Source organism: Ostrinia furnacalis, unplaced genomic scaffold (assembly GCF_004193835.3).
Source record: "Ostrinia furnacalis isolate ACB-3 unplaced genomic scaffold, ASM419383v2 OfSCF1534, whole genome shotgun sequence".
Lineage (NCBI taxonomy): Eukaryota > Metazoa > Arthropoda > Insecta > Lepidoptera > Crambidae > Ostrinia > Ostrinia furnacalis.
Genome location: NW_021131773.1, coordinates 443,153 through 504,858, shown reverse-complemented (window position 1 = coordinate 504,858; position 61,706 = coordinate 443,153). Strand labels below are relative to the sequence as shown.

At 38.5% G+C, this 61,706-nt stretch overlaps 6 protein-coding genes across 8 annotated transcripts; 3 read left to right on the top strand and 3 right to left on the bottom strand.

Moving 5' to 3' along the window:
* Window positions 1-1,566: 1,566 nt before the first annotated feature.
* Window positions 1,567-12,802, bottom strand: LOC114353028 (serine hydrolase-like protein). Its single transcript, XM_028304837.1, has 9 exons — window positions 12,634-12,802; window positions 10,283-10,399; window positions 8,749-8,901; window positions 8,130-8,232; window positions 7,523-7,610; window positions 6,419-6,516; window positions 5,145-5,202; window positions 2,994-3,157; window positions 1,567-2,313 (listed from the first exon to the last, which is right to left on the bottom strand). Exons 1-9 carry the CDS (start codon window positions 12,686-12,688, stop codon window positions 2,193-2,195), a joined length of 957 nt encoding a protein of 318 aa, XP_028160638.1. The 5' UTR covers window positions 12,689-12,802; the 3' UTR covers window positions 1,567-2,192.
* A 604-nt stretch (window positions 12,803-13,406) lies between these two features.
* On the bottom strand, window positions 13,407-17,614 carry LOC114353009 (serine hydrolase-like protein). Its single transcript, XM_028304800.1, has 6 exons — window positions 17,536-17,614; window positions 16,885-17,046; window positions 16,255-16,362; window positions 15,711-15,855; window positions 14,470-14,604; window positions 13,407-14,093 (listed from the first exon to the last, which is right to left on the bottom strand). The coding sequence occupies exons 1-6, from the start codon at window positions 17,588-17,590 to the stop codon at window positions 13,784-13,786; spliced, it is 915 nt and encodes a 304-aa protein (XP_028160601.1). The 5' UTR covers window positions 17,591-17,614; the 3' UTR covers window positions 13,407-13,783.
* A 2,805-nt stretch (window positions 17,615-20,419) lies between these two features.
* On the top strand, window positions 20,420-26,079 carry LOC114353007 (serine hydrolase-like protein). The gene is made up of 6 exons (XM_028304798.1): window positions 20,420-20,683; window positions 21,033-21,099; window positions 22,187-22,460; window positions 22,707-22,897; window positions 24,953-25,050; window positions 25,713-26,079. The coding sequence occupies exons 1-6, from the start codon at window positions 20,652-20,654 to the stop codon at window positions 25,981-25,983; spliced, it is 933 nt and encodes a 310-aa protein (XP_028160599.1). The 5' UTR covers window positions 20,420-20,651; the 3' UTR covers window positions 25,984-26,079.
* Window positions 26,080-26,807: 728 nt separating this feature from the next.
* LOC114353006 (serine hydrolase-like protein) lies at window positions 26,808-37,362 on the top strand. The gene is made up of 7 exons (XM_028304797.1): window positions 26,808-26,869; window positions 27,036-27,106; window positions 27,973-28,104; window positions 29,264-29,401; window positions 29,876-30,063; window positions 32,439-32,536; window positions 36,692-37,362. The coding sequence occupies exons 1-7, from the start codon at window positions 26,838-26,840 to the stop codon at window positions 36,978-36,980; spliced, it is 948 nt and encodes a 315-aa protein (XP_028160598.1). The 5' UTR covers window positions 26,808-26,837; the 3' UTR covers window positions 36,981-37,362.
* A 934-nt stretch (window positions 37,363-38,296) lies between these two features.
* LOC114353004 (serine hydrolase-like protein) lies at window positions 38,297-51,857 on the top strand. 3 transcript variants are annotated; one of them, XM_028304793.1, is made up of 8 exons: window positions 38,297-38,470; window positions 39,415-39,546; window positions 40,245-40,382; window positions 48,670-48,801; window positions 49,171-49,308; window positions 49,694-49,893; window positions 50,728-50,825; window positions 51,266-51,857. In XM_028304793.1, exons 1-8 carry the CDS (start codon window positions 38,413-38,415, stop codon window positions 51,558-51,560), a joined length of 1,191 nt encoding a protein of 396 aa, XP_028160594.1. In that variant the 5' UTR covers window positions 38,297-38,412; the 3' UTR covers window positions 51,561-51,857. The 3 variants fall into 3 exon arrangements, with proteins under 3 accessions (XP_028160594.1, XP_028160596.1, XP_028160597.1); XM_028304795.1 differs by lacking the exon at window positions 39,415-39,546 and having other exon boundaries at window positions 38,298-38,470; window positions 51,266-51,560; XM_028304796.1 differs by lacking the exons at window positions 38,297-38,470; window positions 39,415-39,546; window positions 40,245-40,382 and adding an exon at window positions 47,782-48,075 and having other exon boundaries at window positions 51,266-51,662.
* LOC114353008 (serine hydrolase-like protein) lies at window positions 43,167-47,523 on the bottom strand. The gene is made up of 5 exons (XM_028304799.1): window positions 47,237-47,523; window positions 46,637-46,798; window positions 45,150-45,257; window positions 44,398-44,677; window positions 43,167-44,115 (listed from the first exon to the last, which is right to left on the bottom strand). Exons 1-5 carry the CDS (start codon window positions 47,295-47,297, stop codon window positions 43,809-43,811), a joined length of 918 nt encoding a protein of 305 aa, XP_028160600.1. The 5' UTR covers window positions 47,298-47,523; the 3' UTR covers window positions 43,167-43,808.
* Window positions 51,858-61,706: the final 9,849 nt, after the last annotated feature.

Sequence of the window (61,706 nt, the reverse complement as noted above, 5' to 3'; positions counted from 1 at the left end):
CCGACGACCAGTTGTATGTGGAATACTCCAGAGTATGCGCACACAATAGCCTGGTGATTTTAGCACCTGAAGGAAAAACAAAAAAACATTGTTTACAAAGAAATCTGCGGCAGGTGTAGTGTTTTAATTTTGTTTTAGAAAGATCTCATAATTTTGTAAGTATTCAAATATTTAAACATAATGATGTGTAGATTTTATATCAAAAAATATAATCATTTAACAAAATTAATTTTCTTAGAATATTTTAATTCTATTAGAACCATTTTCCACTTCATCGCAGAAGAAGTCGCGGGCAAAAAGCTAGTATGAAATATGTAGTATTGCCCGCGGCTTCACCCGCTTGAAATTTAGTTTGTCACAGATCGTCATAAATTATAGCCTATACATTGTAATTCTGGTCGACGCCAGGGATGGATGAGCGTCGCTGTCGCTGGCGACAGGGTCTTCTGGTTCAGGGTTCATGGCGTAGGTCTCAGGCAAAATGAAATCCACTCGTAGAAATTAATAAACTCAGTGTATTCACGAAAATAATTACACACAGCACTAGAGTCGTATCGGAACTGAGTGAACCAAAGGTCTTGCGATAGGAACGTCCGACCCGAGTGATAGTTGAACACAGACTGCCTAGTACTGCTGTACTGTACTGTAAAGTTTCATCAAAATCTGTTCAGTAGTTTTTGCGTGAAAGTGTAACAAACATCCAGACATCCACACAAACTTTCGTATTTATAATATTAGTAAGACTAGTAAAAAGTAAGATAGTAAGATGAATTATTTTAGTTATTTGTTTACTTATAATAATATTTATTTATTTATTTCTTAGCTCTGTCTGATAATGGATCTGGAGAAGATGCAATGGCCACCTCCGTAACAAAACAATAGAACCCTATGGAGTTAAGGCTTGTGTGATTCGCCTTGACGAATATTTCGTATCCAGGGTCCGATGATGGAGCTGTAAGGGGGCAGATTTATTTTTCACTATGTGACTGTCTTTATTTTATACTTAATATATATTTTACATATTATACCTATTCGTGTTTCATTATGAATCGAAATATAAAAGACTTAATAAACTCTATTAAAAATTTAAATTAATTAATCAAGTTTGAATACCTCATTCTACCTTAAAATTAATAACTTAAATCAAGTCTTAATACGGTCACGGCTCAAGATTTTTTTGTCCATTTCAGCGTTCTTTTTACTCTTTTGACGTTGCGTTGACAGCTTTTACCTAAATTCGCGCGGAATATTTTTGTGAAATGGCTCTTAAATTACCTCTTCTTTGATACTTATTTTTGTTCATATTTATAAATGTGTCAGGTACACAGCTTTAAAGACGCTTCTTAAGACGGGTCTCAAGCGCTTGTTGTGCCCTACACAATCAACAGAAACATCTCAACATTCAACATTTTTGTACTACCCGTTCGCGCTAAGTTTTCCGGTCCGTGGAATGCGCGTCCCTTCTTCCAACCGCGATTAAACGCAGTTATTAATGTGTCTTATTTTACGCAAATACACAATTTTTATCAATAATAATAAATAAAAAATATTTTAAATATAGTTTGTTAAAGTTATAGACGTTTTTCTTCGAGTGACGTCATATCGCCAGCGGCAAACTTATCGCGAACGGATAGTAGGCAATTTTGTTGTTTGTTGAGATGTTTTTGTTGACTTTATTTATTGTCCAGTCTAAACTTTCAACATTTTTTTTAAATGCACCAATTTATTAACATTTCGGAATGTGTCTAATTATATTATTTTAAAACAGAATAAGATTTTCAACGTTTTATACATCACTTTATAATAATAAATGGTAACACTGACATGTAACACAAAGGAAAAAATCTAATTAATTAATGTGATTTTTTAAAATAATTTTACTATAAAATCAACCTCTTTTTTATGAGCTTTCAAACATGAATCTCTTAGATTTTCAGTCACTCAATTGACTAACAATTTTTTATTGCTTTTAGGGCTGATTTTTCAATCGTCGGATATCTCTTAAATGAAGAATATCCTTGTCATTTTGCGAAACTTATTCTTCAGTTAAAAGTTTACCGACGATTGAAAAGATAAGTCCTTAAAGAGATTTTACAGCAAATTGAAAACTAACGCCAAGTGCCAACTTACCAAATACTCCATAACATTTGTATAATAAATATTATTATTACAATTTCCTACCCCAATGTTCTTCATAACTTAGCCTTAGAGTCTAACCCTTCAAGCCCGTGTAGTAAGAACTGTGACACGAATCCGGCGAGTCTCTCTGGGTTTAGAAGATGCACGTCATGACCACCTTCCACTCTTCTGACCCTGTGGACAAGGAAATAAGGGTCATTTTACAAGGAATTAAAAACAAAATCAAAAATATTTATTCAGTTTAGATCACAAGTGGCACTTATGAACGTCAAATATAGCAAACAATAAAAAGAAAAGGTAGCCCTTATGGGGCACTTTACATGTCTCCTTATCTGTAAATTATTACTGTACTTATTTATTATGCTAGACACGTATTAATATGTTTATGAAGGCGCACAGAGAGACTAATATAAGAGAGAGAAAGCGGAGAGGGGAGAAAGAGAAGAGGAGAGAAAGGGAAGAGGGAAGAAATAGGAGAGGGGAGAAAGGGAACAGGGAAAAAATGGAGAGGGGAAGAAGTGGGGAGGGGAGAAAGGGAGAAAGAAATAGGAGAGGGGAGAAAGGGAAGAGGGAAGAAATGGAAANGAAAGGGGAAAGGGGAGAAAGTGGAGAGGGCAGAAAGGGGAGAGGGGAGAAAGGGGAGAGGGAAGTAAGTGGTGAGGGGAGAAAGGGAAGACGGGGAGGAATGGAGAAAGGGGAGAGGGAAGTAAGTGGAGAGGGGAGAAAGGGAAGACGGGGAAAAAGGGAAGACGGGGAGGAATGGAGAAAGTGGAGAGGGGAAAAGGGGATAGGGGAGAAAGGGGAGGGGTAGAAAGGGGAGGAAGAAAAGTAGAGAGACTCAAAGCGACACTCACCTATAGTTTTTTAGTGGAAACGCCTTCTCGTCCAGCTTGAACAGCGCCCGGTCGTATCTCCCGTTGTCTATGGACTGCTCCGCGATAATAGACAGCGTGGGGGTGGGGATGCTCGTGAACAGCGACTGGAGAGAGTCCGGGGAGAATGGGGGGCGCGTCACCAGCTTCAGGAGAGAGAGAGAGGATAGAGGTGCAAAAGGGAGAGGAATAGTAGAGTAAAGAGGGGAGAAGGGGGAGAAGAGTATAGAGGGGAGAAAGGGGAAAGAGGGAGAAAGGGAGAGGGCAGAAAGGGAGAGAAGAGAAAGGGGAGAAAGGAGATAGGGGAGAAACGGGAGAGGGGAGAAACGAGAGAGAGAACAGTGGTGAGAGAGGGAAAAGGGTAGAGAGGTGCAAGAGGGATAGAGAGGGAGAAGGGGGAGAAGAGAAGAGAGGGGAGAAAGGGAGAGAGGGGAGAAAGGGAGAGNCTACAGTTATAATTGGTCGCGTGTAGCCACTTCTGTGAAGTACTGTACAGATGAGTATCCGATGTTTTGATCTCCTGTACAGTCAGTCCATCAGGAATTGTTGCAAAATAACCCCTGATTACCTGTACATAAGAGGCTTGAGTTTACCCTGATGTGGTTGGCTGTATTTCGTGTTTGAAGGTTGAGATTGGGCACTCAACGAGAAAAATCTTGAGTGTTTTATTTATTACGTCATCAAAATTTGCTGGTTTTTGTGGTTTGGAAAAAATGTAAGCATTTTCTGATGATGAAACGATTGGCAAAAAATGTCTTTGTTGCGCCCGAAGATTGATTAATTAATTAAAAATACTAAAATAAAAAATTACTTAAATTGTTGGGAGGCATCATCATTATTATTATACAAAATTGCTTATTTATACGCCATCTCTTGATTTATAAACAGACAACCCGCACAAAAGACTTACTGTAATATCGCCTACGGAAAACATAAACCAATCGTCAGTCCGTCCTATTCCAATTTCATAACCCCCCAAAAGTAAGAGCGCCATCTTGAAAGCCCACTTTTCAGAATAAAAATGTCAACTACCCTCATCAATTGGCTCGTCCTAGGGCCAATATTTGTAAAACATAAGCCCTAACGCTGTCGGTTGACATGCAATCAAATAAAATACACCGTCCGACCTTGTGACATTACTCCAACCCTTTTATGGGGAGGGAATGGGGCATGAGAGGTAGCGGGAGAATAACTCGCAGTTTGACCCATTAAACTTTGGAGGACACCGTCAGGTTTTACTGGGTAGACCCTGCTCGTCTGACAGGGAGAGCCCCACTTAAAAAACTTAAATACTAGTCCGGGGGGTTAGTGGGAATACAATTTATTGTATTTTTTAACTAAAATTTTTAACTTTTAACTTATTAGATTGTACAAATGATTAACCGCCTCTCTGTTCTAGTGGTATGACCACAGTTTCAGAATCAGAGGCCCTGAATTCCTAGTGGGGGTAATATTTTGTACTTAATTTGGAAGTAGAGCTCATTTTATTTTCGGCTGGCTAACTACCACCTTCTTATCCGTTGGCATAACAACCATGATAGACAGTTCCTCTGTGATTGGAATTTTGAAAATAAGCTTGCTTTGGTCTGATCATCACGGGACTATTCCCACCTCTCTTTCCCACCACTGCAACTCCTGTGTAGCCAGGATCTACAGCTTGACCGCCAATAAAAACCCAACCAGTGAAGGTCAAGTTTGTCCTGTGGAAAGTTAAACTGGCATTGAACCCGCAACGAAATTAATCAGAAGAACATAGGAGGAGTTCAAAGTTAAGGTTCGACTTCCCTCCGTTGCAAGCGGATGACAGGTGACAAACAAAGGTTTAGTAACCTTTATGAAAAAGATATGCACCACAGACAATTAACATTAATTAAGGGGGGGGGGCTATCTTATGAGCTATTAGCTCCAATAATATTTTTCACAAAATCGCTTAAAAGCACGGAAAAACCTTGTCGCGACGTCCTGATCATCAGTTTCCATCAGGTGAGATGAGAGACACCTTGACCTGCAAGATTTCCCCGTAATGTGTAGAAATAAAATTAGAAATTCTAAATGCATCGCTTCTATGCTCTATTTTATTCATTTGTGGATACAAAACTCTCAGGAAACTTGTTCCAAATGCTCATAACTTACGCCAGCTCCCAAATAAATCGCGGCAATATATTTCTCCAAAATCTTTGGTGACCGCTCTCTGATCAATCCATCGAATTCTTTAGATTTAGATGTAGATTTGACGGGTCCAGTAATGGCCGTCAGATGGACTTAGCTTTGACCAAATCGCACCCTTCCTGGAATAAGTACGCAAGTGAAAAATGCCAACTTTTCAGGAGCGTAAAAAAACTGACCTAAAAATTTATTACCATTATTAAAAATATGTGTTATNCTTTGTTACTAACACTTTTATGGGCTATGCCTGAAATAAATACCTTTTATTTTATTTTTATTTTTATTTAAATCAATGACCGAAAATGGAATTAATGAAAGGCTGGGAGTTAATATTAATCAACTGTAATGTTCGAAAACAATGTTAATATTAGGTGTTAATGTATGAAATTGTCGTTTTGTATGGAGAATCTGAAAAATTTAATTTTTCCATACAATCACATTTGCGATTTTTCAGATAACCACATAATAAATTTTTTTGGCGGTGTTGCCTGCTCCATACATCAATTCTACGTAAATAAAAATGTGTTCCGTAAGAAAAACTAAAGAAATGATCGCAGAACCTAATAAAAATCAAAAAAATTAAATTAATCAAAAAAATCGCGATTTTTTTAAAAAAAAATCTGATTTTTTTGATTAAAATAAAAACATCGTGATTTTTATCCACCCTGCCAGCAGCAGTGGACGTTAGTTTTTGAGTGTAATTTAGTTTGTAGTGGAATTTAGTTTTTTTTAAACTTAGATATGGCAAATCGATGAAGCCTAGACTGTAAACTGTTTGTATACCTATTACAAATAAATAAATAAAAATCCCAGGTGTGGCAAGCGAATTTTCGGAAATTGTTAAATGCAGTTCTCTTTCCTTAAAAAAATAAGGGAATCTTTTCTTTGAATAAAATCTTCTATTTACAGTAGGTATTGTTAATTGTGAAAAAATCTAAAACTAAAATAACGGTATCGTTGTGGCCAATGAGCTGTTGTCATAGTGACATTGACGTAATGTCAATGTCACACTAGAATCAAACGTGAGTATAGAGGGACGCGCGGTGACGACTCCGCGCGCTTTTGTGCTAAGTGATGAATTGTATTTAAACTAAGGCAATATTATAGTGTGAAAGATTTTATTTATGAGAATAGATCTACCGGCCTCTAATAGTATTAAGAGTACTTTCTCTTCACGTGGCATTACAAAATGATAGCCTGTATAAGATTGATGCGTTCTTAAATTCTTAAATTAGTATTACCTAATCATATGCTTGCAGACCGGTTCTGATATTCTCTCCAGTGTGGCGGCAGCTAACTCATCGGTTAGGTCGCGTTTCTTCTTAAGTGTATCTATGGCCTGTAAGTAAATAAATAAAATTATACTATAAAAGACAAAAATTTTTGGCATGATTAACTGCCTAGCTCGCATCAACTTACGACTATAATTTGTATATTTTAAAGACTGTAAACCCTTGAAAAGGAGGCTGACAATAGTGACTGAGTTTCTTGCGCTGCTTCTTCTCAGCACTGGCCCATTTATTGTCCCGAAGCAGTGGTAGGGTTAATACTGGGAGGTGTAAAAGTGCTTTTTAAAAGACTATTTGCACAAATAAATGAGTTTTTTATAAGAAAACTAGCTTTGCCCGTTAATTATTTCCGTTTTTGCAACATTTTTCTTTACTGCTCCGCCCCTATTGGTTGTAGGGTGATGTTATTTTTTTTTATTATTTTCTATTGACGTTCATAAGTGCCACTTGTGGTCTAAACTGAATAAATATTTTTGATTTTGATTTTGATTTTATGTAGCCTAAAGCCTTCCTCGATAAATGGGCTATCCATCACAAAAAAAATATTTTAAATCGGACCAGTAGTTCCTGAGATTAGCGCGTTCAAACAAACTCTTCAACTTATAATTATATTATAGGACTAGCATTCCGCCCGCGGCTTCGCCCGCGTGGAATTTTGTCTGTCACAGAAAAACTTTATCGCGCGCGTCCCTGTTTCAAAAACCGGGATAAAAACTATCCTATGTTCTTTCCCGGGACTCAAACTATCTCTATGCCAAATTTCATCAAAATCGGTTGCGAGGTTTAAGCGGGAAAGCGTAACAGACAGACAGACAGACAGAGTTACTTTCGCATTTATAATATTAGTTGGGATAACGGGACTCTTCCCACCTCGCGTACCACCGCTGCAACTCCTGTGTAGCCAGGATCTACAGCTTGACCACCAATAACAACCAAACCAGTGAAGGTCAAGTTTGTCCATAGGATAGGTATTATTCGTGAATTATTTCTAGACCCAAAATTAAGCATCGTCCTATGGGTTTATAATGGTTTAATATCAACAAGGTAAAAACGAACCTCTTGATATGTGTAAATAGGTCCAGTCTCCTTCGGCGTGTTGAGTGTTTCATATTTCTCGTAAAACTTCGAAAAATAGAAGTGATACCTGAAAAATATTAATTATTTTCATTTGCATTTACTTATTAACAGGTACCAAAAAGTTATTCTCCCATAAGGTGAGTATAGTCTAGAGCATTGGTTCCCAAACTTATTTGAGACGCGCCTCCTTTGGACAATACAAAAAATTCCGCGCCCAGGGATCCTGTCAAGATTATTTATTGGTAAAGAATGGAGCTCCAGTCAAGATTATTATTGGTCGTATCGAGCAGTCTGGAATGCATTCTCTCAGCGCGGTCGCAGGTTTTTTATACTTAAGTACACAGATGGCCCGCGCCGCCCACTTTGGGAACCAATGGTCTGGGGCATTTCTATGTAATGTAACGTTTTTATGAAAAGTACAATTACACGTAAAATGTGTGACGTTTGGTTCGTGAAAGGGCGACACTGGCATTGACTCTAGAACATTTGAAAGAAAGAAAGAAACATTTCATAGAGCGGCAGGCAGGTAAGCATCAGTTTTTATACTAATTAAAAATAAGTACGTATTGACTGCAAATTTTGTTACCATTCGCTAAATTCATCAGCAGGCACTGTCAGTAGATTCGGCGTGGGGTCCAAATTGATCACTTTTGAGATCTTCCCTGGGTAGGACAGATTGTACAGCTTGCCTGAAATGAAGAATACAAATACAAATATACAAAATATTTTATTTCATTACAAAAGTACTTAAATAACATACAGGGAGTTTCCTTTTAAGCATACAGTTGCTTGTGTTAGGGAACACCGCTCTTGTGTTAACAATATTTAAGTATATCTATTCTAATCTCTATTGTACCGCGTGTCAGTGTGTGAGTGTGTGTGTGTGTGTGAATACTATGTATAAGGTTTGACTACGTTTTCGATATCGTCATAAGAAACAAACGTTTATAAAGGTATCATCTACTAAGTAACGGGAATATTCCCACCGCTGCAACTCCTGTGTAGCCAGGATGAACAGCTTGACCGCCAGAGTCCCATACAAGTTACTATGGGCGGGTAACATTTGACGTCTCAGCTATTTCCATACAAAGTTGAAACTTTTTTTTCCAGTCCGATTTTTTTAAAAGTTTTTTTTAACTAGTATTTATTTAAACATAATTTAATAACTTTTAAAATCGATGCTTCTACCCTATTATGTAACTTACCAATAATGGTGCCGAAAGAGTGTGCCATGTAGACGAACTTCTGCCATCGGAAGTGTTCGACGACGACAGCTACGGGGTACACCAAGTCGTAAGAGCTCAGCATGAGCCCTGGTGGGAACCAGTCTGACTTCCCATTGCCTGGGAACTCCATGGCTGAAATAGTCAATACATATTTAGGTCTAAAGCCCGGTCCGTGAGCACGTAGAATTTTGTCCAATGACCCCTAGCTACCCATCCTTATCGCTCGCGCGTAATAATATTGCTGTCGCGACTGTGCGACTGGCACCCGCAGTGAGTGTGCGAGCGCGATAGCAACATAATTACGCGGGAGCGATAAGGATGGGTAGCTAGGGGTCATTGGACAAAATTCTACGTGCTCACGGACCAGACTATAGTGCATTGGTTCCCAAAGTGAGGGGCGCGCCCCCCAGGGGAGGCGCAAAGACCTTTAAAGGGGGGCGGGGGGCTTTAAGTATAAAAAACCTGCAACCGCTGAGAGAATGCATTCCAGACTGCTCGATACGATCAATAAATTTTAATAATCTTGACTGGAGGAGGGGGGGCGTGGGATATTTTGTACGGTCGAAAGGGGGCGCGTCTAGGGTTGCCAGGCGTCCGTCTTTAGCCGGACATGTTTGGCTTTTTAGGGACTTGTCCGGCCAAATATTGTCTTGTCCGGCCTGTCCGGCTTTTGTTAGGCTTTTTATTTAGTTGCCGCGTCAGGCGAAAGTCGAGCCACAGAATCATATGAAGCACGCATTAGGATGTTGGTTAGCAACCGATGATGAGAGTACGAGAGTACTCACTCATGAGCTGACACTAATTGCACCGTCCCCGAGGTATGGGAGCAACACGGGAAGGTGACATTGACATCATCGAAAAACTAGCTACTGATCCTGAAAGTGCTTCACAAGCTCTATCAAATGGTCTCAATAATAATAATACAAAAGGCGTTAGGCGGTGATCCTCAGCACGGCACGCATTGTCCGGAGGTTCCTCAGCCTGTGACCCTGACCACCGGTAGCTTGGGCCCTGCTCCGCTGCCAGCGGATTAACTATTTTAAGTTTTTTTTTTATAATGTACTTTTTATTTTTTGATAATTTACATTGTAAAAAATTTTTAAAAATAAGAAAGAAAAGTACATAAAACTAATACATAAATATCTTTGGACATTTTAGACTGCGCCGCTAGCCCCAAACTAAGTTACAGAATTAACTGGATCTATCCGAAAATTCAATGTTTCCATGAAATTTTTTTGGTCTGTCACAAAAAAACTTTATCGCGCGCGTCCCTAATTCAAAAACAAGAATAAAAACTATCCTATGTCCTTTCCCGGGACTCAAATTATCGCTATACTAAAATTTCATCACGGTTTAGTGGTTTATACATGAAAGTATGACAGACAGTTACTTTTGCAATTAATATTAGTATCGAAACAACAATTTTGTTTTTTGTTTGTATTTATTATTTGCATAAGTGACGTTATAGCACCGTATGTGCGATATTGTATATAAATAACTAATTTATCCTTACCGATATAATAAAAGTTTTCGGGCAGCATCGCTACCAGAGGCCTGAAGGTGGCGGCGGAGTCCAAAGACCCGTGGCACAGTAGTACCGGGGGATTCAAGCAGTCTCCCCATGCTATGACTGAAAAAAGAAACAATACAAGCTTTTAGCACGCCGTGTGGTGACGGCAGAGTAGAATACATTGTCACCAACCCCAAATCTTCTTGCGGGTGTCGTAAGAGGCGACTACACATCAAACAGAGAATGGGCAGCAGCGTTCTCTGAAAAACATCAACCTTTTAACTGCGATCGCCGCCTGCCAAGCAAGCGTGGGGATTATGGCAAAACAACACTATAGTGGAGGCTCATAGTCCAGCAGTGGACTGTAAAGGGCTGTTGATGACGATTATGACAAGCTTTTAACAGGACTCCCCGCAGACTATGACTTTTAGTCGGCCGATAGTTGGGCCCGATTCTGATACCTATGTGCGCACTTTCATAAATGTCCATACTGATTAATAGCCCGACCCAACTATCGACCAACTAAAAATTGGTGGTCTGCGCCTAGGCTGTCGGCTGATAGTTGGGCCCAATTCTAATTTATATGAAGAATTGGCCGACACCAATGTGCACACTTTCATACATCTGTAGGCTGCGCCTAGGCTAAAACACCAGGCAGTCTCCCCATGCTATGACTAAAAAAAATTACATTCAACGTCAAAGATTTTATTCAGGACCATCGCCCTGAAGCATTGCAAGGGGGGTGGGGGTGCGATTATTGTCTTGGGCCAGGGCTCCCTTGGGTCAGGGGCCTGTGGCATTTTGTCAAAACCACTTTTGACTGATTTTTGCAGTCAAAAATGGTTTTGACCGTAACATACACACTTATTTTAAGGTGTTGGTTTAGTTTCGCATTCCCGAATATTCTGGAATCCCGGGATTCATACTTTAAAATATGCTTTTTAAGAAGTCACTTCCATAATTAATTTAAAGGTAAATACGTATCAGATTATCCGATCAATAGTTATGAGGCTCTTTTGGTTTTATTAATTTTAAAGCAGTACATTGTCTTAATGCGTAATCAATCATTCATTTCAAGCGTAACTGGCGTAACAGACAACAGAAAGATGTTATTGAATAAATTCAAATGAGTCTCATTTAAATTCCCTCTTGTCTTGTCATCAAACAACTTGACAACTTGACGAAAATTTCTTAAAATGAAATGAATTCCTAATAAGCTAAAAAAAAAATAAGCTAGAAGTTTTGATTACAACAGGCTGTCCTGAAATGGACGGAAATATTTAAAAGAGTAAATTGATTCAACCCAAAAAAAAACTTATGGAAATGTTTAGGCTCCATAAAAATACTGGAGTCATTAAAGACTCAAGAATGATAAAGAATTTATCAATTCAAACAAGTGTTCAGCGCCTATTTAACTTTTTTAAATAAGTTTCATAGTTTTAATACAATATTTAAAAAATAAGGAAAGTTTGACAGCCACAGTTCAACTGTAAAAATGTATTTGGAAAATTCAAGAAAACTGAGATGCTGTAAGCATGTGTGTTATCTTGGGACACCTTTTATAATTATTCATTAATATGACAGTTTTCTATTTTGTGTAAATGAAGATACTTTACAAAATTATCCTGTATACATAATTGTTAAAACTGCCCTTGTAAGGGCCCCTGAGTTATACAACAATAGGAGCCTAATTATACGAAATGATAATAATATAAAACTCTGAAAACAATAATTTACAAAAAATGGTGCTATAGTTGATATTTGGAGGTTTCATTTAAGAAAAAATATAAACCAAACTAAGCAATGCTGGCTCTTTCCTTGCACAAAGGCTTAGTATTGCTATCCAGCGAGGAAATGCAGCCAGCATCCTCACCTCTTTGCCTCGCGGACACACTTTTTGAGTAATAAATAAGTTTATATCTTTTTTTGTTTTGAAGTTTGGGTTAGTTTTAAAATTTTCTGTTCATTGCAAATAAAGATTAACGATGCACAGCTTGTACCAGACTATGGAAATAATTTACTTAAATACTTTTTTTTTGTAAATAAACAAATACATAATATTATAGAAAACACCGAGATGATTTCAAACAAAATTAAATATCTTCATGTACAAATAAAAATTTCTAATTTATGTAACCTAATGCTACTAGATAACTTTCATCAAGTAGATAAAAATGATTTGCGTAAATTTTTATCTGATGTCACTATTTAGTAGTACAAAAAAGGTACAAAGTGCAAAACAACTTTTATTAGGTTATGTTTATAAAACTGCTTTAAAATTAGATTTAACAAAAAGTGTGCGGATAAACATTTTGTTCTTTAATAAAAAATAATTGTTTCTATTAATTACTTACTGCAAATTCTGCCCCAAGGTGCTTCAATGTACCACTCATTTTCATTCAGAGGCATTATGATGTTTTCACTTAATATTCAAGGTCTAATTCAAAACAAAATCAAATAGATGTTTTTAGACTTATATACAAATTAATTTAGAATAAATTGTTATTCACACAACTCTCAGACAAATCCCCTGTCTCATCTGTGGACAAATCCAATTATGAAAACTGAAACGAAGTGAAATAAAGTTTGAAGTTTCTGTCAAAATAGTAAGGATGTACCAAATTGAGCTAAAGATAGCAAGTTAGCACATAGAGAAAAGTAATACATAGGAAAAGTTAGCAAGTGATACGATTGCAATTGATCGATAAATAGTAATGATTTTCGTAATCGATACAAATTTTCGATTAGAACCAACTAATTTATAATAAAATGGAAATACTCGTTATGTTTATTCAAATTCTAAGTTTAAATTAGTTATTTTTATGTAAGGATTTGAGTTTTGACTAGCTTTACTCAAAAAACTGAAACAAAAAAATGTAGGTATTACGATGAATCAGATGAATGCTGTTGTTGAGAAAAAAACTATATACAGGAAGCAATCGTCGAATTAAATGACTGTAATGTTTAAAAACATATTAATAAAATTCAAACACATAAAATAATAACAAGAATACAATAAATTAAAAATATCACATTTCACTGGTATCGGAATGCAAACAAATATTGGGCAATTAAATAATGTAATTTCATGAGAGATTTAATTAATGTTTGTTTTATTCAATTACAATAATCTTTATGAAGTGTGTTGGCCTTAAAAGTAGTTAATAAAGGTACCTAGCTCATAAGTTTTTTTTTTACACAGGCGTGAATGAGACTGAGAAATAATGCCTGAATGTCATACTTTGCTATTTATTTACAGACGCCTGCTACTAATTTTTACCTTAAACCTGTATAATTAACCTCACCAAGAAATAATTACTATGCACTGTGTAATACCCGTATGCCCATATAAAATATCGTCAACTTTATAAGTCATTATAATATTAGGTAAACTTATACCAAACAAAGTATTTTGGCTAAAACAAAAAAAACCTATTTGATTTACTGTTGTAAATACAATTGGGCTCTTCTTTATCATATTTTTACTAGTCTAATAGCTTTTGCCTACAACTTCGACTGGACCTGACTAGAGTGCTCCCTCAAAAACTCTTCAATCGGTGCTATCAATTCCTCAGGATGTGTCACATGATGATCATGTCCACCTATCAGTTCTAATCTTTTAAAAACACGAATTTTATTTTCCTTTGCTTCTAATAACTCGTCAGCGCCTTCTTTCCCCCTCTTAACACCGCGGGAACCGTGACTCATTGCTGTTATAAGGGTGGGGGGAGCGTTGTTAGTGAATAGGTGAATGTAGTAGTCGTTTGGAAAGTTTTGTGGCACGCAGTATTTAGACCTGGAGTCTGTTGTTAACCTGAAATAGAGATTAGAAGAATATATCATTTACTGCATCGAACTATAGGTACCGACGACTGCAGGACTTTTGTTGGAATCAAACTTAGTACAAATACACAAGCTATGGCAGTGTTTTAGGCACACCATGTATGATACTCTGATTTAGGTACTATCAAGATTAGAAAAGCCTTTAGTTAGGTAATAGGTATTATGTTACTGGACTAGCCCAAATTATTGCATCAAAGCAGTAGTAGGGTATAATTTCTGAAATGTTCTTCAAATAGATCAAATAATAATATCACAAAAGGACTCTGGCAAAAAATCGAATCCGGCCATCCTTTCCACTACTCTATCGGGCCGTCTCCGCCGATAGTATATTCTGTCTATATAATTACCTATATTTATCATCCCCGATCTGCACCAGGTTTCTAGAAAGAGCTACTTCGGCCTGCTCTTCATTGAACTGGCGGCCCTTCATCACGTTATCTAGGATTTTTCTCTTTGTGTACACTAAACCGGGCCCATTGTATCTGGAAAAATAAAAACCAATATAATTTTACTTATATAAATTATCATTAACCTGTTAGTCTGACGTCACAAGTCGAATAAGGTTGGTAGAGCCATTTTAAGTTTATTACAGAGTTGATCTATCTACAAATAGGCAGATATCATATATCATTATCATCATATCAGATAAGAAACATTTTTGCGGAGAATCAAAGTCTTCATAACTGACTACGTGTGGGTTAATGATAACAGATTTTTTAGTGGAATCAAAAATGAACGAAATGAGATTGTTATAATATTATTAGTAATAATAATTAACTGTACGACTTGTTTCTGCACAAAACTGTTAATGAAACACATCTTTACCTGAGCGTAGCTAGAATAGGCCACTTGCATTCCCGCGCGTTTAACTCTGTGTTTCTACGTTTAGTCGGACTCGGCGCGCGCTGACTGGCGATATTTTACGGATCGCGCGCAAATTGTGAAGTACCCACTTATAGTTATTTTATGAAATTGTTTTTTTATCTTTTAGTTTGTACGTATATCCAAAGCTATTGTTACAAAATATTGTATTTAATTATCTCACGTAAGTGAATTATAATTCTTGTGAGAAATAATAAAGATCTTAAACAAAAAAAAAAAATCAATTTTTCCTATTTATCCAGTACGCCTAGGATGCGCGCCGCGATAAGCTTTCATCGCGACATTTTTTTATCGATTTTACGCGATATCTCATACATTTATTGTTTAAAATCATCGATAAGATTTTATCACGGCTCACATCTTATCCCGGCAATAGGTGAATTGACCGAGAATACCTTTTGCCATTAACTTTGTCTTATGTGCCAATTTATACTGTATTAAATCCTACTCATATTTTAATGCGAAAGTTTGGATGTCTGGATGGATGTTTGTTACTCTTTCACGCAAAAAATACTAAACGGATTTTGATGAAACTTTACAGTACCTATTATTCTTTATAACCCAGAATAACTATAATTTATGACGATTTGTGACAAATTAAATTTTACGCGGGTGAAGCCGCGGGCAAAAGCTAGTAATAAATATAATCATGTTTTTATTTCATTTTCAAAATCAGGACTCGATTTCCATTTCATGCTATGCATACCTTTTATAATTCCCATAGTATCTGGCATAGTAGTGTTTGTAAAAGCGCACATGATCCGGCTGCTGTAGCCGCTGGAACGTGGGTCCTGGGTCCAGGAGGATGAACGCGTTTATACGACCTGGATTTGCTGCGTTGTAGAATAAACCTGAAAATAGCAGATTGAGGGTGAATTTTGGATTTTTGGGTAGATCTAGCTCGCATAACCGACTAGGGTTGTAGGTATAATAAGGGTACGGGTTGAATATAATACAGTTTTTTATAAAAACTAAAAAACATTTTCTGGTTAGTAAGGCATACAAATAAAATGATCAAGAAAGAAACTATTAAATATTTATTATTTTTTCTTTCTTTCAAATTATGCACTGTAAAAGAATTAATTCTAGTAAAATGAGTTAAACAGAATGCAAGTTTTTATTTCGAAAGGGTATTAGGGAGAATATTATGGTATGGTATAGTTGTGTAAGGCACCCATTTACTAACCATGTGGATCATTGTTATCTTTAAATAAATAAAATGAATTGAATAATACATTAATACAACATACCAATTTCACAGCCCATGGAGTGGCCTATGAAGACGAATTTCTTCCAGCCCATATGCTTTACCACTATGTCCACAGTGTGTACGTAGTGAAATCTTGCTCCCACCAGACCTGGAAGATAAATGATCAAGGTTAATACTCAATATTTTTATTGCTAATAGTACAAGATGTTACAGTTAGCTTTGTAGCTGCAAATATGCCCTCCTTTATTTTCCTTTCTCCCATCATCTTCATATTTTATTATTTTTGAAAGAATGAATATGTACTATGCTAAAGTATTATAAACTATCAGAGAGCTAGGAAAAAAAAGGTTCTAGTAATGTTTATAGGTACAAGCCACACTTAATTTGGAATCAGAGGGCCTAGTGTGAGTTTTCATCAAACGCGCTACACTAGTGAGCGCGTCAAAAAATGACATTAAATGTATGACGGATTGTACAGCGCCCCTGGCGGTAAACCTTCAAAAACTAAAATTTCCATACAATTAATGTAAACTCACACTCAACCCACTGATGGTGCTGTAGTACATCTCTTAAGATTTTTTATTTTTTATAATTTTATGATTGAGTATTAAAGTTGGTCATGCAATAAATTGAGATAGGTAGGTGGATAGATACTCAAAAGAGTATATACCTTTGGGGTAGGGATCTGATCTTCCATGTCCTGGCAGGTCAACTGCAACATAATAGTGGTCCGTTGGCAGGAGTCTCACGAGCGCGACAAATGTGGCCGCACTGTCTTGTCTGCCGTGCATTAGCAGCACTGGTGGGCTGGATGGGGAGCCCCATGTAGCCACTGCAATTCAGAAAAAATATTTATAATAATTATTTTATGTTACACTTTGGATGTGCGAGAAAATCTTATCGATGATTTTAGAGAAAAATGTATGGGCTTATGGTGCAAAATCTATAAAATACCTCAATAAAGCTTTATTGTAGCGCTCATCGTAGGCCTACAAAAAAGTTGTTTTTAAATAATGGCATAAAACTGCATAGAAACCTGTTATTTTCATTTATTACCAATTAAAATTGTTAAGTTTCAATTGTAAAAAGAAGAATGAACATTTATGTGACAGTATGGGGAACAAATTAAAACCAATTAAAACTAATAAACGCTTAGGCATAATAATTGTGGAAAAAATATAGATCAATGCAAAGGTACCGACAGTAAGTAAATAATAAAATGACGAAAAAATTAATACAACAACTGTTTCAGGCCAGTCAATCACTTTAATCAACACTGCAACAACACTATACAAGACTGTAATGAATTAATAAACATTACCTGAAACTTTCCCCCAAGGAGCAGGTATACTTAGATCGTTATAATCTATCTCCATTCTCACTAAAAACGTATTATTTATTTTAGAGCCGTCCAAGTCAAACTAAATTCAAAGTGGCATTATGAAGACAACTGCACTCTCTACAAGCAAAAAAGAATATTTACAGAAAGCAATATAAATATGTTTAAAAATTCACTAAAAGAGCAAAATTGGGATAAGATCATAGACGAAAATAAAAGTGTAGACTATAACTATAATTCATTCATAGCAGTAGTAAAAAATAACCTAAATAAACATATTCCATTGAAAAAAATTAAAATTAAAAATACTATAAAAAAAACTTGGCTTACTACAGGAATAAAAAAATCTTGCATCCATAAAAGAGCACTAGGCATACTTGTAAATGAAACAAATAGTGAAACCATTAAAAAATACTACAAATCATATACTAAAACATTAAAACGTTGTGTCAAAACATCTAAAAAGCTAATGTACATAAAACAAATGAAAAACTCTGACAACAAAATAAAAACCATGTGGAATATTATAAATAGTAAAACTGGAAAAAATAAACAGAAAAAATACAAAAACATGAAACTGGTAATTGATAATAAAAACATTGAATGTCCAAAAATGATCACAGAAACATTTAACAAATATTTTGTTACTGTTGGCCAAAATAATAACAATAAAATCAATATAGGGCAACCTGTAATTGACCCCCCTATAAATTCATTGTACCTAAACCCTGTAACACGCGAAGAAGTAATTAAAATTATAAACCATCTAAAAAACAAACATAGCTATGGTGTAGACGGGATTCCACCTAAACTAATAAAACAGTGTGCTGAAGAATTATCACAACCTCTTACCTATTTAATTAATCAAAGTTTTCGCGACGGAGAATTTCCCAACCTGTTAAAGATATCAATAGTCAAACCGGTTCATAAAAAAGACGACAAAAGCAACCCTAAAAATTATAGACCAATAGCAATCCTACCATCATTTTCAAAAGTAATTGAGAAGGCCATGTGTAATAGACTGTACACATTTTTAGAAAAGTTTAAAATTCTAGATGATTGCCAGAATGGATTCCGAAAAACTAGATCAACTACCTTGGCTGTATATAAATACATTCAAGCTGCCCTGCAACATCTAAATGATAAAAAATATGTCTTGGGCATATTATTAGATATGACCAAAGCATATGATAAAGTTTCACATAACATCCTATTGTCAAAATTATATGGTTCAGGTATACGAGGTACAGCTTTTAACTGGTTTAGATCATACTTGTCAAACAGAAAACAAATAGTCCAAATTGATTTCCACAACACTACAACTAACGAGATAGAAACAATAACATCCGAAGAGAGACACATGACCTGTTCCATTCCTCAAGGGAGTGTACTAGGCTGTGTCCTCTTTTTAATATACATTAACGATCTTCCAAAAATACTAAACAAAGAAATATCATTACCTATACTTTTTGCAGATGACGTATCAATCTTAATTAAGTGCGAACAAAACTCGAGCCCCGACATCCTTATAAGTAACACATTAGAAAATATTACACATTGGCTGGAACTACATAACTTAGAAATTAATCTTAAAAAAACAAAAGTAATACAATTCCGACCATATACAAAAGCCCCTTTAGACATCAATATAACACTTGGAAAAAATGTACAATTAGAATCAGTAGAAACTTTTAATTTACTAGGACTACACATAGACACAAACATTAACTGGAAAACGCACATAGATCAAATAAGAACCAAAATATCAAAATTTACATACGCCCTATTTGAAATAAAACACAGCACAAACACAGAAACAGCACTAACAGCGTATTACGCCTATGCATACTCCTGGCTTAAATATGGAATAATGCTATGGGGCAACAGCGTTAATGCCAATGACTTATTTCTATTGCAGAAAAAGTGTATAAGAATCATAGCCCAAATAGATAACACACAGAGTTGCAAACCTTATTTCATAAAATACAAAATAATGACCCTAACAGCAATATATATCCATGACCTATGCTCATTTGTTTATAGAAATACACATTTATTCAAAAAAATGCAAGACACACATAACGTTAATACTCGACACAAAGAAAAGCTATGCCTCCCATACTCCAGAATAAAAATGTTAAATACCAGCCCATATTACATGGCCATCAAGTTATTTAATAAACTACCACAAGAAATAAAAAATGAACAAAAGTACACAACATTCAATAAAAAGTTGAAACAATACTTAATAAATAAATGTTACTATAAATTAGATGAATATTTAAATAATAAATAAAATAATAATACAGGACTGATTTTGTGATAAAACTAATACACTAACGTAAACTGAATAACTTTTAATGGCGCTCTGGACTGTAAATAAATACTTAAAATATAATATTATACTTACCTACAAAATAAATAATTATATAGCATGCATGCAGCTCTCCAAAAAATTTGCAATACCTAAACTAGGTTACTAAGTTTTAAGCACTGTATTTAGTTATAAGACCTTATGTACCTACACTTAGTGAGCAAATAAATGAATATGAATATGAATATGAATATGAAGGTTTTAGACCAAAGTTCAAAACTAGTACGACATAATTTTTGCAAACTTTTACTTGTTGCACAGAATGACAGTGATGACAGCAGTTGACAGAACTCGCCTGTTCAGACGTCAAAACAAGCTAGTGATGTTCCAGGATATACATTACCTATTACGAGTTCTATTAATCGATTAGCATTTTATTGAATGATTTTAAAATTCACAAGATAGATAATATTTGTACCTTGTACTTCGCTTTAGGATATTTTAGGCGTTTTCTTCTATTTAGTTTTTATCTGTTTTGAGCGCATGAAGTGATAAAAAGTTTTATCAAGATGAAACACTTTTTAATCACACGCTTATTTATGGTCCAAGGTCCAATGTTCACTGTGCCAAATTCGATAACACACACACACACACACCAATATCTACTAGAAACAACAACAAAGTCCTTTTGCTGCATTGAAAACATTCTTCAAGGAATTATAACACGTATTCCTATTACATATGGCTAAAATATCGAATTGATGTCACAGTGTTTTTGTAAACAATGAAACTTACTGCACTGCGGTTCGCCAAATCGTAAGTTTTTAACAGAATAATTAATTAATTAATTTTAATTAGATGCTTACCACTTCGTTTTGATTAATTAGCTATTAATTAACTCGTTTATTAATGTTTATTATCTACAACGTCTAACCATAGCTAACCTTAAAATATACAATTTTGGCGCGAAACTTAAAAGTTGTTAAATAACGCACTGCGCTGCCGATGCCGCGCCGCTTCAATGTATATGTTGTGTTGTGCACGCGGATTTCTTTGATCGTATAAGATTATAAGTTTATAAAAATGACATTGTAGGGCCTATCTGTTTTTAGAAATTATTATATAGATAACTCGTTCATGAATTAACGATAATATCCATCCACAGGGTTACAAACTCGGCATTACAAGCAACGGAACAAAACATTGAAGTGAAGGTACCGTGGGGAAAATTGGGGGTTAGTCCCAACGGCCCCGGTGGATCTGCCCCGTCAACGGGGTGGATGGGAAAAAGTGTTTCAACGACCCCGGTAGTCATAGTCTTAGCTATACTCTATAGCTATGACTACCGGGGTCGTTGAAACACCTTTTCCCATCCACCCCGTTGACGGGGCAGATCCACCGGGGCCGTTGGGACTAACCCGGGTTAGTCCCAACGGCCCCGGTGGATCTGCCCCGTCAACGGGGTGGATGGGAAAAAGTGTTTCAACGACCCCGGTAGTCATAGTCTTAGCTATACTCTATAGCTATGACTACCGGGGTCGTTGAAACACCTTTTCCCATCCACCCCGTTGACGGGGCAGATCCACCGGGGCCGTTGGGACTAACCCAAAATTGGCAGGTAGGTTTAATTTATTTTACATGGATCTATGTCAGTGGACCCATGTGGGGTTCTTAGGAGGTCCCAACACTTTCCTACCTTAGCATAATAATTTGAAATAAAATTAATTATCTTCCATAGCTTAAAAATATCATTGCGACACCGCAACGTCTCTCTAAGGGGCACACTAATTTCATAATTTTTGACCCCCTCCCCCGTCCATGTAGGGTAGGAATATTAAATTCAGACCCCGTGCCCTTGTCACACAATGTCGCACTTCTCCGACCCCCTCCCACCGTGTCATACTTCTCCGACCCCCTCCCACCCCCTTGTCACACAATGTCACACTTCTCCGACCTCCTTCCACCCCCTTGTCACACAATGTCACACTTCTCCGACCCCCTCCCACCGTGTCATACTTCTCCGACCCCCTCCCACCCCCTTGTCACACTTCTCCGACCTCCTTCCACCCCCTTGTCACACAATGTAACANCCCCCTCCCCCTTGTCACACAATGTTACACTTCTCCGACCCCCTCCCCCTTGTCACACAATGTTCACACTTCTCCGACCCCCTCCCTTTTGTCACACAATGTCACACTTCTCCGACCCCCTCCCCCTTGTCACACAATGTCACACTTCTCCAACCCCTTCCCTCCTCCTTAACGTGTGACGTACTTTATGGATAACCCTTAAGTGGTACGTATATTTTATTTTAATTTTGCAGCCTTAACCTGGGGAAATCCATCCAACTCGCCAGTCCTTCTCTGCCACGGTCGGTTCGACACCTGCTCATCCTATAGACCCCTCGTGAGCCTACTGCCTGATAACTATTTCTATGTCAGCGTAGACATGCCTGGATATGGGTACTCGGATCCCTTTCCGAGGGGTGCTAAGATTAATGCAATGGACTTTGTACCTACTATAGCGAGGGTTAAGGAACATTTTCGATGGGACCAGTTCGCTTATATTGGGCACTCGCTCGGAGCATTATTTAGTAAGTACTTAAACATTTTTATGTTCGTGTGTGTTTTGATCCACGAAGACGCGCCCCACCATTCTTCCGCTAATGTTTGAGTGTTATCGGCACACGCGTAATTATCCCTGATACACGCACACTGCAATAATGCCGCTCGGATTTCTCGGATCAAACTCCCCGCACCCCGCGCGTCCTCGACCAAAAATTGGTGGGGCGCGTCTTCGTGGATGAAATTAACGATCTACTTATATCTCCCGTTTCCAGGCAAGTTTTATAACATAGCATACCCAGGTCATCTATCGCGTATAGTGGAGCTGGACCCGGCCCCAGCTTATTGGCCCACTCACGACTTCAGGACTTGGTACCATGAGGGCTACGGACCGTTCTACAGCGATGAGCATTACCAGAAATTAAATTCGGGGTACGAAAATGCACCGAAGTACACTTACGAGGAGGTTAGTCATAGGCCCAGAACAGACGGTGACACGCAACTGCAATGAAACTGCGACTTTTTGATGATTCTCATGAATGAAACTGAAACTGAAAGCTTCAAACTGGTCGCACTCAGTGCCGTAACTAGCCTTTTATGCGCCCGGTGCGAGCTTTCAAAACTGCGCCCTTGAAAAATGCTTGGTCTGGTCATTTCTGCGCCCCTCCAGGGTCTGCGCCCTGTGCCTGGGCACCGCTGGCACCGCCCTAGTTACGGCACTGGTCGCACTCTCAACGGACGCTATGGTAGAAACTTAGATGCAATTCAAAAGTAACTAGCAGTTGCAGTTTCGTTGCAGTTGCGTTTCACCGTCTGTTCTGGGGCCGTAGAGATATTTTGTTTTTTTTTTTAGTTTTTTTACTTTTTATTGTCACATTTTAGTTTTAGCCAGTTCAGCCAGTTGCAATCCACAGCTAGAGTAAGCCTCAAACCTCAGGAAATTCTCTAGCACACTCCTCGCCCTTTAGGTGCTATTGTATTAAGCATTTTTATGAAGCCTATTGTGGTATAGTCTTTAACCTACTGGAGTCCACTGGGCCCTTTTAAAAAAAAAGAAGGGGAAATGATAATAATGAAATTATATAACTTTTTTTAGAACAAACGGGAATCCTGCGATCCAAGCGTCTTCATGTGCCTAGTGGGAAAGAAGGGGCTAGGCCCCTAGGGGGACCTTGCATAAATATACAGTGTGTCCGGGCATGTAGTGATCAAACTTTAAGGGCGTAATCTATGGACAATTTTATCGGTGAAAATACTTTAAATTTGGGGCTTGACCCATTTCTCGCATATTTACAAGGATTTAAGTATTTAATTTTAAGTTTTCACCTCTTCCTTCAAAAATAAGTGATAGCGTGGGTAGTTTAACATTAATAAGCAAAAATTTTATATCATGCGATAGCCAATAAAATTATCTATTAGTAGAAGTAGAAAACAGATACAAGTTTCATACATTTTAAGGATGTAAGAATGGATTTAATTAGAAATAAACATGAATTTTTTCACATCTTTTTCAGTTATTTCCCAACACAAGAAAAACCAGGTCGTTAAGGTATGTTTTATTTGCATTTTATTATTAGTATTTGAGCTATTCTACAAAACGAATGTAAATTTATTAGTCTACGTCTATTAGTTTCGACGTAATTGTTGAACAAAGATACCCATTCCCAGCGGTTTCCATAGTAATCGGAATAGGTTGTGTGATTCTTTCAGGCAGTGCATTTTCGCATGTCGCGTGCCCTATGGAAACCGCTGGGAAGAGGTATCTTTGTTCAATAATTACGTCGAAACTAATAGACGTAGACTAATTAATTTACATTCGTTTTGTAGAATAGCTCAAATACTAATAATAAAATGCAAATAAAACATACCTTAACGACCTGGTTTTTCTTGTGTTGGGAAATAACTGAAAAAGATGTGAAAAAAATCATGTTTATTTCTAATTAAATCCATTCTTACACCCTTAAAATGTATGAAACTTGTATCTGTTTTCTACTTCTACTAATAGATAATTTTATTGGCTATCGCATGATATAAAATTTTTGCTTATTAATGTTAAACTACCCACGCTATCACTTGTTTTTAAAGGAAGAGGTGAAAACTTAAAATTAAAACCTTAAATCCTTGTAAATATGTGAGAAATGGGTCAAGCCCCAAATTTAAAGTATTTTCACCGATAAAATTGTCCATAGATTACGCCCTTAAAGTTTGATCACTACATGCCCGGACACACTGTATAATATAAATATACCGTCCGGGACCCGGGGCTCGTAGAAAGTTCTAGGGTTTCTTTTCAGGGGGGCCCCGGGACCATCCAGCCTTGAAGCAGGGCTATTAGGGACTTGGGCCGGGGCCCCCTCGGGTCGGGGGCCCGTGGAATATTGCCAGTCCTGCTACCCTATAGTTACGCCACTGGGGGGGACCATAACCTGTATGTAAATAAGGGTTGTAGAAATAATCTAGTTAAGAGGTTAACGAAGATGATAGAGTAACTGTAAGTGATTTTCTTTTTTTTTGTTTTTAGGTTAGAAAAAGGCTAATGAAAGCAAGGGGTTTGGACGAAAAGTCTGCAGACCACGTTCTTGAGAGATGCCTGGAACCGGCTGGCGATGGATTATTTAGGTAAGTAACTTCTGACTGCAGATTCACCCATAATCACTACCATAATCTTTTCTTAAAGGTTTTAAACCTTTGTTTGTCACCTATCATCCGCTTTGCAATGAAGGGAAGTCGAACTTTAATTTCGAACTCCTATGTTCTTCTGATTAATTTCGTTGCGGGTCCAATGACAGTTTAACTTTCCCCCGGGACAAACTTGACTTTCATTGGTTGGGTTTTTATGGGGTCAAGCTGTAGATCCTGGCTACACAGGAGTTGCAATGGTGGGAACGAGAGGTGGGAATAGTCCCGTTGCAGCTTCACCCGCATTAACTTCACTGTTACTTAGGTATTATACCTAGGGCTACGCTTGGAGTCATCTTCATCATTTGAGCCATAGGACGTCCACTGCTGAACATAGGCCTCCCCCAATGATTTCCACAAAAGCCGGTTGGTAGCGGCCTGCATCCAGCACCTTCACCAGATCGTCGGTCAACCTTGTGGGTGGACGTCCCACGCTGCGCGTTTTCCGGTACATACATGGCCTCCACTCCAGAACCTTGCTGCCCCATCGGCTGTCAGTTCTGCGTACTTGTGCTCTGCCCACTTCAGCTTGCTAATGTGTCGGGGTATGTCAGTGACATTTAGTTCGTTTAGGATCTCCTATAATTTCAATTTGATTCCAGGTTGACCCACGACCAGTGTTTGAAACTGAATACGCTTCTGCCCTTCCCAAAAGGCGCATACATAGATCTCTACACGGCCTCTAAGACCCCAATCTTGGCTATTCTCTCCCCAGAATACATGAAGATATACAAGAACTATCCTATGGTTACAGACGACAATGCGTGGCCTAATAGGAACTACAGGCATGTAATTTTGAATGTAGGCCACGATGTTCACTTGCACAGCCCCGAAGAATGCGCAATGTTGATCACTGAATTTTTGAAGAAGTAATTTTAAAAAATCCGAATATTTGCATTACCTTGAACTGTGGACGTTAACGACACGTTATTCTTACACACAGTATTAAATAAATGTTATAACAATGTCTTTTAATCTTTATTTTTCCCATCTATGTATGTAGTAGGTACTTATTATTATTCTGTGGTATTACTAACCTACTAAAGCCTGGTCCGTGAGCACGTAGAATCCCGTCCAATGACCCCAAGCTGCCCAGTATGTTGCTGTCGCGCTCGCACACTCACTGCGGGCGCGCGTCGCATAGTCGCGACAGCAATATAATTACGCGCGAGCGATAAGGATGGGTTGCTTGGGGTCATTGGACGGGATTCTACGTGCTCACGGACCAGGCTTTATACCTACTTACTATATTAACTAATTTATAAAGCTGAAGAGTTTGTTTGTTTAAACGCGTTAACTGTTTTTCTGTTGGATAGCTCATTTATCGAGGAAGGCTTAAGCCCGTTTTCACCATCAATCCCTAATTTTTAAGTGACCCCTATAGTAACACATAACAGGACTTTTTTCATAGGGGTCACTTAAACATTAGGGATTGATGGTGAAAACGGGCATTAGGCTAACATCAATAGGGGCAAAAATTCAAATTATTTTCATGCGTACGAAGTCGCGGGTACAGCTATTATTCGGAAAAGGTTTAAGTTCGAATTACTTATGAAGTGTTATTGCATTAATAATTTAAAATTTTGACAGTCTTTAATAGTGTTATGTAGGTAGATAAGATAACTCAAACGTTGCACAAAATTATCTAAAAATACTTTATTTCTTTATTACTTGATTTGCTGATGTCTAGCCTGATATCTGAGGTAGACGCGAGTGTGAATTGCAAAATGCAGTTGACAACACTACTGTTTTGTAAAAAGTGAGTAAGTTTAACTAATAATACATTAATTAAACCCGTTTTTTATACAAAAATGATAATAATAATATAAATTGAATCGAGCTGTTTACTGAATTTAAAAAAGACTTATTTTATAGGGTTAAATAAATGTAAAAAAAAATGCTTTTATGTACAATCCTGGTTGTAGGGCAATACAGTCTGCAATTTTAAGAACGGAGAAGGAATTTAAAATATCCGTGCCATGGGGGAGACTAACTGGTGAGTACTATTTTAGTTTATGGGCCCTGTAGATAAGGTGTCAGTGTTCTTATGAAACTCCATAGCAATACATAAAAAATCCGCACCGTAACAACGCAAACGCCTCGCCTCGCGGTTGACAGCGCGCGAAAGACGATATGGTGTATCCCTTTCCGAATGATAATTTGAGCTTTATTTATTCTCTTAACGGGGCTCCTGTTTGGATAATATTTATTTATTTATAAAGACTTTATTGCACACACATAAAAATGTTCCGTACAAAAAGGCGAGCTTAATGCCATACGTCATTCTCAGTAATAAATAAGTAAGGATATTGCCACCTCTCGCCTCACGACGCCTTTGCGATAATCCCGCGTGTCCGCGACTCCTCAGGGCGACGCACAGTTTGGGAATTGTAAATTATAAATAAGTACCTTTATCAATAAACTAGCTTTCCGCCCGCGGCTTCGCCCGCGTGGAATTTTGTCTGTCACAGAAAAACTTTATCGCGCGCGTCCCTGTTTCAAAAACCGGGATAAAAACTATCCTATGTTCTTTCCCGGGACTCAAACTATCTCTATGCCAAATTTCATCAAAATCGGTTGCGAGGTTTAAGCGGGAAAGCGTAACAGACAGACAGACAGACAGACAGACAGACAGACAGACAGACAGAGTTACTTTCGCATTTATAATATTAGTTGGGATAAATAAATAAATAAATAAGTAACTTGAAAGAATCGAACCCACGACCTTTCGCTTACCGGGCGACTGCTCTCCATCTAAGCTGCTACACTGGATGAACCCGTCGAAATTTTCAAGTGTAAGACGCTGTTAAGGCCAGCGTTTGTTTCATCAATGTTGGGTATACCTACCCTTAATTATTCCAGGTCTATCCTGGGGGAGCTCCTCCCTCCCGCCTGTGTTGTTCTGCCACGGCCAGATAGACACTTGCTCCTCCTTCAGACCGCTGGTCAGCCTGATGCCTGAAGAGTATTTCTACGTCAGCATCGACTTACCAGGTTTGGACGTATGATAATACACTGGTCATCATAAAAATCGACCCACCCGCGACAAGCACTTTCAAACGTATGCATCCCCACTTCCCACCAATATTACTATACTATATTACCATTTAAAAGCCTAGTTCTAAACTTCATTTCATTAAAGGAAAGGTTTTTACCCCAAAAATGTGTCTGTAGAAGAATCCAGAGTGACTTCTTCAAAAAATAGGTAGTTAGTTACGCTTGAGCCAACTTTTGTGGCTATAAAACTGTTAAGTTGGGATTAATCGCTATCCATCTGTTAAAGAGGACACGTGAGATCATTATTTGGTTTTATAACCATAAAAATTGGTCTAATTGATCCCAGAGGTGAGCCCAACCAAAGTGAGGTCTTTTTTCAAGTTTTTCAAGTCACATTTATTGTAGTTATATGTTAATCGTTTATTAGGAAATTAGCTTTCAAATGACACCAATATTGTTGGGGCACCATGATTGTGTCAGTAGAAACGAGTTTTCCTGTAAAACGTAGGTAGGCCGGTTTTTGTGATGACCAGTAAGTACGAGTATATCTTAAAGTCATCATCGTCAGTCATTTAGTCTCCACTGCAAGATAAGGTAACTCTTCTAATTTATATGAGGCAAATCTAGGATTTGGCCTGACACTCCCCACGCTGGCCAGACGGGTTAGAGAGGCCTGATTGCTCAAAGTTCTTTCATCATCATCATTTCAGCCACAGGACGTCCACTGCTGAACATAGGCCTCCCCCAATGCTTTCCACGTTGATCGATTGGTAGCGTCCTGCGTTCAATGCCTCCCAGCTAACATTACGATGTCGTCGGTCAAAGTTCTTTAGATTTTCTTAATGCCGAACACAGATTACACAGATTATAATGCGACAAGAAGTTTATTGTCAACATCATTGAGTTCAAATGTTTTGGATCTGCAGAACCCTGAGTTTACCTGCTACCAAGTACCTTACTATTCTGTATCTACTTAGTGTGGACAGGCCCCCCACTAGGTGGACCGACAATCTAATGAAGGACCTGGATGCGGGCAGGGCAGGACCGGTCGTTAGGAAAATCCTTGGGGGAGGCTTTATCCAGCAGTGGACGTCATTTGACTGAAATGAACGAACTAAGTATATAACAACATCATGCTCTGTATTTTTTATGTCAGGCAACGGAAAGTCGGACAGGCTGCCTCCAGGTGCCAGACTGTCGGCGATGGACCTGGTGCCTTCCATAGGAAAGGTAAAGAACCATTTCGGATGGGACAAATTCACTTTCATTGGACATTCTCTTGGATGCCATCTTGGTAAGTAGTACAGCCCCCCTAGACAAAACGCACTTTTTGATCGAATCGAAAATCGAATCCGTCAAATTCCATACAAAAAAGGGGCTTTTCGACCACTTTTCGACTGGTTTGCGATTATAATGGCACTTTGTCTAGACCCACAGGGTATTTGACACCACCTATCGATTGACGTACTTGTTAAAACATTCAAACGAGACTCTCGCTTGTCACCTGTCATACGCTAATGGTGGGAAGTCGAAGTTCGACTTCGACTGTCGAACCTTAACTTCGAACTCCTCCTATGTTCTTCTGATTAATTTCGTTGCGGGTCCAATGACACTTTAACTTTCCCCCGGGACAAACTTGACCTTCATTGGTTGGGTTATTGGCGGTCAAGCTGTAGATCCTGGCTGCACAGGTGGGAACGAGAGGTGGGGAATAGTCCCTGCAACCTCTAAATTCTGGTTTTAACTAAATTTATCTGAATATTTCCAGGAATGTACTACATCTCTGCTTACCCCGGGATTGTGACCCGGTCCATCCATCTGGACCCTCGGATGCCCCCGACTGTATTCGGTATAGATATTAGGACATGGTATTTAAACTACTACGGCAAGTTCTACAAAAATTATGAGAGACTGAATGCGGGAGTCGAATCTGCTCCGCGGTATCGGTATGAAGAGGTAACTTATTTTACAAGTACCTACTACCAGGTCCTAAGTCTTTTATAGTGTAAGAACTTTTAAGTACAAAATGTTATTACACTATAAAAGAATATCTAGATGATAAAATAAGATGAGTCTATTAATCTAATAATTAAAAAAGCCTCCTCTCTTATATTTTATATTTTAAATTGCAGCGCCCAACAGGGTCCATAATTAATAATAATAATAATAATAATAATATTTCTTTATTGCACAAAACTTTTACAATGGTAGTAACACAATTTAAATATAAATAGTGCATTGCTGAAGGAGACACAGAGTAAATATACAGAGGTTTCCAAACTAGGCCAAGCCTGTATCTTGGAAAACCAATAAAATTAAGTGTGTAACTTGCAGAGAAAAGGAAAACCAGTACAACAATGCAATTTCTGGTGCAAAAGAAACATCATGAGTAGCCTAAAAACATCAATTTATCAGGTTTTCTGTACTTAAATAATCCAGCGAGAGTAACCACTTGCTTAGGGCTATCTTTGCTTCCGAAACAGAACAAGATTTTATATTACAAGAGCTTGCTGCCTTATTATAAATACGCGCCTTGACATAGTCACCAAATCTGCTTGCAAATCGAGAATTTACAGAGGGAGTGGGGATTTTGAATACGCGCTTTTTAATGAGAGTATTGTATTCATCAGATGAGATTAATCGTTTGTGGGCAATCAGGGTGGTTTTAAGGATGAACAACTGACGCNACTAGCTTTCCGCCCGCGGCTTCGCCCGCGTGGAATTTTGTCTGTCACAGAAAAACTTTATCGCGCGCGTCCCTGTTTCAAAAACCGGGATAAAAACTATCCTATGTTCTTTCCCGGGACTCAAACTATCTCTATGCCAAATTTCATCAAAATCGGTTGCGAGGTTTAAGCGGGAAAGCGTAACAGACAGACAGACAGACAGACAGACAGACAGACAGACAGACAGACAGACAGACAGAGTTACTTTCGCATTTATAATATTAGTTGGGATTGAGTAAGTAAGTCAATGCCTGAAGTATGGCAGCGACACGGTAGGGTGTTTTGTGACGTCACAAGTTAGTAAGACTCCAGAAGAGGGCCTAGTGTGAGTTTACATCGTGAGCGCGTAAAAAAATACATTAAAATAATGTATGACGTTTGTACAGTCTGGATGCGGGCAGCGCAGGACCGTTCATTATGGAAAACCTTGGGGGAGGCATTTGTCCAGCAGTGGACGTCATTTGGCTGAAACGACGACAACGACAGCGCCCCTAGCGGAAACGTTCAAGAAAAATATTTCATACATTTCTTTTTAACGCGGTCACCAGGAGGAAATTTGATGTAAACTCACACTTAGCCCACGGATGTGTTTCAGACTTGTATGTGTAATGTGTATCTTCTTCTATATATTATAAAAGAAAGTCGTGTTAGTTACACCACTTATAACTCAAGAACGGCTGAACCGATTTAGCTGAAAATTGTCAGGGAGGTAGTTTAGAGCCAGGAGAAGGACATAGGATACTTTTTATCCCGTTCGAAATTTAAAAAAAAGTCTGCTTATTTATTGCCATTCATTAGGGCGGAACAAAGTTCGCCGGGTCAGCTAGTCTATATACAGGGTGTTAGGTAAATGGGTATATGAGCCGACACTAGCCCATGTTAACATGGGCATATAAATGGTATGGTGAAGTCAGAAATTTGATATCATTTTGATTTTTTTAATTTTCATACAAAATAAATTTTATAAAATCCGATTTGTATGAAAAACAAAATCATTAAAATGAAGATATCAATTTTCTGACTTCACCATACCATTTATATGACCACTAGCTTTCCGCCCGCGGCTTCGCCCGCGTGGAATTTTGTCTGTCACAGAAAAACATTATCGCGCGCGTCCCTGTTTCAAAAACCGGGATAAAAACTATCCTATGTTCTTTCCCGGGACGCAAACTATCTCTATGCCAAATTTCATCAAAATCGGTTGCGAGGTTTAAGCGGGAAAGCGTAACAGACAGACAGACAGACAGAGTTACTTTCGCATTTATAATATTAGTTGGGATGTTAACATGGGCTAGTGTCGGCTCATATACCCATTTACCTAACACCCTGTATATAAAAATGAAACCCGTTTTCCGTTGTCACGACATAACATGAAAACGGCTTGACCGATTTGGCTGATTTTTTTTTGTTGTTTTCTAATACTCTGTACAAGGTTTTTACGGAAAAAAATATAAAGAAAATGTCTACGCTAAGGCGGTACGAAGTTCGCCGGGTCAGCTAGTTATAAATAAAAATATGCTTAGGCATTGACACAATTAAGCGCTGGATCTGGTAATCTACATGGGCATTTTCACGACGAGTTGACTCTAAGTTTTTCTCTTTCAGATCCGTGAAAAAATGAAGACTGCTAGAAGTTTAACTGACGAAGCAGTGGAACATGTTTTAGAGAGGTGTTTGGTTCCAGCTGGGGACGGGCTCTATCGGTATAAAAATAATGTATTTATTAACTTGTATTATTATATAAAATATAACGTGTCTGGAAGAGATAATTAACTTTTTAAAAAAATAAAACCNGTGCCCCGCCCACTGCCACTTGATTTTAGCAATTCTGCGAGCTATGTCGGTTACTTTGGTTCTCCTACGGATCTCCTCATTTCTGATTCGATCACGCAGGGAAACTCCGAGCATAGCCCGCTCCATCGCCCTTTGGGTGACCTTGAGCCTTCTTATGAGGCCCATAGTAAGTAGAGGTGGGCGCCACGCCGGCGCGCCGCCGCCGCCGCGAATTTTTTCACGCCGCCGCCGCCGACGACCAGCTGTCGGCGCGCCGATACTGATACTGTACAAACTATTTGAAATTTATTCCTCTCCTATACTGTACTAATTTGTGTTTCAAACGCAGAAGAACTATTTTTTTATTGAGTTGAGCGGCTATTCTAGTTCAATAAAGTCCTAGTATCACTGCGACCGGTACCGATCTATTATGATCGCCGCTATTTTCCTTAAAGTTCGCCTCCGAGTCCTGCATCCATTAGGAATTGCAGTATCTTTTGGGTAGCGATATTATGTTTTACATCTTGTGGGCTTAGGATGTGTTTGCCCAGGTGTACCTAAGCTCCGCTTGCGCATCAAAGGTCCGCAGTCCGTGAGAATGTGTAGTGGCGTTTCATCTGCCTCTTGGCACATCCTGCATGTTCTTGATTCGGACAGTCCCATAGTGGACAAGCGCTTGTTTAAGCTGCTGTGTCCAGTGAAGGCTCGAACTGAGATGCGCATTTTGATCCTACTTAGTCCTATGATCTGCTTAGAGCATTTTCGGTCATAGGCAAAAGCCTATATAAGAGCTTTGGAATGAGTTAATCCTAGCGTGTCTGACCATGCCTAAAAGGATTTGTTTAAATAGATGTTCTCCAGGGTCATTCGAGCGAGACTTTTGAGAATGCCACAAAAGGGTTCTGGACCATATTGTGTTCCCTCTGCTCCCGCTCTGGCCAGTTCGTCGGCATTTTCATTTTCCACGATTCCCGCGTGACCTGGAACCCATCTCAGCGTTACTCTGACATTACGTTTTCCTAGGGTATTCAGTCGACTCATGCAGTTTTCTACCAACTTTGAGGTGATCAAGTTTAAGGCCATCAGCGCGGCCTGACTGTCTGAGTTAATGTAAATATGTGGTTGGCATATTTTTTTCGCAGGTTAGCTTCCGCACATTCAATAATGGCGTAGACTTCTGAAAGATAGAGGCAAATTTACCCAGGCTTTGAGAAAGCCTAAGCTTCGGCTGCTCTCCATACACGCCAAAGCCTATGTTAGGGCCCATTTTTGACCCATCAGTAAACCATATAACAGAAGAACTAACTATAATATGTATTCTTTAATGCCATATAAATTGTACACAAGGCGAACTTAATGCCATTGATATACTAATAATTGATTGAATACCTTAATACTAACTATATTAACAGTTAATCAAGTACATTATTCAAGTTACTGCTTGGTCTAGTAAATAATTGATGGCAAGAGGCGCCGGTCCCTCTTGCTGTCAAGGTAAAAATCCCCGCCTCCTTTGGCAGATAACCCACACTATTGGAATATACTTTAAGTGAATCACTCACACAGAGATTGGCAAATATGTCTCGGAATGCAAATGGGTACCACAACCTCTGGAAGGCAACAAAGTACCTCCCTCAAAGTGTTCTCTGCTTATTAGGTCCGGTAATACATGAGTGCGAACTGACAAGAAAAATCTCAGACCTTTGCTACATGACACGCCGGTTTATTTAAACCCATTGACACGGATAATCCAAAAAATCCACAATTCAATCAAAAAAATTAATAAGATACGAGACTTGCAGCTATGCCTGCCTTTGATTCCTACTGATGATGCTGATTCATCCGACCGATTTCAGTCATGGTGACCACTTCGACTTAGCTGTCTTAGCGGCGCTGGTGCGCCCGAAGATGGCTTACATAGCCGATCTTCGCGGCAAACTCCTCGCACATTGAGAGTAATTACCCGCCGTCAACATAATTGTAGTGAATGGCGGCAGATGGACGGGATTTACATCATCGCGTTTTGCGCCGAGTTCAGTTGTGCGTTGCTCGTTGAATTCGCGGACTCGGCTCTACACAACACAATCTCCCGCCATTCTAGGTGCTGTGCTGCCAAACCTTCCCATTGTGATTTGAGAGGGCTCATTTTGCATCTTTTCGTATGCTGCTTCTAGATATCTTAGAACTTGACTATCTAAGGAGTTGACCGCCATGTTTCCGCTTACCCTCCCCAAGTTCAAAGTAGAAGATTGATTCCTACTACGCTAATTGAGGATGAAAGACGCAGGAGGACAAAGTGACTGACATAGCCCACAGAATCGCTAGATCAAGTGGCAGTGGGCGGGCCACATATCTCGTAGAGCTGATGGCCTCTGGGGCAGTAAAGTTTTTGAGTGGCAACCACGAGCCGGAAGACGTAGCGTGGGCAGGCCTCCCATTAGGTGAACCGACGATTTGGGGAAGGTCACAGGAAGTGCCTGGATGCGAGCGGCACAGGACGTGTTTCGGCTGAAACGAAAGAACTGACGCTAAGAGAGATGGCTAAGCTAAAGAAATAGCCAAAATGGACCCTCGTAAAGCACTTGCATTTAATCTGATCACCATGAAGTCCATGGTCTTGACAATGACCACACTGAGTGAGAAGAACCTCGCAAGTCTCTTAACTTTGGAAATTATCCATAAGGCTGGCAAGTCGCCTAACGAATTCTCTTATCGCTCAATTAATCTGACATTTGTATTGTTAAAATTATCATTCTTGCTCGTTTATTCCCTTGCCTAAGTATGACAAATGTAATATAGTATACCCGACCATAAATTTTGGCAGAAACCATACCAACCATAATCAGTACAATGTTTGAAAAAGAAAGAATCCTGTACGTCTGCTTTCGCTGCTGCTTCAGCTGGGTTTATCATAAAGGACTATTCTTTGAAATTCAAAAGTACCTTCTAGCACACTTCTACTACCTGCTGATGGATTCTTATCTCAGTGACAGACAGTTTTAAATCAAACTCGGTGTCAAAATCTTCTCTTTTTAGCTGCAGAGCTGGAGTACCCCAGGACTCTGTATTTGGTCCGATACTCTATAACATCTACTAGTAAAGTAGCCCAGACACCAGAAAGCTGCGGCATTCCTCAAATGTAACTGCTGTGATCTTAAAGTGACTAGACTTTTGCAATGTCAGCTGCTTGGCTGACCAAGTGGCGCATGTAATTAAGCCCCGAAGTCTCACCATATTATTGTCATTTAAGACGTGAAACTTATCCTCCGGCCAATCTAGACCTCGACACATTGCTGCTATCAACCTGCATTAAAATCCTGGACCGTAGGATGACATGGAAAGACCATAAATATAAATAAAACAGAACTGAATATAATATTCCACCGACAGTCAGCTAATCCAACATTAACTATGTGCCTCCAAAGAGCTCAAAAATACATGTTAAGGATACTTTTATCGGCACATTGGAAATTCGCATGAAACCACCCTTTTGATAATACCTATTCAACAAAAAAATAATCGTTCAAATTGATTTATAATCGGCGGAGATATTGCGTATAAAAAAGTTCATCGCCAATTTGCCACCCTTGGGGGTTGTTTTTTCTATTATTAAATTTAAATGGGACCACCCTTGAGGTATACCTATACGCCGAAAAAAGATTTGTTCAAATCGGTTCATAATTGGCGGAGTTATCGCGTAACTAACATAGAAAAAAAAACATACGGGTCGAATTGAGAACCTCCTCCTTTTTTGAAGTCGGTTGAAAAGGAAGAAATATACAAACTTCATGTCTTACCACCGTTGACACCCGCAGTGTAATTTTTGTAATTTTCATACAAATATTTTAATGTAATGCGTGAAATACTTAAGCACGCACGGGGTGAGGGTATAAATGCGTGGTTAAATAAAAACACCCTAAATACCTACATAACTGTTATTTGCGATTGACTGTATTTAAGATTACTAAGTAATTCATGGGAAAATACATTAATGGGAATATCAAACTGTTGTACCTAGCCCAATCCTAAATTTAAAGCACATTTATTAAAAGCACATTTAAAAAAAACTACTACTACTTTTCCAGACTGTCCTTCGACCAACGCTTCCGGGACATCATGATGCTGCCCTTCACAAAAGAACAATACGAGCAGATTTGGACATCTTCCAAAACCCCTTTACTTTCTATCACAACTAGCCAATCGATTTCTGATGGACACTTTAACTTCTCTCCGTACATCATAGACAATACAGAGTGGCCCAATAAAAACCATAGACATTTGACAGTTGAAGAAGTTCATGACGTTCATTTGAACAAGCCAGCGGTTGTAATAGATTATGTTAGAGACTTTTTAAAAGGAACTAGAGTTGACTAGGACATAAAATCTCAATACAAAGTCAAAGGACGCTGATGGCATTAAAATAGAGAATTCTTTCCTTTTCGTTCTCACCGCTGCAACTTCTGTGTAGCCAGGATCTACAGCTGGATCGCCAACAAAACCCAATCAATGAAGGCCAAGTTTGACCTGGAGAAAATAACTGTCATTGGAGCCGCTACGAAACCGCAAGAAAAAAGTTTTCATACATTTTACGTCACACGTAAAGGGGGCGGAGGAAATCTATGAAGTGTGACGTTTGTGACAAGGGGAAGACAGGGGTTCTAAATAAACAAATCTAAGTCTTAGATCTAAGTACAAATTTTTAATAATAAAGCCTCCACGTGTAGTGTGTGAGATGATTGTTACTTTCAAGATTAGATAACTAAAACACCTCGTTTTTTCCAAAATAAAACTAAAAAATTATCAAACGATGGTTTCATTTTATTATTCCTTCCCGATGTCGTAAGAGACGAACTACCCTTAGAAATGTGCCAATATCCAGTTGCACCTGAGATTAGCGTAACTACCTATTCAACCAAATGCTACCAAACAAACAAACTCTTCAGCTTTTTAAAATTAAGTAGGTATTTATATTGAATAAAATGAATTGGACAAGGTTCAAGTTCAGAATTCTTAATACGAGTATGTACCTACCTTAGGTAGGTACATAGAGAAAAGTAATACATAGGGTAGGTAGGTAATTACATACCCTAGTGTTGAATGCATTAGTTAATTTTGTCAGTCTTTATTGAGTTAGGTAGGTATATAATCTTATCTAACTACGTAACACAGTAAAGTTTATCTAACTGACAAGTTTATACAGATGAGTTATCTAACTCAGCTGCATAAAATTGACTTATAAATATCGTATTTCTTGAACCTACTTGATTTCCTGATGTCTGGTGATATCAGTCTGAGGTAGACGCAAGTCTGTCACTATTCTACTCTCTTAACAATTTACATGTTTAAGTAGTTATAATATCGTCTGTGACCGTGAAATATTTAACTGTTGGTCGAGTATACAAATTATCATAACAATGTTATTACGAAGAATGTTTTGAGTTCCATAAATGCAACCATCTTGTAGTAAGTAAGTTTTGTTGATTCGAAACATAACTACTTAGATATTATTATTTAATTAACGTTTTTAACTAAATGATTTGTTTTTTCTTCATTAGCTGATTATTTTCTAGTTCTATGTGATACTCTGTGTACTTCATACTAAAAATACCTACCTACTTGAGTGCATAACTAAATATGTAATTATCGTAAACCGTAAAGTCTTTGTCATCACGATTCTAGCGAATGCTGTTCATTGTGGGTGTTCTTTTGTGACAGTCAACCAAGTATTGCCAATATTTTTGTATAATAATGGTATTTTAATAGTATTTAATTTTACACGTGATTCTAAAAGGAAATAATTTCCAAAATGTCCGGAAAAGAAGTGAAAGAATGGTTCGTGGATACAGTTTTTGGAAAATTGGCAGGTGAGTTCCTTAATCTAAGTAAGTATCATTATTATTTTCTAAGTACAAGTTCCAAACCAACGTAGTCCGTGCCAACGCGGTCATCCTGCGTGTGCGATAGCGATGACAATGGAACGTAAAAACAACTTCAAAAAACATAGGAAAAATTAAGTAAGACTTTTCCGGACTACTTATAGTTTTTTAAACTGATCATTATGATAGGTAAATAGAGTAAGCACACACACAGAACAAGAACAAAAAAAGAAATACATACTTAGAGATAGTACAAATTTAGATATCGCTATAACACGATCTCTACCAGACAACCTATGATCAATGTGTAGCCCGTCTATCAAAACCCTTTTTCTCTACAAGTTTGTAAAAAACCCTCGCCTCGGCGAGCTTTCACCTGTTTTTTGCTACTTGCCCTTCTTATAATAGAGCTGGCTATAAATGTACCTCCAGCCAGCTGCCGGATGTCGTCTGTCCACCGTTATGGCGGTCTTCCCCTGCCGCGGGTGTTGTTGCAGGGTCTCCACTCCAGGGTCTTTCTGGAGTGAACTGGATGCGTTTGGCCAGGGACAGAAGTCGGTGGAGGGTAGAAGAGGAGGCCTATGTTCGAAGGCGAATCCCCTAAAGCAGTCGTTCTTAACCTTTAAGTCACGAGGAACCATTTTACCAAATTTCTGTCTTGTCAGGGGCTACTTATTTTTATTCAAAATCCAAAAAATATGAAAGGGGAGGTCGATTTATCGCCCATTGTGCGCCGTTTGCGTTGTGTTGACTCGACTCATCACGTCACGTCACTTGTTTATTGCGATGTCTTCGTGGACCACTTGGAATGCCTCCAGGGACCACCAGTGGTCCGCGGACCACCGGTTAAGAACCACTGCCCTAAAGGCTGCTATAGATAGATTATAGATAGATAGATAAATGTACCTGACTACGTCCCTGTTTGGTTCCAGTGGTATCCTGGGGAGACCCCAACCATCCTCCGGTGCTGATGGTCCACGGGTACATGGACACCGCAGCCACATTCATTCCTCTGATGGAAGAACTGCCTGACAGTTATTATTACGTCGCCTTTGATGTTCCAGGTCAGAATCTATTTACTTTTTGGTCTAGTCAGGCCCCTTTCCCACTGGGCACTTTGGGCACGTGCGAAGGGCCCCGCGACCGAGATCCGCCGTCTGCTCGAGCATACTAAAAAGACCTTTCTCCAGATGATAACGGCCCCCCCTTAATCCAGTTCTTGATTTGTCAATAAGCGTATAGGCCGCGGCCTAGGGGGGGCAAATTTCAGAGGACGCTATTACTCAATTTCAGAAGATAAAAGTGAGAACCGTGACTAATAAAAATAAAATAAAGTAAGTTGTTTAACTATTTAAAAATGTTTTAGTACTTAGTAGAATGTGTTTCTGTAATTGTCTTACGAGTATGTTCAAGTTCTGAAATCTTCCTGCACATGTATGTACAATTAAATGCTGTTGAAACCACGTTGAAACATTGTTAAAACTAATAAAATATAAATAAAAAATAAACTCAGTCTAAAAGACTTAATAATTATCAACTCGAAAAGGGATCAACACCGTATCGTCTTTCGCGTGCTGTAACCGCGAGGCGAGGCGCTAGGCGTGGCGTTTACGTTACGGGTGCGTTGCAGTATGGAGTTTCATACAAAAAATACTGACCGCCTCGAGTTGATATGGTTACGATCCCTTTCAGGGTTGATAAGTGTGCTACGTCCTTAAGTCTGTTGCTATAACAACAATGCTGTTAATTTTGTTGTTTCCAGGGCATGGCAAGTCGTGTCACCTTCCCATGGGCCCATCACCGACTCAGACTATTACCATAGAATCTGTGAGAGCCGTGGTCAATTATATGGCATGGGACTCCTTCCTGTTTATGGGGCATTCCATAGGAGGCATGGCTGGTACGTACTGTCATTGGCATAACCAGTAAAGTATTAAACAACCCGTTCGCGCTAAGTTTGCCGGTCCGTGGAATGCGCGTCCCGTCCCCCAACCGCGATTAAACGCAATTAATGTGTCTTATTTTACCCAAAAAACATTTTTTATCAATAATAATAAATAAAAAATATTTTAAGTAGTAATTTGTTATTTACGCTCCCCTTCGAATGACGTCTTTTAACGCCAGCGGCAAACTTAGTGTCTACTTAGCGCGAACGGATAGTAATTAACTATTGGCAAATTTACAAACATTCCGTTCTGGAATTTTTGCATGTAAGTAATTCAATTCGCTCCAACTATTCCCACCGCTGCCGCAACTCCTGTATAGCCAGGATCTACAGCTTAACCGCCATTAAAAACCCAACCAGTGAAGGTCGAGCTTAAGTCTGTCCCGGGGGAAAGTTAAACTGTCTTTGGACCCGCAACGAAATTAATCAGAAGAGCATAATATGGATGTAAAAAAAAAAGTTCTTTTCAGGTGTCCTCTACAATCGCCTGTACCCTGGTAAAATAACTAGAATAGTGCTTTTGGATCCTCTTCTGGCTCTGGCCGTCTATTACAATGTAACGCACAACATACAAGAGCATTATCGGCGTTCTTACTATAATTATTACGACCAGGTTATTACGTAAGTAAAACTTTCTGTCCCCCTAGATAATTAAGGACGTAGCATACCAATCAATCCAGAAATATAATAGTATTATTTGTATGAAACTCCATTCTGCAACGAACACTTATCCGCACCGTAACGTAAACTTCTCGCAGCGCGCGAAAAGCGATGACAGCTCGCGAAAGACGATACCGTGGTGTTGATCCCTTTCCGAGTTGATAAGTCTGCTATGAGCTTTAGCAAAACGTGACAGTTGTATTTCAAAAGACCTTTTTTCGCTTTTAACTACTACTGTATGTAGGTACCTTGTACATTTAAAGTAAAACTACCTAACTTTAAATATTAATAGAAGAAAGTAATAATTTAGAATAAAATAATTTATAAAAATACGGGGAAAGCCGGCAAAAGACTGCAGAGTTTTTGTAGGTAAATGACCATAAATCTTTCTTTCAGCAATAAAAATCCACGCAGTTTGTATCCATATGACAAAGCTGTTTCAGTCATTATGAAGAACCGACAGTTGACCAGAAGGCAGGCTGAAATCGTTCTCTCCAGGTCTTTAGAGCCACTTACAGGAGGTCTTTACAGGTAAAAAAAACATTATCCGCTTTGCACTGAACGGAATTCGAACCTTAACTTCGAACTCCTCCTATGTTCTACTGATTTAATTTCGTTGCGGGTCCAATGACAGTTTAACTTTCCCCGGGACAAACTTGGCTTTCACTGGTTGGGTTATGGCGGCAAGCTGTAGATTCTGGCAACACAAGAGTTGCAGTGGTGGGAACGAGAGGTGGGAATAGTGCCGTTAGGTAAAAAAAATATTGTGAAAACGATCCTGAAAGAAGTGGCAAACATCGGATCTAATAACTCAGTATTGATAGTAGCGCCCTCCTTACAATGTCCATAGCTGGGACCATAGAGTAACTTGTATGCTGGGACGGTTCAGTGTTGGTCCAACTGTGGTCCAACTTTGGTGCCAATACTATTTTCACATTGGTAGGTATATGGCGTTGAGATCAACATTGGGGCCTATAATATGTGAAGCCACCATTTTATTTGACAAATGAGATTTGATCACAACTAACTCGGCCTAACGCATTTTTGTTTCACTGCTAGAAAATTTATCCCCCAATTTCCACAACTATCAGTCCTGCGCTATCCGCGACCTTCACTAGGTCGTCGATTCACCGAGGGGGAAAGCCTGCCTTCATTTAACGAAGTAAAAATTAAACTTCCAGGTTCACAACGCAGCCTATAATGAAGAAACTAGGCGGTCTGCCGTTACGGTTGAACATGCTAATCGACGTATTATCAAAGCAACCGCCCATACTGAGCATTGTGGCCTCCAGACAAAGGTTTCAAACCCATGAGAAGGAATTTATAGAGCAGTTAAGCCATGTTCTAAAGAGAGAACGTAATTTTTACCATACCATAGAAGGTCACCACGACGTTCATGTCACAAATCCGGAACTTTTGGCGCCATTTATTGCGGACTTTTTGAAAAAAGATCTGTTGGTCAATAAGAAGGCCAAACTGTAAGGCGTTGCACCATCTTACTTTAACAAATGTCAAAAATCTGTCAAACTCCATACAAAAACACCTTATAGATGACCCACGCTGAACTGTCCCACCAAACTCAATGACAGGGGGGCGCTACCATCGTTCAACTATATGGTTTCCAACATGGCAAAAATCTGAACCAGCGATCCGGTATTGACGGTGGCGCCCCACTGTCAATGTCATCGACAGGACAGTCCAGTATTTTGGAACTATACCCCGCCTTAGTTGCCTACCAGTGACAATGGCAATTTTCTTGTGTGCTTATTATGATTTTACTTACATCATACGTCATCGCTAGCGACTGCGTATAAAAAATTACATGAAATGTAAGTAACTACTATCCGTTCGCTTTAAGTTTTCCGCTGGCGATGTGACGTCACTCGAAGGGAAATGCGTATAATATAACTTTAACAAACTATATTTAAAACATTTTTTATTTATTATTGATAAAAATTGTGTGTTTGCGTAAAATAAGACACATTAATTGCGTTTATCACTAACTAATTGCGTTTAATCGCGGTTGGGGAGGGGACGCGCATTCCACGGACCGGCAAACTTAGCGCGAATGGGTAGTAGGTATAACAAATTGTACAGCGTCTCTAGCGGATACTTTCAAGAACTAAATTTTCATAGATTTTTGACGCATTTCTACAGAAAAGTAGTTTATGAAGATTTAAAAACAATATTTTTTACATAAAGTTATTTAAAATGAAACATAAATTGTAAATAGAATTTATTTCAGTATACATAACATTTTGATAACATTCAATATGCCAATTAAAATAAAATATCACAATCACCATAAAATAAATATTTTTAATTTTTTTCAAAATTTTGAATTCTAAATAATATAAAAATCGTAAACCTTTAAAATCTTTATACACCTAAAGTATAGTACAATAATATGATATCAGATAGGTCAGTCAGTAGTTAGTAGGTAAGATATTTTTATGTTATTCACTTATTTTTAAATCAGTCTTTACAATTCATTAAGCAGGTAAGTACATTGTCATTATAATTTCAGAGAGTAACAATTTAAAATGCCTATAAAATAACATTTTAAAGAGTATTTAATCAAATTCGTAGGAACTAGGATGCTACAAAATTATTATTTAATTTTCATTTAAACGGACACAATTTTTTTTTTGAATCATTACATTTTTGAAAGAAGATAACATAAATAGTAATATTTTTTTACAAATATGTATTTATAGTCAATCAAAGTTTAGCCTTCTTCATTGTTTTACTCAAAAAACCTAAAACACATCTAGCCACCGACTCAGAATCAGTCAAATGAACGTCATGGCCTCCAGTCACTGTTTCTACGAAGAAATAATCCGTATTTTTTTGTAATTCCCTAACTATAAGCAATGCTTTTTCATTCCGTTCCCTAAGATCTAGGTGCAGGCTGTTTGAAGCTGAAATTATGAGGGTGGGGGGAAGGAATTTTGAAAAAAGGTCTATGTAATAATCGACAGGGTAATTTTGGGGTGCTGGAAATTTTAACCGCTTGTCCCAGGCCAATCTGAAAGTAAATAATAACATTAAAAAGTAAATAATAAGATTTGTATATTTTATAAGTATTCATACGTTTCGATAATAACGTTAAAAACCATTTAAAAATCCTATGAGAACGTTTTCGACTTCTACGCGGACGAAGTCGCGGGCAAAAGCTATTTGTAAAATAATTAGACTAAATTATTAAAAATGCCTGACCCAAAGTTATTATTCCACGCGGACAAAGTCGCGGGCAAAGCTACTTCTTAAATAAAATGAAACCAACTTAATAAAACCATAAAATACTTACTTATACAAATCTTCTCCGATACAATGAAGATTTCTGGACAGAACCAACTCCGCTTGATTTTCATTTAACCCTCTATTCCTCATCACTGCTTCCAGAACCTTCCTCTTACTGTACACTCGGTCATCATGGTTGTATCTTTTGTATTTACTATAGTATTCCTTATAAAAAGATCTGTAGTACTCCTCATAGTTGTGAATTTGAAGTCTTTGCAGAGACGGCAACGGATCAAGAAAGATGAATTTTGTGATCTTTCCGGGATATATTCTGTTGCAGAATAAACCTGGAATTAAGTAAAGGATTTTATTGCAGCATCTTCTTGATTATATGTTATTTATTTTATCTAATCCTATGTAAGTATAATTATTATCTAAACTGACATATTTTTTGCACCGTCTCAGTCTCTCTGATTGACTGGCAGAGAATGCCACATGGCATGAAGTCCGCCACTGTACAGTTTTATTTGCAAAAGTATAAATAAATAAATTATAACTGTTCCTTTTAGAACGTAGGTGATCACTAAGACGGGATTTTGCAAAATTCAACCCCTAAGACCCAGAACAGACAGTGAAACTCAACTGCAACTGCTAGTTACTTTTGAGTTGCATCTAAGTTTCTTTCCGTTGAAAGACCACACATGGCGTAACCAGTTTGAAACTTTCAGTTTCATTTATAATAATCATCAGTTAGTTGCAGTTTCGTTGCAGTTGCGTTTCACCGTGGTAAGTGTGAAATGATGATGATACGGAACTCACCCTGTTCGCAACCCATGGAGTGTCCAATAAACACAAACTGGTCCCAGTTGAGATGTCTCAACGCGTACTCAACCGCAACAAGAAAGTGGAGCCTTGTTAACATTGGACCTGAAATAAAATTGTTTGTTGTTTGTTAATAATACTATTACTTATTTGACACCATTCCCCAATAATTTATTTATTTATACAATACTGTGCTAAGTATAAAATGTACCTACACTTTTTAATAATTTTAGATTAAACATAGAAATTTTTATTTGTAAGTGTAACAACACTAGTGTAAAATTGTGGGCATGTCCATTGTGGCTACAGTAAATAATCTTTACACAATTTCACACAGCGCCAGCTAGCCCCAAAGTAAGCAACTTAATGCTTGTGTTATGGGTGCTAGCTTAACGGATATACTACTTATACTTTTTTTTAAAATTTAAATACATACATATTAAACATAGTAACACCCAGACCCCTCACAGAAATTAAAATTCATCATTTCAATTTCTGCCTGGCCGGGAATCGAACCCGGGACCTCTTGGCATAGTAGCACGTTCTGAACCACTACACCAAACGGCTGACTCTGAAATCCGTACCTGAACTTATTAATCTTTACCCTGGGCACATAAGGATTAAGCTAGGCCCTTCTCATCTGGAGAAAGATCTGTTATAAGAACAGACAGGGGCCTCCTTGCGTGCCCTGAGTTGTTGTTTCAGCCAAATGACGTCCACTGCTGGACAAAGGCCTCCCCCAAGGTTTTCCACAATGAACGGTCCTGCGCTGCCCGCATCCAGGCTCTTCCCGCGACCTTTACCAGATCGTCGGTCCACCTAGTAGGAGGCCTGCCCACGCTACGTCTCCAGCCCGTGGTCGCCACTCGAGATTTTCAGACCCCAACGGACATCGTCTCTACGAGCTATGTGCCCCGCCCACTGCTACTTGATTTTAGCAAATCTGCTAGCTATGTCGGTTACTTTGGTTCTCCTACGAATCTCCTCATTTCTGATACGATCACGCAGGGAAACTCCGAGCATAGACCCCTCAATCGCCCTTTGGGTGACCTTGAACAAAGGTCAAACAAGGTCACGCCGCCGACGCCGCCGCCGCCGAGGTCAAAAAGTCGGCGCGCCGCCGCCGGCCATTTTTATATCGGCGCCCACCTCTAATAGTAAGCGACCACGTTTCGGATCCATATATCAACACTGGCAACACACACTGCTCGAATACTTTTGTCTTGAGACACTGCGGTATTTCGGACATGAGTATATGGCGAAGCTTCCCGAACGCTGCCCATCCGAGTTGGCCCTGAGTGCCCAGTGGGAAAGAAGGGCCTGTCTTTACCTATAGGCAGTCAGACAGCCCTCTGTGCTGAGGATGTATGGAGGTAGAAGAAACACCACAGCATGTGGTCATGGAGTGCAAAAGTGTAGCAGAACTACGACCCAAACATGAGGCTAAGTGCGGCATTTGATTGCTCTGCAACTAACTAACTAACCTATAGGAAGTGGATCTGACTGCCCATGCCCTGGTAGGTCCACGCCAACGTAATAGTATGAGTCCGGCAGATGTTCTAGCAGAGGGATGAAGGTGGCAGCGCTGTCTTGACGTCCGTGGACCAGGAGAACCGGAGTGCCAGAGGGATCGCCCCATGATATCACTGAAATAGTGAAAACTCTTTATTAGTATGTAGGCCTTTTTCGGGCACTCAAGCACTTTGGTAGCTCAAGACTTCACGGTGGGGCGACCAGAGGCTTCACCATAGTGTAATAATGAGATAGGACCCAAAGATATAGCATAGGAGGCGAAATTAACATAGCTGAAAAAGTTTGTTGGAAATAGGAATAGGACATTTTCGAGTAGGTATTTAAGTTTCTTTCTAAAACCTACAAAAATCTGTTTAAACATTTATACTATAATTTAGTGCGCTACTTTTATATCCATACCATTTGAAGTCCAAAGTACATTCAACAAGTTCCGCCTTAACTAACTAACAACAATGTTTAATGACTAACAATGTTTGTCCACTTCAACTTTAAATATAACAAAGTTACCATGAAGTTTTTTTAGTGCCTAAAGGTTTGTGTAAAGTACTCACAAGCTATTTTACCCCATGGCGCATCAATAAACCATTCATTTGTTGCTTTTATCTTATACATTTTAATTCAAAACTAATTTTTTGCCCAAATTTAGTGAAATCGTCGACCAATCATGAGCAATCAAAACAAATACATGTCAATATTGTCAATAAATTGTCACTGTCAAAAAGTGTAACTAGTGATGTCAATTAGCGAAAACTCGTATAGAATCGTAAAACTATGATAAGACAAATTCACATTGCAATTGAATTATCGATAAGGAATCAATACTAGAAATTGCTTTATGTTATTTGAAAATTAAAAATAATTTAATGCCAGAAATTCAAGAGTACAAAATAAAAAATTGACTTCCACCTGCATTGCCTGTCCTGTGGATTAGTTATCTCTGTGATCTGTGATCGGTTAACTGCGCACCTGGCGGTCGTGATGTCACATCGTGCTGGTACTAGGGCTAATCGGGGCTCTGATATCCATATCGCGAGGAGAGTTTGCTAGCTACCACGATTGGGTTGTTGTATGTAATTACTATTATTCTCCCAAATGTTAAAAAGATACCGAGATGCGCCGGCGTATTCGAATACGAAATCGTTTATCTTTATGACTAAATCATCGCGTCATGCTATCATTATCTAGTTTTATACCGACAGTGTAGTATCAAACGTGTAATCATTAATTTTCTTCGAATTAATGAGAATATTGAGCGTTTTTAATTGCATTATCGTAAAGGAATTAGTGTCAAACAGCCAATGTAGACGTTTCTGTTCGAAAAAGTATTTTTCGACGAAAATGAGTGAAGAAAAAGAATTTTGTGTCGAAGCGCCTTGGGGAAAAATAAGAGGTGAGTTCATTAATTTGTTTTTGTTAACGGCGCGAAGTAAAATATTGCGCGTAACTTTTAGTAAGTAAGTGACTTAAAAAATAATATTTGTGAATTATTCTGAAGTTTTCCTGCGTGATCGAGTCAGAAATTCCCTATTCCACCTATCTCACCTGGCCATCTCGCCTCTTCCCTTTTCCCAAATACACTCTTCCCACCCAGGTGGGATTAAAGGAACATTTCTCCACGAATCCACCTGGCTATCCCCATGTCAAGATCATTATGGACCCTGTCGGGCACTGCAATTAGAAGAGAGGAGGATCTACTAAGTAATTAATCACAATTTAAACTAGTTAAAAATCAAGTTATGCAAATTATGCAATATTGATCAAGCCCAAATGTAAATCTACATATTATCTTTATAATTGCGTCCACGGAAGACCAGCTTAATCTACTGAGATGCTATGATTCCATGCTGAGTGGACATACCTTTTCAGTATTATTGTAATTACCTACTCGTTAAATGTTTTTTAAGTAGGCATTGTTGTAAGTTAAGTGTATTGTCGATGATACTGAATAAACATTTCTTCTTTCTTTCTTTCTATCTAATTCCAGGTGTAACATGGGGCAGTCCATCCCAGCCTCCGGTACTAGTGGTGCACGGCAAACTGGACGTGTGTACCGGTTTCCGACCGCTCGTCAAGCTGCTCCCGCCGTCTTTCTATTATGTCGCCGTGGATTTACCAGGTAGGTACACGGCATTTTTTTACGTATTATTGAAGAGTTAGGCTGAGTTGCACCACCTAACTTTGACCGTAACTATAACAATACTTCTTCTTCTTCTTTTATTTTGGCGACAACTATGTATAACAATAACCGGCGTTTTTAGAATGAAGTTTGACAGATTTTTGACGTTTGTCAAAGTTAAAGTAAGATGGTGCAACCCAGCCTTAGAATTCACTTTGGCACGGAAGTAACTGTTGTTCTATGTTTACTGTCTTTCTTTTTTCAGCGTAGCTCCCGTACTACATGTAAAGTTGAGATGATTTTTTTTTCATATTCTACCCCATCGTGTGGGGTATCGTTGGATAGGTCTTTTAAAATGGCTTATTTCAGGCAACGGCCGCTCCGACCACCTGCCCCGAGGGGTGAGGTACACAGTGTTCGACCTGGTGCCCACTGTTGAAGTTGTTAAGAAGAAGTTCGGCTGGGATAAGTTTATTTACATGGGGCATTCGCTGGGCGCTCTTATTGGTAATATTTAATTTTATCTTTAGACTTATTTATACAAAAAGTTTACAGGGTGGGTGACTTGTAAGGGCATAATATAGCACCAGGTCATGCAGCACAGCATTTCTATAAATGTAATTTGTTTAGTGATTTAATTAAACAAGCCTGTCTTGTCTATATTAAATCTTATTTATAAGTAACTAGCAGCCGCCCGCGACTTCATACGCGTGGATTTTACCCCTTTATGAGTTGAATTTTGCAAAATCCGGTCTTAGTGAGCCTATGTTCTAAAAGGAACCCCCATGCAAAATTTGAGACTCCTGGCACTTGTAGTTTCTGAGATTTCGTGATGAGTGAGTCAGTCAGTGATCGCGAACATAAGTTTGAACATCTGTAAATTACATTCCAGGCAAAATCTACAACATAGTGCATCCCAACGTGATCACTCGCGTGGTGGAGTTAGACCCAGTGCCCGCGCACCACTCGTGGGACACCACCAGAGAAGCTATGCGAGCCTGGTACCACACCTTCTATGGGTCCTATGAGGAGACCAAGTATAAGAAAATCCATGGTCTTCCGGAGACTGCGCCTAAATATACTTACGAAAAGGTACGGTATAATAATGAAGGTAGAAGATAGTCATATGTCAGATTTTCTGAGTGTATCGGCCCAATAAACCGAGTCTTCTAAGAAAACTTCTCTGCACCACACGTGGGACACCACCAGAGAAGCGATGCGCGCCTGCTACCACAACTACTACGGGTCCTATGACGAGACCAAGTATAAGAAAATCCATGGTCTTCCGGAGACTGCGCCCAAGTATACTTACGAAAAGGTACGGTTCTTTGAAGATAGAAGTCTTATAGTTTAGTGGGACACCATTAGGGAAGCTATGGGCGACTGGTACCACAACTACTACGGGTCCTATGACGAGACCAAGTATAAGAAAATCCATGGTCTTCCGGAGACGGCCCCTAAATATAGTTATGAAAAGGTACGGTTTTTGAAGGTAGGAGAAGTATAGTTTCATGGGACACCATCAGGGAAGCTATGGGCGCCTGGTACCACAACTACTATGGGTCCTATGAGGAGACCAAGTATAAGAAGATCCATGGTCTTCCGGAGACGGCGCCTAAATATACTTACGAAAAGGTATGCTTTGATGACAATAGGAGAAGTTTGATATCTGATATCGATTTTAGTGTACTTACCTGCCATCAGGGAAGCATCCATGGCTTTCTCTCCTATGTTCTTCTGATTAATTTCTTTGCGGGTCCTATATCTTTCCCCCGGTATAACTTGACTTGGCATTTACATGTAACTGGGTTTTTGTTGGCAGTCAAGTTGTAGATCCTGGCTACACAGGAATTGCATCCTTGGGAACTAGATGTAGGATTATTCCCCTTGATGATGATGAAGTTCATATTCCTTTTTCCATTGCAGGCCCAAGAGCTGATGATGAAATCGCGGAAAATGACGAAGGAAGCTTCGGAGCAAGTCCTGGAGAGATGTTTGGAGCCGGTCGGAGATGGACTGTACAGGTGATTATTATTTATCGAAACATATTCAGGATTCAGGATTTCATTTTAAATTACCTGGACAAAGGCCTGCCCTAAGGTTTTCCACAAAGACCGGTTCTGCGCCGCTTGCATCCAGGAACCTCCCGCGACCTTCACCAGATCGTCGGTCCACCTAGTAGGAGTCCTCCCCACACTACGTCTTCCAGCCCGTGGTCGCCACTCGAGAACTTTTCTGCCTCAGCGGCCATCAGCTCTGCGAGCTATGTGTCCCGCCCACTGCCACATGATTTTAGCGATTCTGCGTGCTATGTCAGTCACTTTGGTTCTCCAGGCTTTTTTTATCATCATATTAAAATCATCCTACGTGTGGATAGAAGTTTTGTGGATCGAAAGCGTGGCCCTAAAGATTGATTGAAAATGTTCATTTATTTCTCCATCTCATCCTTTAAATTCAATTACAGATTCACATACGACCAACGCATGAAAGAGGTGGCCGTCCTCCCTTTCTCTGGAGAACTCCTGAAGAAGATTTACACCACCACCACCACCCCTACCTTGGCCATCCTCGCCCAAGCAGAAATTGACTTGAAGGCCTACGAAAATTGCGAGTTTACTTGGGATCTTGGCTCTTGGCCGAACAAAAATTACAGCTTCAAGATTGTAGATGGACATCATGATGTCCATGTTTATAACCCCCAGTGCTTAGCTGATGATGTAGCCAGATTCTTGTTGGAACATTTGAAGGCAAAATTGTAATCGTAATCAAGAAAATAAATAAGAAAGATTAGATCGCTTTAAAAAATCCATACATTTTGGCACAAGCCTTGCGAAACAGAATCGCTAGATGGCGTTACTAGGCTCGGAAAAAATAAAATTACTTATGCCCAAATAAAAAAACGGTACTCGCGCGCAGTAAAATATTTAACTTTATGCTCTGAGTGATTGAGTCTGATGATGTCGAATTAGCGGTGCACGGTAAAACCAAAACTGGTTTTTGTGATATCGTCAATGGTCTTTATTAATATTTGGAAATACTATGTAACTTGTTTTCAACCGACTTCAAAAAAGGAGGAGGTTCTCAATTCGACCCGTATGTTTTTTTTTAAATAAAAAAAATCGACAAAATATTTTATCGTGTTTTTTTTAGTGTTCTGACTTATCTATAATAGTTTTATGTGGAAACCAGGGTCTGATGATAGAGTCTGATGATCTAACATTACTAAACTGAACTACAACTTATTAAGTTTTACATTTACACGAGGCTTTTAACAATCAATGACGTTAGCAATCTATCCTTCCTTATTTATCTATGTTGTAATGGAAGAATAAAAATGTGTATAATATGTAGTCTGTATAATAATATAACTGTGTCAATTCCATGTCTAATTCCTAACTCAGACAGTGTTTATTGAAATCGATATTAAAAGTGGTCGCTGGTTCATCTTCAAATCCGGCTCGAAGGATCATGTGTATTGCACTTCGCTGACTAAAATGAACTTTATGCTAGTATATTCAAAACAAATAAAGCTATCTATTTATGTATTTGGTTCCGGGATAGAACGACTTTTAAAAAATTGCCAGGGTAGTTTTTGAAACGTTACCTCAGCAAAATTTGTTTTTTCCTAATATCTAAATTAAAATTTGAATGAATTTTACTAAACCTGTTTTCGCAACATTTTTCATTACTCTGCTTCTATTGATCGTAGCGTGATGTTGCATAGCTTAAAGCCTTCCTCGATGAATGGGGTATCTAACACTGAAAGAATTTTTCAAATCGGACCGGAGAGAGTAGTTCCAGAGATAAGCGCGTACAAGTAAACAAACAAACAAAGATACTCTTCAGCTTTATAATATTAGTATAGATAAATATCTGCTATACTCTCTACTGTCTAAAGCTACATTTATGAAAATTTTAATGTAATGCATACGGCAGGAAATTGTTTTTTTATGATCAAATTCAATGCCTCAAGACAAGGCTGTCGATGACAACCTCCAATGGAAGCAACATCTAAATGTAGTCTCCGCTAAGGCGCGCAAACTCATATTTGCATTCAGACAGTTCGTATTGCAGCAGATCACGATCTTCTTGTCTCAACTTACAAAGCTCTTTGTCAATGCATCCTTACTTACTGTCTATGTGTTTGGGGTAACGCGGCGAAGACTCATATGATTCTGCTGGAAAGAGCTCAAAGAGCCGTTCTCAAAGTTGCACTAGGTCTTCCTTATCGGTTCCCAACAGAGCATCTGTATCAGCAAGCTAGGGTTCTCCCAGTCCGTAAATTATACATACTATTAACCTTATGTAGATTCCACAACAAAATAGTCCCACATACTACATTAGACAAAAGGAGAGTGCCTAGGTTCACTATTCCCATAACACACTCAGCACTCATGAAACGGCATTTTTCACACATGGCCCCTAGACTGTACAACAAAATACTTGCAACAAGTAAAGACATCACACAACTTGTTTCGGTAACGTTTAAAAAACTTATTATAAAATGGATGGAACAATAATTATACGTACGACACTTTAGAAAAGTTAATCCAGACAATTACTAGTTTCTCTTAGCACACTTATTCAGTTACACACAAAATCACACTCACACTATCACACACATATTTTTGTTTTGTTTTTCTATTTAAATTATTTTTTAAATTAAAAGATAAAATTTAATCTAAACACTAAATTTTAGTCTTATGTTTTTTTTGAGGAGGAGCCTGACTCTCGTTACACAGGTTAACCTTTTATACGGGAGCGGCACATATCTTGTAATTGTAAAGTGTTTATTTAATAAAAGTATTTTCATTTCATTTCATTTCATTTCAAGACGAAAGTTTTTTTAATCAGTGTGTCTTACCAGTGATGACAGGGCTCCAAAACGTGGCCTTTCACCATAGGCCTCATAGAAGCTCACAGTTGCACAGCATGCTATTGAAATGGTTATGCTCGGTGTTTCTTTACAAGATCGAATAAGAAATAAGGAGGTCCGTAAACGAACTAAAGTCACTGACCGTCGGATTAGCAAGCTGAAGAGGCATCGCACATAGTGCACCACAATTACGGCCGATTGGGCAGCAAGGTATTGGAGTGTAGGCCACGTACTTAACAGTAAACGCAGCGTGGGACGTCCACCCACAAGGTGGACTGGCGACCTGATTAAGGTGCTGAAATGATGATGGTGAAATTAAGTAAGTCTTTTTATCTTTTAGGATGATTTGGATACAACTCCCTGGCCATCCTGTAACTATGCGAGTCTAATGTGGGAGTCGAACCCTCCGAAAGAGACTAACTCGAGCTACTAGGTATTTAGGCTTGTCGGATACAAAATATTCCACAACTCCGTAATAGGCTTGAAGAGTTACTGGATACTTACGTACGAGTAAGTACCTACAGTGTCTGCGTCAAATATTCGTAGTTCGGTACACCCAAAGTTCAAATTCAAATTCAAATCTTTATTGCGTACTAAGTGACAATAGTAATGGTAGAAATTATTTATTTTATTTATTTAAAGACTTTATTGCACACACAACAACGTTCCGTACAAAAAGGCGAGCTTAATGCCATACGTCATTCTCTACCAGCTGACCTTGAGCAAAACAGAGATATTTAGTAGGCGGTGCTAAAAAGCTACAAAAATGTACACAATATAATACATAAAATATTATAATATATATTTATACAAAATATATACATAAATAGGTACATACATATAATTTATATAAAATGGATGACGAGAGGTAAGGGAGGATAGGAGAGGATAAGGGAGAAAAGGAAAGAATAAGGGAGATCAAGACGACATGATGCGTTCAAGAAAATGTTTGCGCACAGAGTGTTTGAAAACAAACTTACTAGGAGCCTGCCTGATGTTCTCGGGAAGAGCGTTCCAAAGGCGAATGGAATTGAGGAGAAATGAATTAGAGAGGAAACCAGTGCGGTGGGAAGGAGTGGAGAGAAGGAGCGTGTTGGACGAACGAAGTTGACGTGCGTGCGTCGAACTCAGAAGTTTAAACTGTGTTTTCAAATAGGAAGGGGAGTTAGGGTCATTTAAGATGGTAAAAAGGGTGGTAAGGATTCTAACATTGCGCCGTGCAGGGACAGGTAGCCAATGGAGCTCAGACCGGTGGGAAGAGACATGGTCATATTTGCGAAGACAAAATATGAACCGGATGCAATTGTTCAGAAGGCGGTCCAGTTTGTTGAGGAGAACTTGATTAAGGTCCGGATAACACACATCAGCATAATCGATGACCGGAAGAATAAGAGCGTGGACAAGCGAAATCTTGGTTTTAACAGGGAGAAAATACTTCAATCTCCAAAGAGAGCGCAGCGTGGCGGTGACCCTTCGACTAACCTCGGAAACATGTGTCGTCCAGCTTAGAGTAGAATCGAGATATAGACCCAAATTTTTAACACTGGTACAGTATGGTATATCGACACCGTTATAGGCGACAGAAGCGACACCATCCAGATTTAAACGGCACAGTTGACGTTGGCTACCGATAATTATCGCCTGGCATTTGTTAGGGTTAACAGCGACGCCGTAACGATATGACCATACCCTGATATGCTCAAGGTCATCATTTATGCGTTGGACAGCCTGGTCAATTTCATCGAAGCGACAGTGCCGGTACAGTTGGAGGTCGTCGGCATACAGATGGTGAGATGAACCAATACCGAAGGTAATAGAATTGATAAAAATGGAGAAAAGAAGAGGAGAAAGTATACCACCCTGCGGAACACCAGTCACGAGGTCGCGCCAGTGGGAAATAATTTTATCTAAACGTACGGCCTGTTGGCGACCGCAGAGGTAGGAAGCGAACCAATTCATAACGACAGGTGACATATTGTAGCGGGATAACATGGAAAGGAGGACTTCATGGTCAACTGTGTTGAAGGCATTAGAGAAGTCGATGAGTACAAGAAGTGTTAGTTGGCCAAGTTCCATTCCCATCCTAATGTCTTCCGTCACCTTGAGTAATGCGGTGCTGGTGCTGTGGCCGGGCCGGAAACCAGATTGGAAAGGACTGAGGAGGTTGTTTGTGAAGATGAATTTTGACAGTTGGGAGTGGACAACCGCCTCAAGGATTTTTGACAAGAAAGGTAGTATGGAAATAGGCCTGAAGTTATTTAAGGTGGCAGGATTGGGTATTTTTGGGAGAGGAGTTACAAAGGCTTTGCACCAGATGCGAGGAAATGAGCCAGAGGACAAGGAGAAGTTTATGATGTGGGTTATAAAAGGAAGGAGGAATTCGAGGAGCATCATGAGAATCATGGTCCGGCCAATGTCATCAAAACCTACCGCTTTCAATTTGATGGAATGGATGGTTTTCCTGACCTCATAAATTACATACACATGGGCTTAAGACTTAGTGACCTAGGAGGTATTTCAACAGAGTAGGTAGCTATATACATTATACATAATACAAGAAATGTATGCATACATCGATGCTAAAGAATAACAAAACAAGCAGATTACAATTTAAAGACATTTTCGGCCAAGAAGTTCGCAACACGTCTTTGTTACAATTAGAAGGTTGTTATCTAGGTCACTTTAGGTGTCATGAAATATTTGACGCTGACTGTACCTAATGCACACAAACAAAAAGCTTTCTTTTGTTATATTCATTTATTTATCCATTTACAAGTGTTGGAAATTATTTTAAATCTTAAGTAGGTAAGTACACTCGTATTAAACTATTATTAGATTTTTTTAAATTGCTCATTTCGTATTAATTTATAATTTAATAGCTAAATGTAATAGGTAGGATGAACCTTCACTAATAGATGGACTGATGATCTGGTAAAGGTCGCGGGAGGTACCTTGATGCAGGCGGCGCAGGACCGGTCGTTTAGAAAATTCTTGGGGAAGGCCTTTGTCCAGCAGTGGACGTTATTTGGTTGAAACGAGGCTACAAAACTGACGAACAATGATAAACAAATAGTGAATTTTCTCTTCAAAACCTAGTTCTTACAGTTTAGCCTTAAAATGTTCAAGTAGAAACTTCCCGATGTCCTCCGCCATGGTCTCCGGATTATAAATATGGACGTTATGTGTTCCCTCCACCATTTTGAAGCGGTAATTATTGTTCGGCCAAGCTTTCAGATCCCATACGAACTCGCAGTTGTTATAGAATCTCTTTTCGATCTCGCCTTTAGCTATTACAGCAAAAGTAACAGTAGTGGAGGAGGTATAGATCTTCTTTAGAAGCTCCGCAGAGAAAGGCAGGACAGTTACTTCCTTCATGCGCTGGTCGAAAGTGAATCTGGAAATTAGAAACAAACAATAATTAATGAAAAATGGATTAGGAAATACCTACCAGTGGCGGCGTAGCAAGGGTTGGCACCAGTGGGTCTAGTCAAAACGCACTTTAAAATCGCAAACCCATCGCAAACCAGTCGCAAACAAATAAACAAATCGCAAAAGAGGTCGATAACAAAAAAGGCTTAGTCAAACGGCAAAAAACCGAATCGCAAAGCCCTACCTATCGATAATCGAAAGACCGGATTGAAATTTCGAATCGAATTACTGGTGACGCGGCGACTGACATTAGTGAAAACTTCCTATTGGTTTGCGATGGCATTTTGACTAGACCCACAGGGGCGAGATCATAAGTCCTAAGGCACCCCCTACCCCCCAGGATTTTGGGGTTACCTACCGATTCGAAGATTGAAAGACAATCGCACATCATGAAACGCCGACACGTCATGTTTGGCTAGTCATATCGCAATGAGGTCATATTTAAGTCGTACGGATCGACGAGTACAACGTATTTGTCGATATTCCCAACTAAACACTGGGCGGATTATGAAGATTGCGAACGAAGATGGCGGCGACACAAACATAAAACTGAAAAATAAACAAGACAAAGAAGGAATTATATTGCAAATGCTAAAAAAGCTATAGAAATTAATGTGCAGAATGTAAAATTTGCTAAAACTAAAACAATGGAAAACCGAAAGAAACGATACATTTCATGTCCAAATATCGCTGGCAAAATCATTAAACGTTAAGNATATTGACTTGGCCATCGCACTAAATAATTTAATTTACACGTGTTTTCATGCGATGGCCAAGTCAATATATTTATGTAAAACGTTAAAGATTTCCTGGCCTGGACTTGGTATTACATGGATCTCACAACTTTTTACCGTAGAACAACTGAGTTGCGAGACTTGGTTTTTTTGACAAGTATTGTTTTTGATGGGTTTGTATTACAGAACGCATGTGTACCTAATGGGATAACTGTTTAAAAACACGATTAGATAAATTTTGCTCTATGGATAAAAATCTTAAAGTTACCTCTGATTTTTTAGCATTATACGACCGTGGTTTATAATAATAAATTCTATAAAATCACAATGATATCAGTATTTACCTCTTTGATTTCCTGACTTGTTTAGATTTACAAAAACTAAATATTTATTATTAACTAGCTGACCCGGCGAACTTTGTTCCGCCTTAATGGCAATAAATAAGCAGACTTTTTTAAATTTCGAACTGGATAAAAAGTATCCTATGTCTTTCTCCTGGCTCTAAACAACCTCCCTGACAATTTTCAGCTAAATCGGTTCAGCCATTCTTGAGTTATAAGTGGTGTAACTAACACGACTTTCTTTTATACATATAGACTTTTAGATAATAATTTTAATGGCGCTTACGATGTTTATTTACAAGCTCTTTGATGGACAGAGATATTATAGATAACGTTTAAAAAATAACACTCTCGTTTTCATACATTTCATTCTATTTATTTAACCTACCCATATTTATGTGCGGAAACGTCACAAAATCAGAATAAATTTTAATTTTTCCATCCCGCATCATAAAAACTAGAAAGTAAAATTTGAATAGTAAATATTTTTCATAAACAAGCTTTTGATGCTGTAAAAAGAATTAAATAAAACTTAAATTCTTTCAAACCCATCAACTTATTACTTTACTCAATTTATAGATTAAAAACTTGTCGCGGGATTTACTAATGTAAAAAATACATTAATTACGTAACTTGATTTTGCTAAAAGTCTGATCTGAGAAAAAATCAAATAGGTAAATTATACATTATTTCTTTATTATTATTTGTATGATGTACTGTCTTAGGTACGATACAACTAAGGATTAAGATCGTTTAGTCGACGCAGCGTTGAAATTGTACAGATAAATGCAGTTTGCGCACTCACTACGCGACGTCAAGCAATAAAAACCTAAAATTCGAACGCCAACTTTTTGCTACAACGCTCTTAAGAGTTACCTCGAAATGGATTGCATTGATGGCATGCTCAAATCACATAAATCACACTTTAAAATGCTTTTTAAAGTGTGAAGTCACTTTGAATTTGGACTGATTGGCAAGATTTCAAATCAGGCCTTATTTTTATATTTCCTGAAGTCTAATTTATTGTGGTTTGGATGCGGATTTTGACTTGTGGCCCTTTCGTTTTTAAGCAGCGATATTATAGGTAAAGGTTCATCTCATTTCATACTGTGGACCCAAAATACATGTATCACGTACTTTTGTTAATATTCATGTCCCGTAAAAGCTATGATTCAGTATTTTGAACATAAATTCATGAAATTAGCGCGACGACACGTATGATAAATTCGAGGAGCTTTTAGCATAGCCTGTGAAAACAGCCAGGTCACTTCAACATATCACTTAATGTTTTTACCTGCCTGCAATGAAAATGTTAAATGGGTACCTCTTTTACATAAAATGACGCAAATTGAGTTTCAAAACTTGAGTAAAAGGCTGAATATTAAGCATAGAATGAATGTTGAATTTCAATTTTAGACTAATCACTGCGCAGTATCTATGACTGCAACTGAATTCAGTTTTGTGTTTCGTTCTTTAACGACTTAGTATAAGACCACAAGGTGGTGGTGGTAGCAGGGAACTCAGGCAAGGGCTGGACGCAGGCATCTACCAATCGATCAAAATGGAAAACATTGGGGAGGACTATGTTCAGCAGTGGACGTCCTATGGCTGAAATGATGATGATGATGATAAGATCCTTGGTGTGACCTCAGTTGTTTCATCCCACAAAGAAAAAATAGCAAAAGCTGCTGAAAAGTATACGTGTTATTCTTCAAGACTATGTTGCCGTCAATTAGGCCGGTGCAACTCGGTCGAAACGTCAGACAAATACGGGTAATATTTTAATTTTATCCGCGTATCGCGTAAAAACCTGTTTAAATTTTATTAATTCAATCAAGACTGTGTTATTTTGTATTTGTATTTCTTTGATTTGTCAGTTTGGTGTGGGGTGAAATGAAGACTAAATGAAAGACTGTATTTTAAAATTGTCTTCTTAATATTGAGTTTACTGTACTGATCTACTTAACCTACGTCTTCAGTAAACAGGGCATACGTAAGATGGTTTCACGGGGAGTAGATCTTAATCTCACCCCACACCATTGGAAGGTAAATACCTACCTATAGCACTCTCCGTCGGTTTTGTTTGCATTTAATTTTGTACGATAGAGAAAACCTAAGGTAGAATTGTGTAAAGCAATCATTATCATTTGACAGTTCATAACGTACGATTATTCTGTCAAACGCTGACTTTATCGTACATTATGAACTGTCAAATGATTACGATTGCTTTACACAATTACACCTCTGAGGCTGTTAAGGTCTTATTACAGATACCTATGTAAGTATGTGTTTTATCAATTGATTATTGCTGTTTTTAGGGTTCCGTAGCCAAAATGGCAAAAACGGAACCCTTATAGTTTCGTCATGTCCGTCTGTCCGTCTGTCCGTCTGTCCGTCTGTCCTTAGTACTAACAAATTTCATAAAAGAGAACAACATCTTGTGTACGTGCTCGTGTACAGCCAAACTTTTGAACGTTTTGATATCATATATTAATATAATTTGGCATAATGAGTTTGGAATGTTTCTTGCATAATATTACTTTTCCATGATGCCTATAACATAATGTTTTGATTTAAAGTGAAAAATAGGTTAAGGTGCGGCGGGGGGGGGCCCTTGGGCCACCCCTAAGCCGCCTTTTTAGTTTTATACACACATAAATGACCTCATATTAATCACATTTACCAAATCATGCGGTAATTATTCATAATAACCGGCGATTATTCATAATTTTCACATTTATCACTTTGACCGTAACATATACATTATCGTTTTTAAATTTATTAAACCCTTAATCATTATTAAAATATCCTAACTCGATGCATAAAACCGTATCCCGAAATAGGGGACATGAGTTCCCGAACTTAGAATCAGAGCAAAATTTTATCACGAAACAGGATCCAAACAAGAGGCTCGCAGAATAATTAATATTAAAAAAAGTTCAAACTATATAACTATAATTTATGTATTAAGTTACTGTCAAAAGACCAAAGTTTAGTATACAAAAGCTTTCATACTGATATCATGCTTGGTTATTTTTAAATAAAATGTTAAAGTCGTAAGAGCCTTAATATACCGAAGTAGGGGGCACTTACCTTAGGTACCTATANTAGAGTAGCATAGGACGAATGTCCATTTTCCACCACCTTATTTTAACCGTAACTATAACCATAATTGCTATTTTTTCAATGGAGTTTGACCGACTTGACGTTTGACGACCGGTCCTTCGCTGCAGCGTGTTAGTAGGTACAATAATAAGGCTGGGTTGCACCATCTTACTTTAACATTAACATACGTCAAAAATCTGTTAAACTCCATACAAAAAACATCAGTTATCGTTACAGTTAACATTAAAGTTAGGTGGTGCAATTCAGTTTTAAAGTATAACCTAGTAAAGACTAAAAACAAAAGAAGAAAAAACAAGATGAAATGTCTGAAAAGTATGAAACCCCGCAAAGGAATTTAATCCTTAAAATATTATATTTCAAGACGGATAAATTTCGAATTGCCTGAATAACCACATTATC

Bases quoted from the DNA above. Each gene is read 5' to 3' on its own strand.
- LOC114353028 (XM_028304837.1), bottom strand. From the start codon at position 12,688: ATGCCTCTGAATGAAAATGAGTGGTACATTGAAGCACCTTGGGGCAGA. The intron at 7,611-8,129 runs GTAACAAAATTT...AATATTTTTCAG, and splicing joins GCTGATGAATTTAGCGAATG to GTATCACTTCTATTTTTCGA. The intron at 6,517-7,522 runs GTTCGTTTTTAC...ATTTACTTACAG, and splicing joins CTATTTACACATATCAAGAG to GCCATAGATACACTTAAGAA.
- LOC114353007 (XM_028304798.1), top strand. From the start codon at position 20,652: ATGAAACTTACTGCACTGCGGTTCGCCAAATC. The intron at 20,684-21,032 runs GTAAGTTTTTAA...ATCCATCCACAG, and splicing joins GCACTGCGGTTCGCCAAATC to GGTTACAAACTCGGCATTAC. The intron at 22,898-24,952 runs GTTAGTCATAGG...TTTTGTTTTTAG, and splicing joins CGAAGTACACTTACGAGGAG to GTTAGAAAAAGGCTAATGAA.
- LOC114353009 (XM_028304800.1), bottom strand. From the start codon at position 17,590: ATGGAGATAGATTATAACGATCTAAGTATACCTGCTCCTTGGGGGAAA. The intron at 15,856-16,254 runs GTATGTTGTATT...TGCTATTTTCAG, and splicing joins CTCCATGGGCTGTGAAATTG to GTTTATTCTACAACGCAGCA. The intron at 14,094-14,469 runs GTAATTATATAG...TCTCTATTTCAG, and splicing joins ATCGGGGATGATAAATATAG to GTTAACAACAGACTCCAGGT.
- LOC114353006 (XM_028304797.1), top strand. From the start codon at position 26,838: ATGCAGTTGACAACACTACTGTTTTGTAAAAA. The intron at 28,105-29,263 runs GTTTGGACGTAT...TTTTTATGTCAG, and splicing joins CGTCAGCATCGACTTACCAG to GCAACGGAAAGTCGGACAGG. The intron at 29,402-29,875 runs GTAAGTAGTACA...GAATATTTCCAG, and splicing joins TTCTCTTGGATGCCATCTTG to GAATGTACTACATCTCTGCT.
- LOC114353008 (XM_028304799.1), bottom strand. From the start codon at position 47,297: ATGTATAAGATAAAAGCAACAAATGAATGGTTTATTGATGCGCCATGG. The intron at 46,799-47,236 runs GTGAGTACTTTA...TCACTATTTCAG, and splicing joins GCCATGGGGTAAAATAGCTT to TGATATCATGGGGCGATCCC. The intron at 44,678-45,149 runs GTGAGTTCCGTA...ACTTAATTCCAG, and splicing joins CTCCATGGGTTGCGAACAGG to GTTTATTCTGCAACAGAATA.
- LOC114353004 (XM_028304793.1), top strand. From the start codon at position 38,413: ATGTCCGGAAAAGAAGTGAAAGAATGGTTCGTGGATACAGTTTTTGGA. The intron at 38,471-39,414 runs GTGAGTTCCTTA...GTTTGGTTCCAG, and splicing joins AGTTTTTGGAAAATTGGCAG to TGGTATCCTGGGGAGACCCC. The intron at 50,826-51,265 runs GTGATTATTATT...ATTCAATTACAG, and splicing joins GTCGGAGATGGACTGTACAG to ATTCACATACGACCAACGCA.